General features: G+C 39.8%; 2 protein-coding genes across 6 annotated transcripts; both read left to right on the forward strand.

Moving 5' to 3' along the window:
- The first annotated feature begins 508 nt into the window (after window positions 1-508).
- LOC146560066 (scaffold protein ILK) lies at window positions 509-14,514 on the forward strand. Its single transcript, XM_085243884.1, has 13 exons — window positions 509-623; window positions 1,590-1,846; window positions 7,735-7,900; window positions 9,624-9,719; window positions 9,808-9,904; window positions 10,016-10,099; window positions 10,324-10,409; window positions 10,502-10,611; window positions 10,827-10,954; window positions 11,160-11,281; window positions 11,366-11,465; window positions 12,822-12,952; window positions 13,072-14,514. The coding sequence occupies exons 2-13, from the start codon at window positions 1,758-1,760 to the stop codon at window positions 13,219-13,221; spliced, it is 1,359 nt and encodes a 452-aa protein (XP_085100010.1). The 5' UTR covers window positions 509-623; window positions 1,590-1,757; the 3' UTR covers window positions 13,222-14,514.
- Window positions 14,515-16,316: 1,802 nt separating this feature from the next.
- Window positions 16,317-45,618, forward strand: apbb1 (amyloid beta (A4) precursor protein-binding, family B, member 1 (Fe65)). Of its 5 annotated transcripts, none has more exons than XM_085243890.1 (15): window positions 16,317-16,509; window positions 17,095-17,747; window positions 18,285-18,490; window positions 18,576-18,635; window positions 19,531-19,610; window positions 19,686-19,752; window positions 20,007-20,153; window positions 20,449-20,576; window positions 22,808-22,922; window positions 23,052-23,136; window positions 23,221-23,301; window positions 23,416-23,531; window positions 24,268-24,444; window positions 24,612-24,745; window positions 45,600-45,618. In XM_085243890.1, the coding sequence occupies exons 2-15, from the start codon at window positions 17,117-17,119 to the stop codon at window positions 45,601-45,603; spliced, it is 2,031 nt and encodes a 676-aa protein (XP_085100016.1). In that variant the 5' UTR covers window positions 16,317-16,509; window positions 17,095-17,116; the 3' UTR covers window positions 45,604-45,618. The 5 variants fall into 5 exon arrangements, with proteins under 5 accessions (XP_085100016.1, XP_085100013.1, XP_085100012.1 ...); XM_085243887.1 differs by lacking the exon at window positions 45,600-45,618 and adding an exon at window positions 29,869-30,068; XM_085243889.1 differs by lacking the exon at window positions 45,600-45,618 and adding an exon at window positions 25,353-27,128 and having other exon boundaries at window positions 16,318-16,509.
- The last annotated feature ends 26,471 nt before the right edge of the window (window positions 45,619-72,089 follow it).

A 72,089-nucleotide genomic window follows, 5' to 3' on the forward strand; every position in this document is an offset into this window, starting at 1 on the left:
AACTGCACCTGGTTTGGTAACAGCACCAAGCAGGACAGACAAGATCTGCAAAGAGTGGTGCGCTCGGCCGAACGCATCATTCGATCAGAGCTTCCTGACCTGCTGTTCATCTAAACCAAGCGGTGCAAGACTAAAGCTAGGAAGATTATGATGGACCTTTCCCATCCCAACAATGGACTCTTCCCACTGTTGAGGTCTGGGAAGCGCTTCCGCTCCCTTAAGTGTGTGACAAATAAAATTTGAATTTGATTTTAATTCAATATATGCTCTAGTTGGAGGTCTGACATCAGCTGTCTGAGTCTGTAGTGTGTAACATTAGGTCTCAGAGCAACATGTTATAGACTACATGGTGGCATTTATTGTAATCCTGAGCTGAGCTTCGTATTTTAGATTTTTGTACACATAAAATGTAATTATTTCAAGAAAAAAAATCATGACCTCAGGGGGTGAATTTGAAATCGTTGCAATTCTCCTTGCAACCTATAGGCGGCTCTCTCTCTCTTCTTCCTCCACGTACGTACGGGTGTGGACGCACAGCTCTCTGAATGCTGAAGGTAACACAGCAAGGCTTGTAACTTTTCCTCTGTACAGCTACAATACACCGCAACAAGCTAATATATCCGGTAAGTTTAAAGGCATGGAGGTAAATAATTTTTTTTAATTTGACCTGTTTAAACTATTAAATGATGGTTCGAGTGAAATCCTCAGTCGGTCACCGTTAAATGAGAGAAACACGGACAGCCCCCGCGGCAGGATAGATAGTTAGCTTGTTAGCACAGACCCAAATGGATTTTATTTCACGACGTAGAAGATGCAAGTTTATAGTGAGGAGCTAACCAAGATATATATCTTCCATATGGTGGAGTAAAAGCAGTCGGTGGTGCTGCCACGAGTAGAAGAACTAGGCGGCTGACTTAAGTGAGCTTTCCCCTCACTGTGTTAGCCGGATAGCAAAGCAGCTAGTCAGGCAGTGACAACATTGTTGGGAGTGTAAATGGTATAAACTGCGTGGATCAATGGCGCGTGAAACTTAGGTTGTGACCATACTGAAAAAAAATTAAAAAAAATATTGTATTATCATATTATACCGTCCCACTTATTGGCTAATACCAGTCTCACAATCAATTAGAGCTGCAAAACCAATACGAAGATAATAAAAAATCAACCACTTTCTTTCTACAAAGAAGAGCAGCAAATCCAGACTGTAAACTTGATAGGGCCATGAAGTGATTGATGTATTATCAATATATTAGTATAATCAGTATAATATATTAGTCTGTTGCCGGTGTATTAAAGGAATACAGACTTCAGTTTGACTCTGGATGATTATATTTATCTATTCTGGTGTCCATGGTGTCCAGGGCTATTTTTTCATACAGCTACATTTTGTGAGTCACTGTGTTGTAAACGGCATACCCACCCTGTATTACTCAGTTGGAGATTACTCAACACTAGGTTGTCTTGTCTGTAGGCTTTCTCCTTTTTAGGTTTGTACAGCAGTTTGTTTGTTTGTTTTTGTTTTTTTGTTTTTGTTTTTTAAGAAATAATTTTAACTGAGTGACCATTTTTCTTTAAATCAATTTCTTTAGGGTCGTGTTGGTGCTGCTCTGATTGTGGTTCATACTGTCCCAAATGAGGGACTGATGCTGGCCAGGACGTGCCTGAACCCATCGGGTTGCAACTCTTGTCTGTCCCAGTTTAGTTCTGCATCTGCTCCCACGGGTGCGTCCTAGAAGAAAAACAATACACCAGCCAAAATGGATGATATATTCACTCAGTGCCGGGAAGGCAATGCAGTGGCAGTTCGTTTATGGCTGGACAACACAGAGAATGATCTCAATCAAGGGTGAGCTGCAGTTTTTTTCATAGCCAGAATTTATCAGTCACTTCTGTCCATATTATTTCAAATGAAAGTTGGATACTGGAATCCTAATTAAGAATTTCATTTATATCCCCAAGCAGCTGTGCCTGCTTGCTTGTGACTTGCTAAAACATGAATTTGTGATTCCAAATAGCGTGGCTCAAAATTTCAAATGTGATCTTGTGTTTTATTTAAAATGTTTTATTCTTAAAGTTCTTCTCTGGTGCAGTCTGAAAGCCCGCCTTTTCAATCCCCTGTGAGATTGTGGACTGCCGTTGAACCCATTTCCTTGTGTGCGCATGTTTATGTTTAGAATGCCAGCACAGTAAATCAAAAGCATGATGTTGGACAGGAAGCATGCTGTGATGGTATAGTTAGTCACAGCAGTCAAAATCAGGCTCTGCATGCTCTGGATACAACTTGGTTTTGGATGGATTTGGATGCAGAAAATATTGTACTTTACTTCTGACATGACACATTTAGTACACAGCATTTTCTGTCTAATAGTTCCAGATTAAGAGTCCTGGGCTGCTGTTTTTATCCTAAGCTGGCTACATTGGGAAAAACTTGGCAGTCCAGTCTGGATGGCCACCCACGAATCTTGTCTTTTTAGAGAGCTCTGTTTAAGATTTAGACTACCGGTGTTTGTGTTCAAAGCAAACAAAGAAATAATAAATGAGTCAATTTAATTATGTTCCTTGTGTAAGTGGTAGCTGTTCTCTTTCCTTCTCCATTTCTCTCTGTTTTAGTGGACTTGTGGTAGGGTTTTTTTTACTGACAGTTATTCATTTGCAAATGACATAGTTGTCAAGCTTTCATTATGTTGCTAGTACTATGAAAACGAAAGAGCTTTTTTTGGATTAGTGGTCGTCCTCTTTTTTTTTGACATGGTTGTAACCAAGAAAACATTTGTTAACTGACAGAAAAGATAACTGGTAACGTCAGAGGCACAGGGATGTTTCAAGAAATATTTTAATGTTGTTAAAATTGCTATTTGGTCAGCATCTTTTTTTTTTCTTATTTGGGACGTGTTTGCTCTAAATATAAAAGAGGAACTTGAGAATATACATCATAACTTGAAAATATAGCTGTATTCTAAAAATAGATGCAAACAAGATATGTCTGTCTATACATACACTTTATTCAGAAAGTTATATTTTTTTCCTTTTCTTTGGCTTCCTGTTTGCTTTGTTTTTTCCACTTCTTGTGAGTCTATCTGATTGCATTGAGCCAGTGTGGATTCATGCATGCGACTCGCCCATTAGTTGATTACACGTCTAGTTCCCTTTTCCGGCTGATGTGTGTCCTCCAGTGTATAAGACACTACAGAGCCTCAAGCCTTCCTTTTCTGTGTTTTAGTAAACTTACTGTGCTCTTGCCTGACAGAACCCTCCCTGAGATATTTTCTATGCTCTACAATGACGATGTGTTTACACTGATGTAACTCCCACATGAACAGTAGTAGTGGAATGCAGAATCTCCTTACAAGGAGCAACACATGGGCCTCAAGGGAAGCTTTTACCACCTACCAGAACTGAGGGCTAAGGGGAGGAGTTTATTATTGTGGGCAGGGCTGAAAAGACAGACAGAAAATCTTTGTGTATGTGGGGCTGTATAGTGAATTTTTCAAAAGAGGAATGCATAGTTAAGCCATAGCAGTCCACATCACCTTCCCCCTTCTCTACTGATATGTTTCCTGTATGTCTCCCTGTGGTATTAGATAGCTCCACTCATTTCCCCTTACTGCTGCCGCCAAGTTTAGAAGACTCTAATTGCAAAGTTTAAAACATATTCTCCTAAATATTTGTAATGTGGTCATTATGTTCTGATGTTGTCTCTCAGTATTTTTTACAGTACCATTTTACTGGTTGGTGGATCATTATTATTAACACAAAATGCAGGTGTTTATTATTAAAGACCTACATGGCCTTGTGTGAAAAAGTAAATTCCCTGTAAACCTAATAACTGGTTGGGCCAGCCTGAGCATCAACAACTGCGATAACTTTGCGATAACTGGTAATGAGTCTTTCACAGTACTGTGGAGGAAATCTGACCTCCTCGTCTTTTCAGAACCGCCTTTTTTAAGCTTAGCTCTCCAAAAAAAGGGGGTTAATCACAGCTAATTCAAGATTTAACAAGAGGGGCAATTACTTTTTCACACAGAACCAGGTAGGTTTAAATAAATCAATGAAATCATCATTTGAAAACTGCATTTTGTATTTAATTGGGTTATCTGTGTCTAATATTAAAATTTGTTTGATAATCTGAAACATGTAAGTGTGACAAATATGAAAAACACTAGGAAAACAGGAAGGAGGCAAAGACTTTTTCACATGTGTGTTTTCTCCCTATTCCCTATTCTCCCTAAATCCATAGTGTCTTCAACTTCTGGGAAAGCTTGAAGTCAGACCGTTGACAGATTAAGTGATAGTACTATAATAATATTTAGTTTTGCTCTTTGGTTTGACTCCTAGTAAGGTATCTGTACCATGTCCAAGCATTTTTTACCTCTAACATAGAGCTCCATTGACCAGTATGACTGCTGTGGTTGATTGATGGTGGGTAATTGGAAACACAGTGGTCTAAATTCTTGTTCAAATGGGTAGTAATGGATTCAGAACAAGCAGTGCTAAGCATTGACAGAGATCATAAGGTTTGATTCAGGTCTTATGTTATTGGGTTATTATTATAATAATAATTACTATTATTATTATTTCCATCTAAAAAAAGAGGGGCTGCCATCTGCTGCAACTGGTTGTTAGGTTAACAGGAAGACGAAAAGAAAAAAGGAGCATAGAAATCCAAGAACAAAACAGACTGTGGGAGTGAGTGGAAAGAAGTTAATGACAGTAAACAGCTGTATGTCAGTTCAACAGGAGGGAAAATAGGATTGTGGAGAAGAAACGCTCTGTGCATCATGGAACGTCCTCCAGCAGCCCAAGCATATAGCAGTATAATTAAGGGAGTGTTCAGAGGCACCTGATCTAGCCTTAACTGTAAGCTTCATCAAAACAGATTTTTTTTTAGTTTAATTTTAAAAGTAGAGATGATGTCTGGCTCCTAAACCCAAACTGGAGGCTGGTTCTGCAGAAGAGCAGCCTCATAGCTGAAGGCTCAAAACCTGCAGTCTGAGAGCAAAGTGCTCTGTTGGGTCAATGTGAGACTGAGGTCTTTAAGATGTGATGGAGCTTGCTTATTCAGGACTGTGGACGAGAAGGAGGATTTAAAGATCAATTCTGCAGTGAAGAGAAGCTTTAACTCAAGTAATGTGATCTTTACTTTCACTGTGTCTCCTGTGCTCTGCTCCATGTGTCTGAACTGAAGTAAAACAAACACAAATTAATTGAGTAAAGAAACAATAAATTATACTTTCTTTTAAATTCCCCTCTCTAACTTTTAATGGTAGAGAATACATTGTATGATATGTTAAACAATCAATTTGAAAATGCTCTGCACATTTGAATAAAAATATGTAGCTGTAGTCCCGGATTAGCTGTTTTTAGTGTAGCTAGTATCAGGTTGTTATTCTTGTATGCAGCTACTGCAAAAGGGATTTAACATGATCAGGTTAATTGTAACACTAAGAGATAAAATTTCCCATCTATCAGAATATAAAGTATTAGGTAGAAATGCACTGTGATTTGGCTGTGGTAGTTCTACTGTAGTTTATGTACCTTTTATTTTAGAATGATCCTTCTTGTCATTGGATATTTGAATGAATAAAATGAATACTAGAAAAATGAGTTTTTCAAGAGTAAAAACACTAATTTACTATTCCCGTAGCTGCTTTTTAGATATTTCAGTGGATTTGTTTTTCTTTAGCCGAGGCTTGTTATATGAGCCAGTGGAGATGTCAGTGCAGACATACAAGGTGCAGACAGGGACGCTTCCTCTGGCTCTTCAGTCTGCCCGGATGAGTTCTGCTGGCAGGTGAAAGTGCCTGAAATAAATTACTGCAGTCAGTGAGGAGGGAGTGAGCAAGAGGAAACCCTGGCACTCAAGTCCTCATGGGTTTGTGGGATGAAGGTAGCTTAAAGGGAAAATCCATCCTGTAACAAAAATACACACAGAGACCAGTGTTGAGGCTTACTTGATGTAACCACAGTACATTTTCAGCATTTATATGTGGACCTGAGCTATTATTGTGTACTTTTTTTTAGAATAAAATTGCTTTATATAAATATTTGAATAAAAATGAGTTAACTGAACTTAGATTTTTCAAGATATATCTTGAAAAATAAAGGGAAATAACTTCATCTAAAATCTTTATTTTGTTAAAATGTTTTGCACAAGTCATATTTGAACAAGTTGTGCATCAACTCAGGAAACTCTAAAAGAAAATCACACTGTCAAAAGCTATAGGGAATTATTATTATTTTTCTTATTTAAAGCCACAACTCAAAGTTGTTCAGTGACATAAAACTGAAAAAAGCAGCACATTGTATCATTGGAGAAGCTTTTGATTTGTAAGAGAATTCAAATGTAAAACTCTCAGGACAGATGAGGAGTAATATGTTTTAAAGCTAATACATCCATGGCAGCTGTTGTTAAACAGAACATTTAAGCCCATACAGAGCACAATTTTGCTTATTTTGTAATTTCTTGATTTTACAGAAGATGTACATGAACCTTGATGCTCCACTTCCTCCCCCAAACAGACTTGCTTGGCACTGAAAGCTAATCAGATTAGAAAAGTGTGTGGGTAGTTTTTCTCTCCTAAACTGAAGCTAATTAGTTTTCAGGATTTGGCCTTTTGGTCTGAGAGGAAATTACTCTCTGAGTTGATCCACAGCAGGTCACACAGTTAGATGTGTGTTGTGGGACTGAGGATCTCTGTGGGACTCTTGATGCTGTTTTGTGTGAATACAAGCCAGTGCATTGAGTGCTGGGGCAGACGGTTCAAATTCCTGCAGAATCATAATACTCCCTCAGTTCTCAGATCTTATTATTATGCTGTCTGTCTACTTATAATTTTGGAAGAAGTGAAAAAGATATTAAAAAGAGCACTGTGCTCATGGAAAGTAAAATCCATCATAGTAGTCCAGATGATCTGGTAGAAGTGAGTGGAGTGATGAGACAGAGTCATACTCGCGGCTCACTGAGCCTTTTAAGGACTTCAGCGCTGCTGTTTTTTTGTCCAGTCTTTTTCGTGATCGACTCTGTCACTGCGCTCTTCCTGTGTCTTAATCTCTGTGTTACTGTGTTTCACAGTGAAGACACTCCATCAGTGTGTCTGTCATATAATCGAGGCCACTGTGCGACATGTGGCATTGCTGCTGTCACCGAGACAGGAATGATGAGTGCCAGAGGCTTATTAGCTTTTGTCACTGAGTCGCATGAGCTTCCTTTTTTACAGAAGCAGAAAATGACTGTAAAAATGAATAAACTTATCATGCATACATAACTCAGCTTCACATCACTGGCATAACAGATTATTGGGAACAAATATAATAAGTATTTTTGCAGTAAATTCAGGCTTTGTGAAGGATTAATCATTCAATTTTTTTCATAGAACTCACTCATAGCATTGCTTTGGAGCTGTGTTATCTACATTAAAGCAACAGTTGTGTAAATGTATTTTATTAGATTTTTTAGCTCAGTTTTCTCATTGCACTGGTAATTAAGCATGAACGGAGGCACTGGTAATCTCACTTAACATGTATATCTTTACATTGAGGATCTGGGTTTTTCTTTTTTTTATGAAGTTTTCTTGTCAAACCAAAAACCCATTTCCCAAAACAGCTGTAGTTTTTACCATTTATACCACAGAGGTGTTTGTGTGGAAAATTGCTGATGTTTTGTCCCTCAGGTTATGCTAAGCAGGTTTTTGTATAAAAAAACATGCTCAGCTTGTATTGCTTCTGCCCCTGTAGAGATGACCATGGCTTCAGTCCTCTCCACTGGGCTTGCAGAGAGGGTCGCTCCAATGTGGTGGACATGCTCATCATGCGAGGAGCGCGCATTAATGTCATGAACCGGGGAGACGACACACCCCTGCACCTGGCTGCCAGCCATGGACATCGCGACATTGTGGGAAAGGTAGAGTTCTTGTAAACACTGGAGCACAGTAACTCTGTCTAGAGTCTCTTGGATGAATTCCACTGTGGCTATAACATAAAATGTATCATAAACGTGTCATGGATTGTGTATAAAAGACAGACATCACCCATTAGTTTATGGACTCACCCTTGGCTTTCTGGCTACTGCCGCTTTCTTTATGTATGGAGTGATAGTAGTGCTTGGTGAGCAAGCTGCATTCATAGATTGAATGGACGTAACAATAGGTGGTATAAAAGATGGATGCAACTGTTGTGCCCTCATCACCCACTGGTTTCTGGCTTCCTGTTTTGAAGCCATGAGCTGACTGTTTCTGTTGTTGCTGTCTTGGTTGCAAAAAAACCCCAGAGGCTGGGCAGACCTGACTCTACTGAAACTACATGCTAATTGGTTAATGAATCATGATTGACAAGTCATTTGCCGTTGAGCGTGCAGTTTTATACCACAGATAATCCTCTATGTTGAAACATAATATGACTGAGATTTCCAAATTAGACTCATTTTTTTTTAAAATTCAGTATGGCCCAAACTGAGTGACTGAGACCATAAACTTAGCAGGAAAATGTTTGCAGAGGTGAAGACAGAAAGCCATTTTCCCACAGACTTCTATAGGGTCATAAGCCATCTGGCAGCTTTCACATAGATTACAGGTTTAAGGCATTGGCTTTCTTTTTCTGACTCAAAAGCAATATCTGTGTTTAATACTGTCTATAGGTCTGTTTAAGAGTGGTAATTAACAGATTATTAAATACTAGAACTGTAGCCAGCATAAACTTCAGGCTCATTATGTATCAGCAATACAAACATGGTCAAGAGGACCAGACTAGAGTTTGCAGAAGTGAAGCCTAGCAGATAACTTCTGGATACAGTTGTCTGTGTCTGCACATCTGTGTAGCAAAGCAGTCACGCACCTAACTTTAAGCCTTATTCTCTATATGAGCTGATTATATATAAAAGAACAAAACAAAAATATCATCCCTGCAGTTGTTAGTTTGAAATGAGCAGTGGGGATCAAAATGGTTTTCTATACAAATTGGTTGTGTTATCGGTTGGAGACGGAGCAGTGAGAGCGAGCAAATGCAAGATCTTAATATACAAGTTTCAAAATGATGCTCTCCCTGCAAGTTTGGTTCATTAGCACAGGATATTGTGAAAGCTAAAATGATATCATCTGAACAGCTGAAACATGTCTTGTCTGTTCTTGTACTTGCACCTTTTGTAACAGACAAAACTGAAGCATGAATATAAAATGTGCTTACTGCTACATATAAATGCACAGACAAAATTGGAGCTGCAAAGCAAACGGCAGGGACTTCAATGCAGCATATTAAACCTGCAGTGTTTTTCTTTATAGGAAACACAGCTGGGTTTTCAAAGTGCAGCAAACACATTGTGGCAGTAAGTGTATTTGCTGTAAGTTGTTGATGTTTGTCCATAAAAGAAAGAAAGGTATTTTGTATTATCCTGTACACAGTCCTGTTGATATAATGGCGGGCTTCTGCTCCACGATGTCGATTTTAAAATGGCTGTAAAGCAGCTACTGAGTTTAATATTAGACACGTCTCAATACCTCTGGTATGTGTCTACAGGCAAAACAACCGTGCATGATTTTTCTTGGCAGCATTGGGATCATCTCTGTGTACAGCCTAAACAAGATCTGACCAGCCTTTCTCTGCATGTAATCCGTTGTTTTTCCTTCTTTTAGCTGATCCAGTGCAAAGCAGACACCAATGCCGTCAATGAACACGGGAACACACCACTGCATTATGCTTGCTTCTGGGGACAAGACCAAGTAGCTGAGGTTAGTGTGCCTCCTGGTGGCGATGAAGCTAAAAACCTGTGTGTTTTAAAGTATTTTTAAAGTGTTGATAACGTTTGTTTTTTCTCAGGACCTTGTGACTAATGGAGCTCTAGTGAGCATCTGTAACAAGTATGGGGAAACTCCATTGGACAAAGGGAAACCTCACCTCCGTGAACTCCTCAGAGGTATGCCTGTGGTTTGACTGTTTGGTTTTTAAAAAAAAAATGTCAGCGTCAGTCATACATCTTTCAGATTTGTTGCTCTGTACTGACTTTCTCATTTTACTATCAATACAGAAAAGGCTGAGAAAATGGGACAGAACTTGACTAAAATTCCCTTCAAGGACAGTTTCTGGAAAGGCACCACCAGAACCCGTCCCCGTGAGTCCCAGCAACCCAAAAACCAATTTATTAGCTGACCACTTTCCACCCACAGTTTTGCACAGAGTGCTGCATGAAATGGAAAAATGTTCTGTGCTAGTCTCCAGATTAATCTTAATGTGGCTTTTGAAATTTCCACAGATTTTTCAGATTTCATATAAATAATGAGCTTTTTGTCTGAGCTTTAACTCGCGTCCTGAGTTGTCTCTGTCTTGTGTTTTTAGGCAATGGAACATTGAATAAACAGGCAGGCATTGACTACAGACAGCTTTCTCTAGCCCATAAAGTAAACGAGAACCAGTCTGGAGAGGTAATTTCTTCTTGTTTTTCATTGTGCTCAATGTTAATGCAGAGCTGCTAATGATGAATTAAAGATTCACTTTTTTTGTTTCTCTTCTATAGCTCTGGCAAGGGCGCTGGCAGGGAAATGAAATTGCCATTAAACTGCTAAAAGTTCGTGACTGGACCACTAGGAAAGGCAGAGACTTCAATGAGGAGTATCCCAAACTCAGGTTCTTATATAATCCTGACTTTTCTCTGCAGACTTTTTCGTTTTTTGCCTTCACAGTCACTCATTTGTCTGTTTGCACTGTCTTGAGCCAAATTCTGTGTATAATTTTATTTCGTGGGGAGGTGCATCTCATACTTTTTATGTCAAATCCTTTGTGGATTTGCCTGTTTTTGTCTGTCTGTCTCCCCTGTCCTTCCCTCTTGGGCTGAATCCCAGGATATTTTCCCATCCGAATGTCCTACCCATGTTGGGAGCATGTCAGTCTCCTCCCGCCCCTCACCCCATCATCATCGCACACTGGATGCCTTATGGCTCCCTCTACAACGTGCTGCATGAAGGCACCAGTGAGTACCTCTACTCTGGTCACAGGCCATACTTGTGACCAGTTTGGGTGATTTGTAGGGATTTGTGATTTATTGGAGTTAAGTATTTGTTTTGGTCATTAAGTTGTCATCACTTTTTCTACAGTAGTGATTTCACTGTCATCCAGTAATGTAGTGAAAGACATGGCTTAAACCTGTTATTACTTGTTCTTCATCATGCTGTCAGATTTTGTGGTGGATCAGACACAGGCGGTCAAGTTTGCCCTTGACATTGCTAATGGAATGGCGTTCCTACACACACTTGAACCCATGATCCCTCGCCATTACCTCAACAGCAAGAGTGTAATGGTAAGAAGAAGAAAACTATGAATAAGAGATGTGTGGTACAGTTTTTTGAGGCGTCTAAGTCAACTCTGTTTTCCGTTTTCACAGATAGATGAGGACATGACGGCAAGGATCAGCATGGCAGACGTCAAGTTTTCCTTCCAGTGTCCTGGCAGGATGTACTCGCCAGCATGGGTAGCCCCTGAGGGTAGGCATCAGTCATACAGCACAGATCCAAAGTGACAGCTGAAGCCACACAAGCTTGCACTTGAATGATGGATGCAGGAAACTCTAGACTGTCTCTGAGCCAAATGTAATTTGCAGCTGATTTCCCCAGGAGATAGATTGAAATCAAAGTTAGCTCGAAACGTAAACTGATTACAAAATGTGAAAATAACCAGGGAACATTTGCAACAGAGAAGCAAACAGAAACAGCGTGTGGGGGATGGGATGAAGGGGATTTATCACCACCAGTTACATAGAAACAACATGTATGTATGCTGTGATATGCAAGGGAGTGTTTCTTGTGTTTAAAACAAATTCACATAGTTGGCATGGTAACAGATTTTAATAATATGCCTTATATTCAAGAATTGTTTGTAATATGTAATAATAGAAATGCACTACTGCTTCGAATTTTCCTTATATTAGCAAGTTTGCTTATTGTATCATTTTGTAGAAGAATTGCAACAATATGTTTCTACTGCTTTTGCAACATGATGATATTTACATTTCAGTAATTTCTAAAGGATTATGGAATTTGGTTTAATGGCTGGTTGGCAATTGGTTTTAAACAGGCTGTTTAATCTTCAAAGAAACATGGCCACTTACAGAGGCATTAGTTTAGTTAGATTTTACTTTAGCCTGGAATCCAAGCTGATGTACATGTACTAACCTTACAGTGAGACTAAACAGATGGCACAACACACTGTTGTTGAAGTAAATGTATTTAATCTGACATTAGGTTTGTGCTGCGCTTTGTATCTGTAACCTGCTACCTTCCTTTGTGAAATCGGCTGCTCAAATGTCTTCAGTTTCTCTTCATCTACAAGATTTGGTTTCCATAGCAACATATACTATACGATGCTAGATCACAGGCAAAAAGCCCACAGAGCTCCATGTTGTTCAAGCTTTTTTTTTAAGATAAATACTGAACTGTCGTGCAAAATGCATTCCTTGGGATTCCCCACTTTATACTGTATATATTTCTGCTTGTCTGCTGCTGTTTGCAGGCAGACACTAGTTTGCAAGAATGGAAACAGAAATTGCCTCAATTTTGTTTTATAATGCAGGGTTTTTTTTGGATGTTATTTGCTGCAGATTAGTAGACCATTGACTACTATATTTTGTACCTGAGTTCTGCAGACTCATTGACAATACACCGCAAGTGACACAAGGTGGTGATTTTGATCAGCTATTCATGATGTTATCAAATTAGGCACATCCTAAGGAAGGAACAGCCTCACTCGTTGCAATAACTTTTCATTTCTCCACAGTAGTCTGAGGATGTGGCATGTCGTTACGTTACTCTATAACCTTCTTTATTTTTCTTGGCATTGCTCAGCCCTTCAGAAGAAGCCAGAAGAGATCAACCGCCGGTCAGCAGACATGTGGAGCTTTGCTATCCTGTTGTGGGAGTTGGTAACCAGGGAAGTGCCATTTGCTGACCTGTCCAACATGGAGATAGGCATGAAGGTTAGCAGCACTGTTGCTTATTAGATTAACAAATGGATATCAGCAGCTTGCAGACAGACCTCACAGTTATTACCTGTTAGTTTAATGGATTTAAGGTGTCTGTATGTTCTGGTTTATAGGTTTCTTTGGAGGGGTTGAGGCCCACTATCCCCCCTGGCATCTCTCCCCACATTTGCAAGCTCATGAAGATATGCATGAACGAAGATCCAGCAAAGAGGCCTAAATTTGACATGATTGTGCCAATTCTGGAAAAAATGCAGGACAAGTGAAAAACGTCTTCTGACCTTCTTTACCTAACTGATGAACAACAGGATATCTTAACCCAGATTTGACTCTGAGATGTTGGTGTGGTGCTTACCAATATTGCCTTAAAGTCTCATTCTCACACTCTACCGCTGTTTTCAACACCACTGTACCTTCTGCTTGTGAGATGAATTCAGCAGAAATCACTCCTTTTTATATTCTGTTTTTTTTTCCTCTTCTGTTAAAGTGATATCAAAGTTTTGTTACTGATCTGCTGACACTGTCTGCAGAAGCATAGTATTTACTGTTCACTGTATAAACTGCAATCATATTGAACTGAGTAAAGTGACAAAAAGTGACAAAATAACCCGTGGAGGTCAGCATGACATTCTGTTGAATTCCTTCAGTGGTGGGCCTGCCATGCTGATCCTCGCTGTATTAAAAAGTCTCCCTCTAAGGTGACTGCTCCTTTTGCAATGATGGTCCATAACAAATGGATAACATATTAACCAAAAGCTTGTGGGAATATGTTGTATTAATATCATCAAATGTTTGAAGCTGAACATTTAAACGTATTAGATAATAAAACAATATGAATGAGCAGTGCCCTTGAGCGCATGTACAAAAAGCAGCGTTGTGCCTTTTAGCTGGGCTGCATAGTGGTAATGATGAGCTTGGCCTTTTCGTGGACCGACTATATCTTGTGCAACCTCACAATGATTTAAAACTGGCCATAAAAGCTTGGAGTTTTTGGGAAAAATTCACCCAGAATGGAATGGAATTCTTGGTAATTGTGTTAATGTAATCGGCATTACTTATTTGCTTAATCTTTCAGTAATTATTTTTCCCCCTGATACATTATTTGAATCCTGTTTGCTCTACTGTTGAACAAAAATGTCAGTCAGCCTGTGTCATCATGTATGAAAGAAATGATGAAATATGAAAAATGTTCACAAAGAAATGATGTCAGCTCAATGCTGGCATCATTTCTTTGTGAACCAACATGAAAGCTGCACCCTATTATGTAATTTATTAAAGCATAAGATGGATGCAGTCAAAATTAGGTGTTGTCAGGGACACTTCACCCAGTTCTTTGGTTTTCATCAAGGGTTTGACTTAACATGTGTTTGTGTTCTCTCATTTATTATTTGATCCACTGGATTACTTCTTGCTTTATATCCCACTCAAGGTTTTTTTGTCTTTTCTGTGCCTCCACCAGCTTGCTTGTTTGTGCTGAAGCCAAAATCAAGAATGACATATGCAAATGTATGTATTTATATATGAGTATATTAAAAAATAAAACATATGGACAACTTGAATGTGTGCGTTTTCTGGAGGGAACTGGACATGACAGGATTGTTGTGGGAAATGCATAAAGATTGCAGATTTCTTCAAGAGAGGCGACATAAGTGTCATTGTATTGACATTTAAACGTAACATTTATCTTATGAGGAACAGGGCTTTCTGAGCTTTCTGTAGTATTGAGTCTCATTATCTCAGTCAGTGTTGACATACAAATTTGATCAGAAATGTAAAACATGATTGAGTAGTATGAGACAATAATAGAGTTATGGGTTTATCACTATTTTAGAAAGCATACTTTCCCAATATCGGACATACTCTCCAGGTTAACTGCTTGCTAATGCATATATCTGCTATCATCCAGTGCATTTAGGCATATGAACATGTTGCTTAGATAAACCTGAGCATCAGAATGCAGGAGAAAAATGATTTAAGTCGCTTTGAATTTGGTGTAGTTGTGCATGGTCTGGAAAAAAAAGAGCAGCAGTTCTCTGGGCAAGAATGCCTTGTTGATGAGGTCAGACGACAATGGCTTGGAGCTGATAGGGAGGCAGTAGTAACTGAAATAACCATTCACTGCAAGATGTGCAGAAGAGGGTTTGTGATTGCACAGCAAACCTTGAAGTAGATGGGCTAAAGCAGCAGAAGATCGTATCTGGTGCCACTATTGTCAGCTAAGAACAAGCAACGGGGGGTTTGGGCTAACCAAAATTAGACAATAACAGTTCTGATGAGTCTTGATTTCTGTTGCAATATTCAAGCCAATTACTACCTGCCTGAGTCTTGTTACTGACCATGTTCATCCCTTTATCACCGCAGTGCATCTAGCAGGATAGAATGTCATGTCACAAACGCTCAAACTGGTTTCTTGAATGCAACAATGAGTTCTCAAAATGTCCTCCACAGTCACCAGATGTCAGTGGAAAAGAGCACCTTTTGAATGTGGTGGAAGGAGATTTGCATCATGGATGTGCAACTGACAAACCTGCAACAAGTGTGTGATGTCAGTGTGATGTCAGTATGGACCAAAATCACTGAGAAATGTTTTCAGTACTTTCTTCATTTAAGGGCAGTTTTTCTTCCAAACGTGTCCAGTGACATGTAGCAGTACATTATTAGTTTCAATGATATAAGTGGAGTTGAGGCACCGAAATACAATTGACTTTTTTTTTTAAATATATGTTTCAAGCTTTTACTACTGCTACTACTCAGCAAAGTATTTTATAGTGTTGCATTAGCACTTTTTTGGCCAAAGACGTTAGTATAGATAAAAGCTGGGCTTATTAAAAAGTGGTCTGCTAATATGAATATGAACATTTAACGCATTTGGGATCAACCCATATAATGCAGAGACAACAAAAATGTAAAAGGCCCCAAGAATCAACACACACAGATGCAACCCCCCCCCCCCAAAAAAAACCTCTTCTTTTTTTTGTATTTTTCCACCTTTTTGGAACCCTTCCGTCTCCTTGTGGTGCGATTTTGCAGCTCTTTATTGATTCTTTTATTGCGTCTAACATTGGTCATTTTTATTAATTTCAGGTGTTTTGTGGTCACTTTTGCATCTCTCTGTGGTTGTTAAATTCAATTTGAGCCTGTTTTTGGCCAACTTTTGCTTCTTTTTGATGTCATCTTCATCTCCCTGTGATTATTTTTGCATGCCTTCTTTTGTTATTTTACTCGTTATGGTTTCTTTCTTGGTTAGACCGGGAGCTGCTTACCCTGCGACCTGTATGCCCCCTCCCGCTCAGCGTCTAATCAATATTTGTGTGTGAAGTGTGAAGGACCGGTTTTCCTTCATTGGGTCTGCCTCCTGCTCTGTGCCTGAGTGGCAGCAGTGGGCTCTGGCCGTGACGTTAATCCGTGACGCAGGTTCGCCCTCCATCACTAGCCGAGCCCACAGACAGAAAACACCACCTAGAAACCGAGCGAGAGCCCTCACGATCTTTGGAAATATGTAGTTACGCTACACATTTTAGCGCATTTCGACGACAAAGGAGTTTGGTGAGCTGGTGAGTCAAAATTTTTAATAAAAACAGTGCTGCTGCAGTCACTTTGCTTCTGCAGTTTGGAAATGTTAGCTAGCCAACCGAGAAGCTAACATTAGCCTAGCAAAGATGTCGGTGATGGCGGACGGTGCCCGTTATTTCCAACTGCGGCGATGTTATCTAACAAGTAAAACCACGGTATTTACCTAGGTTTTATTAAACAATCATGTGAGTGAACCTAAATAATGACCCAGGTTTATACAGGCTCTTTACAGCGCCCGTTTATCTAAAAATGAAAAAGGTCGTGTTGGCAAATGGAAGGTGAAGCTGCTGAAGTGCGTTTTGTATTCGCCTGAAACCAAACAGTGAAAGTTGCCAGTAAAATGACCAACCCGGAATACACGAACAAGAAACGGACTTCATCCTTCATATTTTTAAACATTATTACTTCGCTGATTCAACATTTAACGGCCACTGTGAAATATTTGAATGTATTTGTATCAAGTGGTCGTTCTATATTTGAGAAACCTTGATGAGAATCTTTGCTAAAATCACTGCTAACTAGTATGCTAAAGGCAATGCTAATGTATTTTTTCCTCTCTCTGTCAGAGCAGCTACATGGACAGTTACCATGGGTGGTCATGATGATGAAGATATGACATATGTTGTGAATAAACAGAAGCAAGACGAAGAGCTAAAGAACAAACTGAATGACGGCAGCCACTGGTGCGACCAGGAGTCCACCGGCAACAATGCCAAGTGGGTCAAGGAAGGCCAAAACCAGCTGCGGAAAGTAGCGGAGAACCAGCAGGACCAAGACCACAACTGCAATATCAATCAGAATGGGAACAGGGAAGACTTCCCTCACCAGAACACCACTCAGGAAGATCAACAGGGTAACGAGGAGCAGACCAAGTCTCCCAAAATCGCAATGACCCCTGGTCTCAGTCAGGAGGAGTCAAAGAACATCCTTAATGAGCCGCTTCTCATTGACACCCTGGAATCCACAGAAGAGAAAGATAAAGAGAGAGAAGAGGATGATAAAGAGAAGGAAAGTAAATTGGAAGACGATGAAGAAACATCAGGTGACACCAGAGGAGAGAAACTGGCAGAAGAAGAGAGTAATGTGGAGTCTCAGAGAGTGGGGAGGAACGCTTGCCTGCTTTTTTCCAACATGAACGGGACACCAAGTGATGAAGAGTCCAGCTGGCCTGCTCTGTCTCAGGACAACACAGCTGACAGCTCTCCAAATGGCAACAGAGGTAAAAACTAAACAAAACATACAAGGTGTTTAGACAACTTTATGTTGTAGCTTGTGCAGATATTAAAAAATCTGAAGAATACACTCTGTTTATTAGCATCATACTGCAGCTAACAAGAAAAGCCAAAACGGTCAAAATAGAAGCAACACAGGATGATTTGGCTGCTAAACATATCAGTAAAAAAGAGACTCCTGGAAATAGTGAATTATCATCTCTTTATTTAAATTACAGATGCTATACTTTATTACTTAAATAACTCATTATTTTTAGTTATTATTAGTTTAAACCTTTCCTTTTTTTCCCCCCTTTTAAATACTGCAATATTAGGGGGGTGTTTTTTCTCAGGGGCAAAATTTAGAAAGCAGAACAGCTATTACATCTTCACCAACGCTTCCAAAGGCTGGTTGTGTTGACCAAATCAAAAAAAGTAAAATGTTTTTTTACTTTGTTAATTAGATAATTAATATGCATTTCCATGCATTTAGTTGAGATGAAGTTACCTATAGTAACCTTGGTCTCCTACTTCCCGCCCTTCAGAGTCTTTCTGGGATTCCAGCGCTTTTGAGACGGACACAGACCTGCCCTCGGGATGGATGAGGGTGCGAGATACATCGGGCACGTACTACTGGCACATTCCCACAGGCACCACTCAGTGGGAGCCTCCTTCACCCCTGGGTAAAGTTGGGGACTCCATGATGTCCTCCACGATGTCCCTGGAGACTACGCCCTGCGAGGAACCTGAGGTGAGGTCTAACCAGCATCCTAATTTGACAGAGGCACTGACAAGTAAAACTGTTGTTAACGGTAAGTCTTGTCACATTTTTCCAGGAATCTTGGGCCCAACTGTCCAGCACTGATGAAGGTGCTGGTGAAGGGGAACTGTGGAAGGTAAATCATGGCTAGAGTTTTATTCAACTCACCTCTTTGAAATGTCTTTTGAGTATATTTAGTAGGGTTGTGCGTAACGAGTCCTAGAAGATTAAATGTTGCTGTCATTGCTTAGTTAGAAAAAATTTTCAGTTTATCAATCTATAAGGTGGAAGGTAAGACAGATGTTCTACAGTACTTTGATCTAGAACAAGGATAGTTGTATGTAATACTCAAATAAATCAATGCTTAACTGCATTCGCTAGGTGGGATGCTTACATCCCTGAAGAATGAAAGCTGTTGGTTAGCACATTTAATGTTATTCAGAATCTGCTAACAAACCTAGGTAGTTCCTAGATTCAAGATAGTTTATTGTAATTTTGGATGGTATTTGCAGAAATACACAGGCTGAAATGTTGTTTCTCACCAGCCTCTACAGTGCAATAATCAATAAAAAAAAATAACAACACAGTATCTAACAATCAAGCAGCAGGTTGCCAAGACACTTGGTAAACTCAGGTGTAAACAATCACATTAGGTAGCAGCAGGCCTCTCACAGAGAGGGTGTGCAGTGTTATGCCACACATTTCAGACATTTAAAATAAGATCTGACTATTAAAGAATATGATTCATGGATTAAAAACACCCTAAATACAAACAGACAGTTTTTTTTTGATGGAGACTATTTACCCTAATTCATTAGAATGAATTAGAACTTGATTTTTTTTCCTGAACTTTAAGACTAGCTCACTAGTTAAAGTTTTTGCATTCTCCCATTTAAGACTAGTAAGTTAGTCACCAGGAACAACCCTAAGCCTTATAGTATTTTGGACAATATGACAGAATTTACATACCTTTCATGCATATGTGCTCTGTGATCAAATGGCTCCATCTGCACATAAATGTTTGTCTTTAGGAGGAGGGAGAAGTTGCATCTGATCAAAGTCTGAAGGAGTTTGAAGGAGCAACTTTACGCTATGCATCTATCAACCTGAAGTATGTGGTGTTAAAACTTTCTAATTAGTCAGTGTTAATTTTGGAGATGTTTAACTTTATTTTCTGTCATTGTAGTTATAATTGCTCCCAATCTGAGGATGAAGAGAAGCTTGCTCCACTCTGCACAGACTTAGAAACTAAGGTAAATCATCTGCTTAATTTTAGATTTTTTCAATATGTTCAGAGTAGTTGGGTCTCAGTTTTCATTTTAGAAATGCTGTCACAGAAAACTGGCATTGGAATGGGTCTCAGAGATGTAGGACATATGAAATGTGTAGGGGCGTTGATTATTTATCTATTTATTTACCTACCTACCAAAGATTAATAGTTTTCTGCACATGAAAGAGTTTTTTGTGTCCTAGTTTATACTAATATGCAGCACTTTTGTACTGTCAGTGTTTCGCAGTGCGCTCTCTGGGCTGGGTTGAGATGTCTGAGGACGACATGGCACCTGGCAAGAGTAGTGTCGCTGTCAACAACTGCATCAGGCAGCTCTCTTATCACAAACACAACCTTCATGACACCGCTGGGATCTGGGGAGAGGTAAGATGATTGTAATGACACACGCACACAGATATGTTCATGACATTTTATGTAATGTTCTTTTTAATAAGAATTTCTTTGAATGTGCAGGGCAGAAACATGTTTCATTTAGTGGTTGGTTCCAACCACAATTCGTCTTTGATGATTTGATTGAAAATGATTGATAATGCTCCATTTCCATTTCTAAAATAGTGTTTTGAATTCAAGAGAAATACTTAAAGTACCGTGGGTAACAACATTTTGTAGAAATGTGTGCTTAGTCTGACTTCTCAAACTGAAACGTGTGTTGTGACAGGGTAAAGACATGCTAATGGTCCTGGAGAATGACACCATGAAGTTGATCGACCCGCTGGGCCAGACTTTGCTTCATGCTCAGCCGATTGGCAGCATCCGGGTCTGGGGTGTCGGCAGAGACAACGGCAGGTCAGTATCCACAGCACAAGGGCAAATTGAAAATGGCAGAACTATAAAATGTATTTAACTGCCTTCTTCAGTCAGTTTTGAAAACAAATGTAATGTCATTGGCTCTGCTGTTTTTTATGATACTTAAAAAATATAATTTTTAACTTTAAGCTCATATAATTTTTTTTTTTTTTAATTGGACATGCATTTTTTTCTTCTTTCTATTAAAATGTAGCTCGCATTTGTAATTTGTTTGAGGTGCTCAGTGACAGCATGTTTCTAATGAGGCTATTTAAATCTCAAATTAAATATATCTCCAGGCTTTTTCCTAGGTTAAAATCTACCTTTGGAGGGCATGTAAACCTGATTGGATTTTTTTTTTTAAATATTTTTTTAAAATTTTTTTTGCATTTCCCAATTTTTGAGTTACTTTGAATAGTGACAAGCACAATGTATTTTAAGCTTAAGTAAATTTAACTCCACTTTATAAATGGAGGGGGGCAGATCATATCTTGCATATCACAATCTTGATAACTATCCTGATGGATGCCAAAATGTTTAAATGGAGCGGAAATCCTACTCGGTTTAAGGTTAACTGAAGTTTGCTGTGATGAATTTTTGCATTGAGTGAAATTTAGTTTAGTTGAGTTCCTGAATATTCTTCATAACTTCTGACTGAATAAGCTGCTTTATTTTCCATATTTGAATGGGTTTTTTTTTTTTTGCTGTTTTTGTATTGGGTCCTTACTCAGTGACTTAAAATGATGTGCTGCAGTTCTGAGATCTGGCATGGTGGCTGTGTTAGTCTTTATTTTGCAGCATGCTGCTGCCCTCTGCTGGATTTTTAATAACATTGCCTCCTGTTGCTGATTTCTTAATAATTGTGTATTTCTTTCTTTTCTTTCATGCTGCATTTTCAATCATGAGCAGGGAAAGGTATCCATTAATGATTACTATTCTAAAAACTGTATATAATTCTTGTTGTGTGCCATTTTGTTGTTATTTTCGTGTGTGTCTGTCTAGAGCAGGGCGATGTGACCCAAAATATTTATCACGCTATACATTTGAAAATTTGCAATAACGATATAGGGGCGATCGTGGCTCAAGAGTTGGGAGTTCACCTTGTAATCGGAAGGTTGCCCGTTCGAGCCCCGGCTTGGACAGTCTCGGTCGTTGTGTCCTTGGGCAAGACACTTCACCCGTTGCCTACTGGTGGTGGTCAGAGGGCCCGGTGGCGCCAGTGTCCGGCAGCCTCGCCTCTGTCAGTGCGCCCCAGGGTGGCTGTGGCTACAATGTAGCTTGCCATCACCAGTGTGTGAATGGGTGGATGACTGGATGTGTAAAGCGCTTTGGGGTCCTTAGGGACTAGTAAAACACTATACAAATACAGGCCATTTACCATATAACTGGTGATATAATTGACACTAGACAAAATACAATCAATGTATTTTCACTTAAACAGCAGCTGTTTTTTATGTGCATTAAAGTTATATAAAAATGTAACAGTGCTAATGGAAATTCCTTCCAGCAAGGAATTTGCATTTGGCTGAAATATCCTCAGCATAACCATGTATAATATCCACAAAACCTAAAAAGAGGTTATAAACACACAATACGGTAATATTATGTTGAAGCACAGTACGTATCACTCCGTGAGGCTCCTACCTACAATAGCCGTAATGCTTTGACAATCCATCAAGCGGTGCGGGTTCATAGCTTAGCAAAGTCGTACTAAAACATTTGACAGATTTGCGCCGTGTGCCGCATAAAATCGTTTCGAGCTCAGTAAACACAACCAGAATTCATACATAAGGCACACGGGATTATAAGGGGCACTGTAGATTTTCAGAAAAATCAAAGGATTGATTTTAAGTGTGCCGTATTTTCCAAAAAACACGGTAGCATGCTCTACCAAAAATAGTGCTTTACAAACCAATTCTGGTTTATCTGTTTCATTCAGCGTTCCCTCTTTCGCCCTTCTCATTCTCTGCCGCCGGCATGCTTTTTCTGCCATGTGTGTATGAAAACAAAGGCACTGCGCATGCACGTTTTACCCATATTCTATCACGATATTTCATTTTCTTATCCTTGCCCAACATTATACCGGTATTACCGTGGCCGGCATGATATGGCCCAGCCCTATGTCTGTCTGTGTTTTATGTTCTCGTAAGCTTGTATTTTTAAAACCGTATTTTTAAAAACTGCAGATTTAATAAGCCACTCTGTATGTGTATATAATCTTTCTCCTGCAGGGATTTTGCTTATGTCGCACGAGACAACCTGACCCAAGTTCTGAAGTGTCACGTTTTCCGCTGCGACTCGCCCGCCAAGAACATTGCCACCAGCTTACATGAGATGTGTTCAAAGGTTAGCCCTTATTAGATTTATCATTATGAATTCAAAGAGTCTCCGCTGATTTTGAGTTTTTTTTTTTTTTTTTTTTTTTGTTTTTTAAATTTAATTAAAATTCACAGTTTTTCCCTTATTTAACTTCAGATAATGATGGAGAGAAAGGCCTCCAAGCCAGGGGTGAGCAGGCTCAACTCTGACCCAGGCAAACCTGTGGTCATCCCTGTTGAAGGTAAAGCAAAGTTAGACACTTTGAATGTCCTAATTTCTGAAAGCATAGGAACAAGTTGCATAATGTTTCCTCACTTCTTAACAGAGTTTCCAGCTCCAAAAAATGAACTGTTCCAGCGCTTCCGTGTTTATTACCTGGGCAATCAGCCTGTGGCTAAACCCGTTGGTAAGAAAACGCCTTAAAGTGTGTAACTGCTGTGCTAAATACTTCTATTGTACTTTGTCATGCTGACCGTGTTTGTGATGTGCTGATCATATATTCTGTGTGTGTTCTTTTCAGGTATGGACATAGTCAATGAAACACTAGAGACAGCAATGAATGGCAGAGATAAAAATGACTGGACTCCTGTCTTTGTGAATGTTGCACCAGCCACCCTCACAATACTTTCACGACAGGTATTGGAAAACAGTCTGAACATGACAGAACAGTATGGGGAATTAAAGTCAGTGACTGATTGTCATCTTCACTGGTCCTTTTCTGAGTTGTCATCAGTATGTTTAAAATGTGCGATGAAGTCATCATCAGTGATAACCCTAAACCTAACTCTATTCTGTGGGAATAAGTCATTTTATTTACGTTTTACTTTAATTAAAAGTAATTTAATTAATTTGGGGGCATTAAGCTACACACACAAGAGAAGAACAGTCCTTTTTGCTTTTGTCCGCTTTTCTTTTCTTTTTTTCTTTTTAAAGTTTTGTGAGAAATAGCAGTGATTCTCATAGTCTGGACTCTGATATTTATCACTTGCAGTAACCATCCTAGAGGATAAACTTAAATGTTTTTCTTTTGGAATTGCTTTGAAAATCAAATGATTTTTCTATGACTAGGATTTTGCGATTTACTCTAAAATTACCATGAAATATTTAGATTGTAAGGAGAAACTGAACAGATGAAGCAAAGCCACATACCAAGTGTTACCAAGTGGTACTTTGTTTTCTGACCTATTTGTTTTCCTGAACTCATCTTGTATATTGCTGGTAGTTGAAAAGAACTTATAAGGTACTTGGTTTTCCTCGTGTGATGATCTAGAGTTGTGTCTGAGGGTTAGGGTGGACTGCAGAAGATTTCCACATTTTAACAAATTTTTTTGACTGGACAACCTTTGTATTTTTTATTTTTTTAAAACTCTAGGATGAGGAGGTGCTGTCAGAGTGCAGGGTGCGTTTCCTGTCTTTCATGGGTGTGGGGAAGGACGTCCACACCTTTGCGTTCATCATGGCGGAAGGTCCCCACGATTTCACCTGTCACATGTTTTGGTGTGAACCCAATGCGGCCAGTCTGAGTGAGGCCGTGCAGGCTGCCTGCATGGTGAGTCACATGAAACACTCACCATGAGTCAGCATGAGACTAAACTAAATAAGAGTTCCTGTTTGTCCTTAAGTGGGAAGATAATTTGCCACAGTTGTGGAATCCAGTGTTGAGTCTTGTCTTTGTCACCTTAGACATCCATGTTTGTGGTTTTGTTCTCTTTCAAGCTTCGCTACCAGAAATGTTTGGATGCACGTCCGCCCAGCCTCGCCTCCTGCCTGCCCACGCCTCCCGCCGACTCTGTGGCTCGCCGCGTCAAGAAAGGCATGCAGAGTCTGCTCGGCAGCTTCAAGAGCTACAGGTCAGGATCTCAGTCCCCGTGAGCTCGAGTGCAGATGATACACTGTCCTTTAAACACAGGACCCATCACAACAGCCCCCGTTTCACTCTCACTTGTCCTTCTCTTCATCCTTCTGCCTTACGACTTGTCTCGTCACTTAGTCTACAGTGTGCAGAGTAGTTTGTGGGGAAAATGTGTGTCTGAAAAGATTGCATTTATTTATATATTTTTTTCGGCTTTTACTTTATACAAGAATTTTAAACTCTCATCTCCAAACAGATGAGCCCCTGGCATCAAATGTTGTCTTTGCCGGGACTCCTCCTGTGAGTCTTTAATATTTTTGTGTTTTAACAGAAACAATGCCATGAATGTTGAATATGGATGTATTATATTTTAAATGCAATGCTAGATTTTGCTTGAAAAAGAGGTTGATAAATTCCCTCACACATATGCTCTCGTCCCCTCGTACCCCTCAGTGCAATTATCATCTCCGGCACGCCTCCTTTTCTACTGTTTTAAAGACCGTACTGTAAACCACTTGTGGTCGGTTGGTGTCAGATCCCCAAACTGATTTTCTAAAACATCACAGCATCTCTCTCTCTCTCTCTCTCTCTCTCTCTCACCTTAGGTTGTAACAAAAGAGTTTTAGATGTCTCGGTGATGTGCCACGTAGTCATGTACCCCGCTCCCCGACTCAAACAATGTATTTTCAGTCTTCCAAAGAACTCTACGGTCATCTGTCACATAGTGAGCAAACACTGATTTGAGTGGAGTGTGTTTCTCATTCATTCTGCATGAACATTTGCAAGTTCAGTGCTAGTGTGCAATAATCAGATGTTCCAGTGCGGTTGCCATGCGATTATTTGTTCACTTTATTTGAGAGAGTCTGAAAAGATTTTGAGTGAGGCTAATGGAACAACAGAGCCATGTTTAAAATCATTATATTATGATAGATATAATAGTAATAAAAACAATCTACAAACTCTGGGTTTTCTCAAAGACATTTACCACCAACAACTTCTGAATAGTACTGTAGAAACTCACCACAGGCTGCATGTTTTGATAGCTTAGAGTTTTTGCTGCTTGCAGCATTGTAGTGCTTAAGAGCCATCAGTGTATCCTGTAAATTCTTTCTGTGTTTCTGTATGGTAAAAGAGGAGGCTGGAGCTGATGTGTTGTTTCGTGTTACATAGGCATGTCACTCTAGGTAGTGTCAGTGTTTATCATAAGCTAGCAGTAGAAAGTTAGACTTCCTGTCAGGTTCTTCAACACTGAAAAGTTGAGAGCAAATTGATGTCTGTATTTAGTTTGTCACAGGGAAACCTAGAGATGATCTCTAAGTGGTTTACATTTTTATTCTTTTCCTATGCCAGACTTTAATGTGTGTGGGTACCTGGCCGCTCCAGTTAATGTATTTTTTTATCGTTTTCACACACTACAGTGTACACATTTAAGACGATTTTCACATTAGCTCGTTTAGATTTAGTTTTTATAAAGAACACACTACTAAGCCGAGTTGTATTTTATCTTTGTGTCTGTCAGTGAACAATACTGTATGTAGCACAATAGTAAGTCATCTAATGTTAAAGATGCAGTTTGTGAGATGTTTTGGACACTAGGGGGCGTCTGTTTGACCATGTTGTATAAAAAATAGTTTCACATCAAATGCATCGCCACAAGTAAATGACAACACATAATAATGTAAAAGGAATCCAGAGTTAAAATTGTGTCTGAAATATCTTTAATTCATTAATATATAAAAGATAAATATATTTTATGGAACATTAAACCCCCTTAAATGCATTGGTGCAAAATAATGCACATCTTTTCTCTAAGATAAAGCCATTTTTAAAAAATGATTTAAGCTAACGACTGACGTAATTAGTTTTCTGACTTAGTCTCTTAAATAACACTTTGATATAGTTAAAAGCTAAAATCAGAGGACCAGCACTATGGAAAGTGTTTAATCTATATTTAAAAGATAAAACCAAATGTTGGTGCTTCAGACAAGTGCGACAGTGTCGTTTTAAACAAGTTTTTTAACATCTGTTCATTTGTCTCCATCCAGTTGTGGAAGCAAAGCTCCACGCTGGCCTCTCCATTCGTTCAAACTCACAACACTAAAACTCTTACCAACTGCTTCTTTTATGTGCGTAAAAAATATAACACTACTGAAACTTAGACTACATTGACTCATATTACTGCCTTGTCACTCATGTGTCACTTGGAATTATTGTGCTTTTTCTCCTTCAACGATTGCTGTGTCCAGTCAATGGCAACACTAAAGCCAGATGAGTTAAAGAACATTAGCAGATTAATTTATTTCTGTTCATGTAAATTAGGTGTATAAAATGTATGTATATAAAAGTCACTGCACAATAAATGTGAACATATCATAACTGATTATCTTGTGGTCTTTTAATGTCATTTTTCTGGTTGTGTGAATCCAAGTGTCTCTGGGGAAATTGGTTTCCAAAGGGCAGGATTAGATCCTATAGCCTGAAAATGTCTCCTTGTGGTTGTAGAAGCGTTGGATGGTTTTCTTTCTCTATCAATGCCTTTATCTGCTATTGTTAGCTGGTCCATTAAAATGGAAAGAACCAAGTGCAAGCTGGGTGGCCCTTTTTTGAATATATTGCAAAGCTGCTGACACTAGTGTTACCATATGTATTGACAAAGCAGTCACACAGTGTATTAGCAGATAAGATACAAAACACTAGACACCACCTCCCTCCACCAGTCACCTGTTCAGTTGATATCAGCACTGCTGCCCCCACCTGGTGAGTTCAAAAGGATGGGTTGGGCTGGGTATTGTTTCTCTAAAAGATATCTTTGGAGATCAAAGGTGCGCATAAAGTGGAACCTCAGCAGCAACCACAGCCTGGTAATAATAGGCTCTGCTATCTCCACACAAATATCTGGACTGCTCCGCCAGCGGGATCCTGCAGCAGTTTGGACGGATCAAGGCCCAGGCTGTAATCATTTCCTTTTGAAGAGCTAGACGGGGACTCTGTGCTATGTGACTGATTGACTGCTGTTTGTGGAGATTAAGCATATCAAAGTTTACAGGCATCCTCTGTCCTATTGCATCAGGTGTTAAACGTGTCTGTAAAAACACAAACGATGGCTGCTTTTATGGTCAGTGTGCATGCGGACTAGAACCATCTTTCTAAACTCGTCTGGCTTTATAAAGGTAATAGTTTTATACTGAATTTGTTAAATAAAATTTAACCACAGGTAGCCTGGACAGTAGAACCATCTGCCTAGTGCTTGGGAGCACTTTGTAATGGTGCGACCTCTGGGGGTAATGTTGTCTAGCACCAGAATGTTGGTAACAGATCTTTTGGTTTGGGTTTTGATGAAGTCTTAAATTTTGATTGGCTCCAGTTTACAAAGGTCAACTTGAAACAAAATGTGCAAATGTATGGTCGCATCCCAAGGGGGGAAACAAAGACAGTTACCAGACAGCAGCAGTGGAATTACAGTTTATATTACATTGTGCTAGAAATAGAAATACTCAAGTCTACATAGACTTTTGCTTCAGACCATAAAAAATAAATAAATTTAAGCTTCTGTTTAAGCTGGTCAGGAAATGGTGCTCAAGTAATGTATTTAATTGAATTAGTTAAGTTTAATTAGTCAATTAAGGTTCTTTGTGTGATCAATGCTAAATCTTTGAACAGTGTAGTTTTGCATATGTGTATTATTATTTTTTTTTTTTTTGTAAAATGCACTGAGTTTACTAGTTGACAAACTTACTCTTAGCCTCTCATTTAGTTTCTTGCGACGTGGTCACCCTCGGTGGACACTGGATCTGACTGGGTTTGGTAAACTTGAAGGCCAGACTTTGGGGTTCATACTTTGAGTTTCTGAGCATTTTTTGGGGCATCTTGTCCTGCTGGGAGAGACTACTGCCATAGGATAGTGCTGTTCCCAAACAAATCCATGTCTTTTATTTTAGTGACAGACTTCTCCTTTAATTTTTTTGATTTCTTGTGTTATAAACAAAGTCCTTCCTATGATGTCTCACTATGGAACTGAGACACAGTTCAAGTCTGTTTTGAATCTCGCCATTTTAATTAAGTCGTCCCTTTGTTATTAAATGACAGGACACGGTTATGCCTTACATACTGTATGCCATAATTAGCTCATAATTTAATCTTACGTTGTTTTTCTAATAGACCCAAAATAACTTATTCGGCATCATATGTCAAATTTACTTGCACTAAACTAATAATTTTTCCTGTTTTATCTAAAAAAAAAAAGAAGGACAAAAACAAAAATACAGACACACACACACACGCAGGCATACAATCTGAATATTATGCCACTGCTATATGGGACTGTACATTGTGGTGCTGTTGTTTTGTATCATTTCAAATGGAGTGTTTATTTCAATAGAGGCCTACAGCTAAATAAAATGTAAAGATTATCACCCTCATAATGGCTGGATTTGTTGCTGGACTGCTGTGGTACGATGCCTTTGCAGCCGAGTGCATGTAATCCTTTCTTTGAGGATTTATTTCTTATACAAAACACATGCTGGTTGTGTAGCCTTGTAAAGCTTGGATTGTGAATGTGCAGCGGAGGCATGTTTACAGCCACCCATGCCCTCAATCCCTTTGTCTCCTCAGTATTCTGCTGCCATATGTGTCTGTGTATCTCCAATGCCAGATTTATGCATTCCCTATTTGCAGAGTGTCAATCACAATTTACATAGGTCGGCCCATGGAGAAACTAATCACAATTATAATTATTCCTATAGCCTAATTATGCTTGTGGCATTTGTTTAATGGAGATTTATTTTGAGTAATGAATGTGTAGTCTTGTGGAACATTGCTTTTCCTCTTGGTGTGGAGGAGAGGACTTGCGTCTCCTCTGCCGGGCTCCTCAATCTAATCACCAATCTCAGGCTAGATAAAAGGAGCTGGTGCAAGCTTCGTCTTCAACCTGGTATCAAGTTCTGAGAGAGATGATAGAAATCCCTGCAGGGCACAGCCTTTCCAACTCATTCATATTGCTAGAGTACACCTCTTTGTACAAAGATTCTCATATCCTTTGCAGCCCTTTTTTAAAAAAAAACCGTGATTACCCATTGCAATCTCTGATGCTTTTTTTTTTTTTTTTTTTTTTGCCCTCTGCAGGGCTCTGTAGAGATCTGTGCTTCTTGGTAATCTGGGGTGACAATGCTGAGTACCGAGCCTTGGTCAAGGCTACAGCAAATCAAACATGGCCACAGGAGATGAGTAAAAGCATAGAGTTGGATCAACTACAAAGAACAAAGCCAAGGAGACGACAATCCTTTGATGCCACCACTGTAGGGACTGTTATAACAAACAGTTCCTGCTTGTACCTATAAAATCCATATAATATAAGATTAAAAAAACACAGAATGGGAGGTTGGGGAGAATAAATGACAGACAAAAAAGGTGCAACACACAAACAGTAGTGCAGCACGTTAATACTCTGAGCCATTCATTTGGGGATTAAGCATCAAATCTCAAAATGTTCAGTAATTCATTCTCTACCAAATAACACAGTGATTGCTTTGCCAGTGGGAGCAGCCAGGCGCCCATTGGTGTCTGGATAATCGTTTTTCCAGTGGTTCTCCAGCGATTCCAGCAGCTCAGCGGTCGCTCAGTAACAGTTCACTACACAGCAATCTAACAGGAACCACTGCCTCTACTGGCTGTGCAGCACATGTTGCATGACAATGTTAACCTGGACTAAGCCAACGAGTAGGGCTCAAAATGTACCTAGTTTCTGAGATTGACAAATGTCACCATCAAAGCCTACATGAGTAAAAGTAGACGTTTTTGCTCCTGTACACGAGACAGAGTCAGAATAAACAGTTTAAGCAATAAGGTCAAAATTATGGACGATCATAAACAAAAAGTCTGAGAGCTAACAAATGACTGATATTGATGTATTAATCTGAGTCTGGTTAAGTGGTTGTCACTTAACAGACAACTAGGTATTTAAATAAAAAAATTACTTCATTATATATTTCAGTAAGATTCTGCTGCAGTTTATAAATTGTACACAGACACTAAAATATCTAACGTAATGCTGGTTGCTAGTTAAAAACCCAGCAGGAAACATGTCTGTGTAAAAGCCCCGACTATCAGATTAATGTGATTTTTAAATGGGAAATGTAACTCTTGATTTGAGACTTAAGATGAACTTTTTGATGCTGGAAATACTGGAATGTGAGTTTATTACACTCTTGAGATCTAAACAGTTGAAGTTATATAGTTTAGCAACCCCATTTCTTTTTGACATACAGATCTTTATTTAGTTTTATATCTGTCATGCGATTTTTCATAAGCAAATATTTGGCTGATCTTTCCATCGGTTTCTTCATTTGCATAGGACTACATACATGAAATTGCCTTTAAATCTTTCACCAAGATCTCACTGACAAATCATTTCATTCCAAGACAAATATACTTTTCTGGCACACCTTGGTCCACCGATCTGTCATATCTATTAAAATATGTCAAACTTCATAAAAGAGTAATTGCCATGAAGAATGGTGAGTGTCACACTGGAAATGAACGGTCTTTATATTTGGTGCACTAACATGTCGGTGGAATCTGTAATGATCTGTAACAGCAACCAATTCATATTCATATTGTCTATGATTGGGGTTCCTCAGGCTGTGACGTCCATTGATCGAAGATAGTGGAAAATGACATGTCTCATTATACATAAGGATGAAACATCCCTGATGTGTTAGAGGACACAATGGTTTGAATGCTTCCTCATTTCCCGATTATTTGCTTCCTTAATAAGAATTAAATGAGAAAATCAATATTGATCTTATATCAGATTTCTCATAAATACTGTTTGAAGCTACAGTGAGAAGCTGATTGGTTGAGCTTAGGATAAGGACCCGAAATGAGCGGGAGGAACTAGTGTGGTCCTTTTTTTAATTTTTGAAAAATGCCTATGATCACACAGCCATTGTGGAAGTGTGTTAAACCTGCATTTTCTCTACTGACCAGCAGGGGGCAACTTCTCTGGAATAAAAGAGGTCCAGAGTCCAGATGTCTATGAAAAAATTACTCTGCTGTTCACTTGATTTATGCCCTCAATAACTAATTTCCTTATGTGTTTGTGGTCTCAATAGCTAGTCCCGAGTCTTAGTTAACAGCATGATATTAATTTGCTAAATAATGGCTTCATTTAGAGTTAAATAGATGATAAAGCATGACATACTAGCCTTTGCTCTTGACATCTGGTTTCCAAGAACTGAGAGGGCTAAAAGAGGCCAAAACGACTCACAAACCAAAGCTTCCACCCCATAAATCTCACCAAATAATACGTGCTTTGATACATAAAACACTAAATTACAAAAGCAAACATTATGTTGAAATGTCATCTCTTTAGTTTTTGAACCGATCTCATGCGTACTATAAAGATCCAATTGGATGGCCTCCCTTATCGCTTTACCGAATACAAAACTTGCAGCTGGCACATTTCCGTTCTTCCATTCACTGCAGGGGTTGCACTCTGCAGAAAGTTTGCAGTGCAAATGGCTTTTCAAGTTTTGTATTAAAGAGAAGATAAGAAACATTTTTCAGCCTTCACACAAGTATTACATTTGTGAGGAGGTGCACAGAAGCTGAACACATAACTGCCACAGTCAAGTTTTAACACACAAGTATAAATGAAACATTAAAGGTGCAGGCAGGTGAGTTTTGCTCCCCTTTGATACAGCCAAGCTTGCTGCTGCTGCTGCTGACTCCGCTCAGCTTTGTGTTCACTGTACAAAAGAAGAGAGTTAAAGCATCGTATTCATCCGGTCTTCCTGTCTTAATAAAGCAAATGTGGATATTTCTCAAAAGACTTCCTTTAGCACCATAAAAACCCACACAGACCACACAAACACAGATATCAAACAGCTCGGTGCCTTATGGGTGTAATCATGAACAGTGAGATAAATTTAGTTGCCGACAATTTTCTCTGAGAAGGCAACAACTTTCCAGCGTGGTCTCCCGCGACTCTCTCCACTGATGCCACAAATCTGATGCCTAAAACCCTCCAAAGACATCAAATTGCATTGTTAGTTTGCAAATTTGTTCAAGCAATCAACTCAGTCTCACTTGGGGTACCAATCTGACAACAGGAATGATTGGAATCCTGGGCGGCTTCACTGCTCGTCACTTGGGACCGAGATGAGAGAGGAATTACAACAAGGCCTGAAATTGCGTGTTATTGTTGCCTCCCCGTGTTCCTGTCCTCTCCTCTGCCTCCACCCTTTTTCTCATGCCCACGTCTGTCCCTTTCATTGCATCTTTCTCTAACTGTGTGTGACTATTAGAGACAAAGCCAAAGGGCAATTGTTTTGGATGGGAAGCTAGAAATAGCCCAGATGCGTGTTTTATTACAAAGCAGAGTGGGTATCGTCTAAGTGCAAAACCCTCTGATTTGGGAGATGAAATATGCAAAGTTTGAGGGAAAATGCAACATTAGGCCAGACATGATGGCAGTGGTAGACAGGGATAAATACTTCATCATAGCTAATACTTTACAAGGAATTTTAGGTAAGCGAGGCGGTTTTGTCAGGTTCCCTGCAGAAGTGGACAAAATACATTAAAATGACCTGAAGAATTGTGGCGAAAAGGCAGAGGGCAGATGCAGGCGGCTCCCAGCTTGCTTTATATTTATCAGTTTCTCTTCACACGTTGCTTTCAAGAAGAGGGTTGTGGGGGTGAAATGACCTGATGGGAGCTGAGGGGAGGAGAAGTAGGCTGTTGATTCTCATTTCACCGTTCCCATCTCCCAGCAGGATTGTCTGAGACATAGATAAATACTGCCAGCACTGCGATTTATAAGCTGTGCAGCAGACACAATTTCACCCATTACCTGACTGACTCAAAAGTCCAGCACGCTTCAGTCCCCTGCATACAAAGTACCATGATTTCAGCTGCTTTAACCATTCTTTCTCCTCCCTTTGCTTCCCGCCCCAACTTCTTTTAGTGAGCACCACTGGGGGGCATAGTAACTCTCTACTTTTAAATACTTGTCTATAAAACAGAGATGTGCTTTGTGTGATAATTATTCCCCCAGCCAAGTCTTCTGTTTACTGTGGCTGTGCGTTTACTCTTAAATCAGAGAATTTCACCACACTGGTTTTAATTACAGCGTTAGCGTGACAGCTATTATCCATTCAATGCCAAATGGTCTGAAAGTCAGACTACACAAATGACATGTTGCTAATGTTACATTAGTTTCCAGTCTGCAGATGGTCGTGCTCACATTACAATGTTTTTTTTGTTTTGTTTTTTTTTGTAATCTGGAAGCAACCTGACCACGCTTTATAAATATGCAATGTAATGAAAAAGGAAAAGGTCATGCAGGCCCAAATTTAGCAGATTGAAAATGAATGTTTTCTTTCCACGTGTGGCAAGATGAGGATATAAAAGGGATAAAGCAGGAGATGTGCTTTAGTTTTTATGTACAGCATTATTTGTGCAGAAAGATTTTTTCTTCTTCTAAGAGCAACTCTATTTTCTCCTCCTAGTAGAGTTGAAAGGTCGGGTCCACTCAGACCATAAAAATCATCTTTTCTTGCTCGCTCCTAGTGGTATCTCGTCTCACAGACAGTTTGAGTTTTATTTGGCCGGGTTGTAAGATGGCAACCTCTTAGTTATCTGTTGCCACCCCAATAAAGTAAGGGTGACACTTCTGCAATTGCTAAAGTCTCTCACCTAGACGAGGTAGTATTACGGTCTCTAGCCTCCATGTATTAACCTTCTCTCTTAATCTATGCATCTAAAAGTACTGATTGGATGTTCCTTCTTTAAATATATTTACTGATTTTCTGATTGCTTGACTTTTTAAAGGTAGATGCGCATGTAATTCTTACACATACTGTAGCAAGCTATATAAATCTTAGTTGATTCTTTGAAAGGGCCAACAATAATTTAATAACACTCAATTTTTATTTCATCATAGAACAAAATACTCTCAATTAAAAGCATCCATCTTTTTCTAAAGGCTATAGTGTCCAGCTACTTACATTTTTTAGTATATAGAGGAGATCAACTAATACATCTAGTATAGAGAAGGTCTGTACTCACTACAGCCTGTACATACTTATAGTTATAGAATATTCACAACATACTTCATACCGTGTACATTATAACATACCATAATAGACCCATTTCTGTAATATACTTACATATCTATATTATTGTTAATATATATTGTAATATATCTATATCACTAAAGCACTTCTGGATAGATGCAAACTGGATTTCGTTGCCCTGTACCTGTGTATGTGCAATGGCAATAAAGTTGAATTCTATTCTATTCTATTCTATTCTATCTATCCATCTTCATCCGCTTTGTCCGGGGCCGGGTCGCGGGGGCAGCAGCCTAAGCAAAGAGGCCCAGACCTCCCTCTCCCCAGCCACCTCCTCCAGCTTATCCGGGGGAATACCAAGGCGTTCCCAGGCCAGCCGAGAGATATAATCTCTCCAGCGTGTCCTGGGTCTGCCCCGGGGCCTCCTCCCGGTGGGACATGCCTGGAACACCTCACCCAGGAGGCGCCCAGGGGGCATCCTTGTCAGATGCCCGAACCACCTCAGCTGGCTCCTTTCGATGTGGAGCAGCAGCTGCTCTACTCTGAGCCCCTCCCGGATGGCCGAACTTCTCACCCTATCTCTAAGGGAGAGGCCAGCCACCCTTCGGAGGAAGCTCATTTCTGCCGCTTGTATCCGCGATCTCGTTCTTTCGGTCACTACCCACAGCTCGTGGCCATAGGTGAGGGTAGGGACGTAGATCGACCGGTAAATTGAGAGCTTCGCTTTTACACTCAGCTCCCTCTTCACCACGACGGACCAGTGCAGCGTCCGCATTACTGCAGCTGCAGCCCCAATCCGTCTGTCAATCTCCGGCTCCCTTCTCCCATCACTCGCGAACAAGACCCCGAGATACTTGAACTCCTCCACTTGGGGCAGGAACTCATCCCCGACCCGGAGTGGGCACTCCACCCTTTTCCGGCTGAGAACCATGGCCTCAGATTTGGAGGTGCTGATCCTCATTCCCGCTGCTTCACACTCGGCTGCGAACCGTTCCAGTGCGAGCTGGAGGCCCTCACCCGATGAAGCCAACAGAACCACATCATCTGCAAAAATCAGAGATGAGATTCTGAGGCCACCAAAGCGAAAGCCCTCCGCCACTTGGCTGCGCCTAGAAATCCTGTCCATAAAAATTATGAACAGAACCGGAGACAAAGGGCAGCCCTGGCGGAGCCCATCACCCACCAGGAACGAGTCCGACTTATTGCCGGCAATGCGAACCAAGCTCTTGCAACGGTTGTATAGGGATCGAATGGCCCGTAGCAATGGGCCAGACACCCCATATTCCCGCAACACCTCCCACAGGACACCCCGAGGGACACGGTCGAATGCCTTCTCCAAGTCCACAAAACACATGTAGACTGGTTGGGCAAACTCCCATGCACCCTCAAGTATCCTGGAGAGGATAAAGAGCTGGTCCAGTGTTCCGCGACCAGGACGAAAACCGCATTGTTCCTCCTGTATCCGAGGTTCGACTAACGGACGAACTCTCCTTTCCAGCACCCTGGCATAGACTTTCCCAGGGAGGCTGAGGAGTGTGATCCCCCTGTAGTTGGAACACACCCTCCGGTCCCCTTTCTTAAAGATGGGGACCACCACCCCGGTCTGCCAGTCCACAGGTACTGCCCCTGATCTCCACGCAACATTGCAGAGGCGTGTCAACCAGGACAGCCCTACAACGTCCAGAGCCTTCAGGAACTCGGGGCGGACCTCATCAACACCAGGGGCTCTGCCACCAAGGAGTTGTTTAACTGCCTCAGTGACCTCGCCCCCGGAAATTGGCGGGCCATTCCCCTCATCTCCAGACTCTGCTTCCTCCTCGGCAGACGTGTCAGTGGGATTAAGGAGGTCCTCGAAGTATTCCTTCCACCGCCTGACAATTTTCTCAGTCGACGTCAGCAGCGCTCCGCCAGCACTATACACAGTGCAGGTAGAGCACCGCTTTCCCCTCCTGAGACGTCTGACGGTTTGCCAGAATCTCTTCGAGACAGTCCGAAAGTCTTTTTCCATGGCCTCTCCGAACTCCTCCCACACCCGAGTTTTTGCTTCAGCCACTGCCCGAGCCGCATTCCGCTTGGCCTGTCGATACCTGTCGGCTGCCTCCGGAGTCCCACAGGCTAACCAAGCCCGATAGGACTCCTTCTTCAGCCTGGTGGCTCCCTTCACCTCTGGTGTCCACCATTTGACTCTATTCTATTCTATTCTATTCTATTCTAGTCATTGAGAGCTCTGTTAGCTGGTGAGCTTCTAGTGCTGAATAATATTTAATTGCAGCTTTAATACAACACAGTCTTAGTGGCTTCAGCAGCTAAGGATGTGAACTCTCAGGAGTGAGGAGTGAAAATGAAGCTTGAACAATGTATTGCGGCGTCACTTTAAATGCCCAATGTTTGACATAAACACTGGTTTCGTTACCAAAATCTGACAACGTCATCTTTTCTGTGGGCTATTTTGTTTGCAGTTGTGTTAAAAACCACAGGCCATCCTCACCATTCTCATTCAAAGTCAAATTACTCCTTCAAGGCCTGCCGGTAATATGGGTTAATTGTTCTGGATGGCTGGATCACTTCCAAGCAGTTCATCCAATTTCCATTTAAATTGAGCTATCGGAGCGTGACACAGCCAACGTTTGGCTCTGCACTGTCGCAGGCAGGCGACAACATCGCAAAGCTGGCTGCAGAGAAACCTGCTCGCAGGTCAGACTGGAGACTCTCAAGCGACTCGCAACAAATGAAATGCATGCAAACACCTTGCTGGTTCTCTCAATAAGGCATTAAGAGATAGCAGAGGAATAACGCTCATACTGTCAGACCGGTCAAGATACCCCGCTGCATAGCCAGTCTCCTTTTGGCCTGGGCTCCTGTTGTCACTTGAACAATAGACGACAACATGGCGCTCCTGATTTCTTTCTTTGTCTGCTGGCTGGTGATTCCCCGAGACCTGTGCTCCTCTAAAATCAAACTTTTGTTGCCAAGATGTCGCTGCCCTGCAGGGTACATGCCACAAAACTTCTCAAGCAATTGGGCAGGTTCACCGTCAACAGAACGCCCCACTGTTTTTAATTTCATCTTTTGATTTAAGCCTTCAGTTTCCTCCTCTCTTAAAACATCGCAGGCTCTAATGAGCCTTGATTATTTCCTCCTTCTGCTATTGTGTTGCACATCTTTGTTTTTTGTTTTTTTTAATATAGTATAAAATCACAGCAGTGCATTTGATTTCTAAGATGTGAATTCATCGTCTTTCATTATATGAGGCATACCGATGATTTAATACATTAAAACAAACTTTGTTCAATATAAGAGGCTGAATTCATCAAACCATAGGACTCCTTTTTCTTTTCCCTTTTCTAACTTTCAGGTCAACCACTCTCTTTGTGATTTAAAAGCTTGCATAAGTAAAAGAAGGGTCTCTACAATTATGAATTTATTCCAGTGATGGTTTAGACTTTTTTGATCCCTACAAAATCAGATTTTTGACCTTCATTGGGTTCCCTATAGCAACCGGTGAATAGACTTTAAAAAGAAGAAGAAGGTTTTAAAGCAGCATTTACTGGGGAGCCTTCGAATTGAAATTGATTCCACCTAAGAAAAGGCTGAGAATTAGGACTAATGCAATCTTTCGTCAGCTGTTGCAACTGATAAGCAGCTTTGAAACACAGAATAAAACTCCCCAGAAGACACTGCTGCACAAAAACACACAACCCCATTTAAAGAGATTAACTCGCCTTGAGTTTTACTTCACATTCAAGTCACAGAGGATCTGATGGTTTAATGTCAAAGCTATATAGTTATTCTGTTGTATCAAATAATAATAATAATAATAATGTGAACCTTTTCTAATTTGCACCTTTATTCCTAAAATCTAATCTTTTGTCATATTTATTTCATTCATTCAGCTTATTCTTGGGCCAAAGTGAACATTTGTGCCAAGTTATGTCCTGAACACACAATACCTCTAGTCATGCCTGTCATCAGCTGGAAGCATAAAAAACAGCAAGAAATCAGCAGCAGCAGAAGTATTCATACATACATAATTTCCTCAGGGATTATTAAAGTATTCTGATTTGGATGATTCCGACTGCTGGGAAATCCCTGTGTTACAGCAGTCATAAACATGAACAAGTAATTCAATAAATCAATGAGGAATCTAAAATTAATACAGCAATTATGATATGAAGTGGAAAAGACTCTCTATGTCTGTGCTTATGGAAGCAAAACTAAACAATTTGTTAAAGAACTTTTCAGCTGCTTATCCAAAAAGTGGTGCAGGATGATCAAGATCCATTAATTATCCATGGCCATTCACCACACCTACAGTCATTGGCTATGAATGGTATATCGTATTTGAGCTTGTGCAACGTAAACCAAAACTGTATACATGTGTTGATATAAAGTGCTGTTTCCCCTCCTGATTTCTTTTATTCTTCTGTGTATCTCAAATTATGTTAGCAAACGCAAAATATGATGTTTGATTTTTGGCATTGCTGTCTGGTTATGTTTTCGTGTTAACTGGACACTCCTATTCTAAATGACCCTATGCATTTTTTTAAACACTCAGTGGATTATATTTAATTTTTCCAGGAAATCTTTCCATTTTTTAGTGTGGTTAAAGAAGAAAAAACAAACAAAAAACGGGAATTCCAGGTTGTGAATTCCTATACTTCAGTCTAATGGTAATCCATGAGAGACAGATTGCGGCTGTATCGAACGCAGCCTTCTGCTTCACTTTTCTTCCAGGTGTCACATGCGTGCTGTGAATCGTTTTGGATGACTTGCATCTGTCACACCCCCACAGCCTGGCCAACCCAGGTTGTCATAAAGTCCACGCCATTCTGTGTCATCGATTCGTTTCCCATCTAGAAATGAACCCCATGTCACACGTATTGTTTCTAGATTGAACAGGAGTTGGCCAACATCTGCTGTAAATCATGCGCTCCCATTAACCAGAGGGATCTAGTCTGCCTCCTCCTTTCTCCCCCTCTCTTTGTTCTGGGTAAAGCCACTGTCTCGGCTTCATTTTTAGGATTTTTTTCCCTAACCCTAGGTCCTCCATCACTGTCTTCCCCGTGAGAGGGATGACTCTAGTTTGTAAACACAAAGATGTCAGGTACAACATTAAAACGTTTAACCAAGTGGAGGGGCACCCTGACCTCACTCGCTTGCAAGCTTAGCGAGGTCAGGATGAGAAAATGGAGGTCACATAAAACACAAACACATACTGTTTTAAGACACTAAATGATGCCATGGAGGAGGGAGCGTCAGACCCAACTAGGCTTATATTTAACCTCTTTATGTTTTCTCTTTAATTGGTTTAAAGGGTCACTTCACCCATTCCAAATAAAATCGTATCTTTTCACTTACAGCTAGAAATAATGTTTCACTTCTGATTTATTCACAATGAAATATATTTGTTGACATATTTTTATTATTATTAGTGGTGTTTATCTGGGTCGCTATTAGGAAGGAAAATAAAATGGACTCATATGAATGCAGAAATCACATAATAAAAAACACCCACTGAGTTAAATGTTCCAGATAAATAAATGAATCAGTGAAGTGACAATGCTGCTAAACTCTTTTAGTAGCTGTTAAACAGCACAAGCAGTCTGACACTGGTAAACAGGAATAAAATCTGCCTTCCAGCACTGCAAGGCATCATTCAGTGTATTTTTTTTAAAACCACAAAAGAAAAGTGTTAAAAATGTCTGAGAAAATACAAGATTATGTAAGGACTCAACACTATAGCTTCATAAATATCTCACAATGCAATGCAGTACATCAAGTTAGATGTAATGTATATAAATCTTTAATTTATATCTTTGAGTGGATGTCCTTAATTTAATTGACATTTTTAAAAAAAATTGGACATTAATTAGTTTATCTGAAATTAGATCGGGTTTCCATGGCAATCTACAACTTTTCCGATGCCTTTCCTTTTTCTTAGGTTTTCAGTGAGTGAGTCCTGGCTTTTGCCTTTATGAATGTACAATTTTTTTATAGATCATCCGCCTGGATAATTGAGTGAGGGTAACTGACAGGTGTCCGTACATAAGGAGCTGGAGTCTGATAGACCTCATCCACAGTGTTGGGAAGGTCACTTTTAAAATGTATTCCACTACAGATTACAGAATACATGCCCCAAAATGTATTCTGTAACGTATTCCGTTACGTTACTCAATGAGAGCAACGTATTCTGAATACTTTGGATTACTTAATATATGATCATGCTTTTTTACAACTACATGAATGTCCTATTGCTGTGTGATTTATTACTATTACTGAAGGCTACTCGCCATACCAATAGCAACTAGATTTTTAAATCTTAATATAAAATGAGTAACAGTAGGGTGGACATTATAAGGCTGCACTTTTTGCAGTCATCTCATATAGAAAACTATTCCACATATATAAAACAGGTCTGCGGCTCCGAACCATAGTAAAGGGACCTCTGGCTAATACGGGCTCGTAGCCGAAAACTAGTTTTACTTTGTTGTCTGGGTGAACTTTGCTAGCGAGAGACAGAGAGAGGCATTTAAAGGCTGCTCCAGTGGAATTTATTGTTTCGGAGGAAAACACGAACACAGCGTACAGTCGAGTCTTAATAGCTTACTTACAACTGGGCTCGTCAGGCACTCTTCTTGGCTGCAGTGGTTATTATTATATTTACATGCTTCCAGCTCCTGTTTCTGCTCGATGACAAGTCGTACTTTTCCACTCTCCTTTTTCTCCCTCCCTCGCTCACAGACACATAACGGGTATGGCAGTGCATTCTCCCTGCAGCACGGACTACGCTGCCTGTGAGGCTACATTTTTTAGAGCAATGCCTGTAACACTCTTCTATTGCCTTCATATTAAATCATTTAAAAAAATATTTCTTCACGTCATTATGAGACACGAGATTGAGACGCGGGCATTTGAGCCTCTTAATGCGTGTTTTGTTTGGGTTTCCACCGGCGTGGAATTACCAAAAATAGAGAGGGCATAGCCTAACATATGAAACTAGAAAAGACCGCCGTGTAATCGCTTTATTTTAGCAAAGTAACTGTATTCTGAATACCACCCTTTTAAACGGTAACTGTAACGGAAAACAGTTACTCATATTTTGTGTTTTAAATACGTAACGGCGGTACATGTATTCCGTTACTCCCCAACACTGATCATCCACTGCTTAATGGGGTGCATGACTAATATTATAGCCTGCTGTGTGGTATAGGAGTTTGTGCTGAAACAAATCATATTGCTTCATTAAAATGTGATTTGGCATTAATTAGCCAATATACGGGTCTGCATGTTGTATCCATAGCACTCTACCTTTTTATCCATATAAGGTAACTTCTGGCTTAAAATGCTAACATTCATCCAGCCATTGATTTTTTTGCACTTATCCAATTCAGGGTCCTAGCTGTCATAGGGAAAGAGGCAGTGTATCAGAGGTGTGGACTCGAGTCACATGACTTGGACTCGAGTCAGACTCGAGTCATTAATTTTATGACTTTAGACTTGACTTGAAAAAATGTTCTAAGACTTGTGACTTGACTTGGACTTTTACACCAATGACTTGGGACTTGAATTGGACTTGAACCGGTTTACTTGAAAAGACTTGATATTTTACCCCAAATATAAAATTTAACATGCATATTATATAGAGATTGAAAATGTGACGTCATTCACGGGTAGAACCGCAAAGGATTCTGGGAACTCGTGGCAAGAGGTACTAGCGCACACAGGCTTTCAATTAAAATCAGTCACACAGCGATAAAAAGAAACACAAAAATGTCAAGAAGCTGTTGTATTATTAACTGCAATAGCCGGTCGCATGACAGCCACGGGAAGCCGACGGGTAAAGAGATCGGTTGTTATCGGATTACGTCGTTGAAGAGAAATTGTTCGAGCCATGTTTCCGAAGTAACAAAGACACGACGGATGGCCTGGATCGCAGCCATTCAAAGATCAAATATAACGTCCCAGAACCCTCCAGCTCACAGGTTAGTCTGCTCCAAGCATTTACACAAAGGTCAGTCTGCTGTTGTAGTTAATACGTCATTTTCATAACATAATTGGTGATATAGGTTACAAGCAAGTCTGGCGCTGAACAGAAATTGTCGCGCTATGCTCCTTTATTTATTGCGCATAAATAGTGAATTGTCCTGACACAATATTGCGTTTCGCCTCTGTTATTATGGTACATTGACAAAAACATATACTTTTATTCACAGGATAAAACAGGTTTTTTGTATCACTAATTGTCCAGTACGATTACAGCATACAGTATTATTGTCACTGCTACATTTCTGTGATGCTACCAGAAATTATTTCCACTACTAATTAATTACCGTTGAGCTCAAAGGTCCTATTAATAAACGGTTAAGGAATGTGTATTTATGACGACGATTTGTGAGACTGGTAAACTTATGATACGTACGATGGTCTTTCGTTCTACACGGTGCATTTCAAGGTCCTGCACCCATCCGTCGGTAAACTGTACCTGGGCTTGTTGCAGTGACCTGAAGTTACTAAACTTCACGAGTGTGTGCACTCACTCCAAGAACCGTATGATTATAAATATGCATATAAATATGCTAAGATGAGATAGCTGACTTCATCTAACTAGCAAATGTTTTCCAGGCTACGTTGGTGATGCAGTTTTTTTTAATATGTATGATATTTTTGTCATGCGATTTTAAAGCCGGTCCTACAAGCGCATCCAAGAATAACATGCAGCTTATCTCAGAACTGTCGGTGAAAATTATTCTAGGAGCTAGGTTTAATTGAGCTGCATTTTAAAGAGGTGCAATTTCACAATTTGTGTATATTTTCTAAGTTCACTATTTTGTCATGTGTTGAGAAAAACACAGATTTAAAAATTAGATGGTCTAATATTTACATTTAGCATAACTGCAACATGCTTTTTTTCGTTTTTTTAAAGACTCGAAAGGACTTGAAATTCAAAGTTTCAGACTTGTGACTTGACTCGGACTTTTACACCAGTGACTTGAGACTCGACTCTGACTTGCCTGACATTACTTGAGACTTGACTTGAGACTTGAGGATAAAGACTTGAGACTTACTTGAGACTTGCAAAACAATGACTTGGTCCCACCTCTGCAGTGTATACCCTGGACAGGTGGCCAGTGTATTGCAGGGCCAACACAGAGAGACAGACAACATTTCACACTCACATTTACACCTATGGCCAATTTAGAATAACCAGTTAACTTAGCAAACCAGAGCACCCAGAGAGGAGCTGCGTACGCATGGGGAGAACATGCAAACTCCTCACAGAAAGGCCCTACCAGCTGTCCGATGGATTCAAAGTCAGGATCTCGATGCTGATGCTTGTGCTGACGCGTCAAAATGCAGAGTAAAAAAAAACTGGGTGAGGTTACAGTGACTTTGTCCAACAACGATGAGAGCAACATCCTCCTCTCTGAAGCCTTAATGCTCTCTGGTCGCTATGGTAACACATAAATATTTCTTTCAAAATAAGACACACAACTACAACACGGGAAAAGACCCAGGGAAACCGAGTTAACGATAAAAAACCTGAAAACTATAGATTTCACATCCCAGCCTCAACTCTCACGGCCTGGTACCAAACAACTCACGGACCAGTACCGGTCCGTGGCCCGGGGCTTGGGGGCCGCTGGTTTAGTGGGTGGGAGTCGGGGGACTTTTACATACTGAAGATTAAACTAAAGATTGCTGCAAATGCTACAAGTTGTGTTATCTTTTTAAAGAAATTCTGGAAATGTTTCTGTTTTCTGAACCTTTGATAAACCCAAATATATTTTGTATTTGATTACAAAAACAAGAAGCCAACCCCCCCCCCCCCCCCCCCCCCCCAAAAAAAAACCCCCCAAAACAAATAATAAAATGTTAAACAGAAAAAAAAGAGTCTAAATCCAAAGCAGGTAATTTTTCTGTCTTTCTGTCTTTGGCTTTTCTCCTGTGCAGGAAAAAATAAAACCTCTTTGTCAGTGTTAGAAATGCTTTTGTAGTTTTCTGAAAAATACTTACAAATCTGACAAAACTACTGTCCATAAATGTTTTGTATCTATTACACGTGTTTTGTTGGCATGTTTGGATCAGCCTGTGTAAAGGCTAATTTTAAAGAGGATTCCGGTCTTCCACATTATCAGCTCCCCTTGAGCCGACCTTGACATGAACACACTGAGCCTGAGGCGCTGGGCTGGGCTCCCCTCAGGCTCCCCTCCCCCATGGACTCTCTGCAGGTTGACTGCCTGTCTGAAAAAAACGAAAAAAACATGTCCAGATACTTCCATTGTTCTGTGCTCTGATCTTCACACAGGTTGCTAAAACAAAGCCTACTTATTAATATTTATAGCCTCTCTGATGGGATGGGATCAATGGTGAGAGGTGAAAGAGAAGAGAGTGCGTCTGAATAATCATCATCCATCTACTTCCAGCTCTCTCTCACTCTTCTGCCTCTCTGAAGTGGAAGTGATGTTTAAGGGAGGAGTACGGCATGTGAGCAAGAGATGGAAATTTGATGCAATAGGGGAGAAGAATGGCTGCATGCATGTTCACACATACATGTCTATGTTTTGCTTTTTTTGCCACTTTGACAGGAATCCTACTGAGTAATTTTAACAACATATTTTCTTTTATTAACAGGAAAATAAAGTGAAATAGCGCTCACTTTTTGGCAATTTTCCTTCATAAATGTTACTGTGTCCTTATGCACAGACATCTGGTTTGAAAACCCAGGCCTGTATTGCCTGGCTCTGTTGACTTTTATTTGCCCTAATTTCTTCTCTTTCCCAGCTGAAGATGTGTGGGAGTGTTCAGAGTGGATTTGCAACAGACTCCTGGTGTCTTCATTGGCAGGCCCAGCATGGTGGATCTTCCAGATAAAAGTCTGACAGCCTGGGACAGCCTGCTCTGCGTCTTCAGTAGGCGGGCATGCTGCCCAGTGCTCAGTAAGCGAATTAGGTGGGCAGTATGCCCAACACTGCCCCTCTTGACTGACAGCGGCCCTGCCGAGCAGTCTTTAACTGCACAAGGAGAAAGTTATTAATCAGACATGTCTGCTTCTTCCAGCTTTTCCTGCAGAGGAGAAGGAGGAGGAGGAGGTGGAGGACGAGGGAGACCTGGCTTGGTGATGAATGCCCTCACTATTACGCATTTCAAAAGTCGAGTTTATCCATGAGGAATGGAGAAGCTTGTACACAGGCTGGGGGGAAATTGCCTTTTTCTCTGACCTGCAGCCAAGGGTGAGGAAGTGAATGGAAAGCGATATGAGAGTGTCTGCCCTCTGAGGTGATGAATATGGTGCAAATTAGAGGAAGAGGCCTTTTGATCTTGAGCACTTTGGCTTTTTCTATTCTTACCGCTCCAAATTGTTTTCTGTCTTTTGCTCCACAGCCCATTCCCTGCCTCTGTCTCTTTTTTCGGAATCTTTCTCTGCTTTTCTTCCATTTTTTTTTTTTTATCTTCTCCATCTCAGCTCCCTCCACGGTGCACGGGTTATGAGGGTGTGTGGGTTGACAGGTTGAGCTCTGGGAGGTCAGGAGAGCAAGGGCAGCATTTGCAGATTGTGGGACAGAAAGCTGAGACAGCACGGCCTTCAGTGAGAACACAGCGTGCAGCAAGAATCGCGAGGCCGTGCAGAGTCACAGAGAACCGTGACCTTGAGCCGTGAGCAGAGAAGAAATTGACTCAAATCCATCGAGTCTGACACAGAAACGCAGGCCTTCCTGCCCTCCAAATGTGTGCACACATAGGCATATGGTATTTTGCTCAAAATGGATTAGACAGAACCCCTCATGAATTATTATGAAAGGCCTTTTTATTGCAGTGCACCACTGAGAGATAAACAAATTAGTGTTTTTATCATGTCTGCCTTTTATTGATATTCATGAGTGCCACATTTTGCTCGCAACAAAAGGTTTGGCTTGAATATTGATTATTAATTTCTGCAAAGCCATCCAGTGAACTCCTGCTTTTATTCATGATTAATTCGAGCACATTGGGATCCATAATATTTAGTTTTATCCTGCAGCAGAATGAACTGCAGGTGAATGGTACGTGTGTATCTCATATAAATGCTCTGAATAACATAGCAAATGATAAAATTACAGGAAATATCCAACACAAAGCCTGTGGGACATGAATCTTCGCATTGTACATCAGAGGAAACTAGTTTAAATATATGTGATTCTAAATATTGAACTGACACCAATGCCAACCTGGGAAAAAACTTGGCTCTGTTGTAACCCCCCCTGTTTTAACTGACATAGAACTGGGTGTTTATAGAGGAAACTCTTGAACTGTGTTTACAGAGTGGGTGCGCATATTAAATGGCCCTGCACTCTTCTTCTCGTTCTTCTTCTTTTTTTTAAAGAAGAAATAGCTCCTTTAAAGCTCATCCAAAAAAATGAATATTTTCTATCCCCCACAAAGCTCTTGGCATGTTAAACTTTACACTGGGTGATGATCAACACCCACATAACTCTATTTAAAATTCTAGTCAAATGCCAAGGTTCACACCTGTCGATAACAGGTTGAAATGTGAAGCTAGTGCATTCTGTTATTTTATGGATGACAAATAACTATGTCATTTGGTGCAGTCTGTCCTGGAACACGTATGCACCCCATGGTGAACATGTAAAAACTGTGGAAGACGTTGCCATAATGTGTTATCACACTCTAGCTGAATGTTGTTTGAATTATTGCAAATCTGTCACCAGAAGAGCCTTTTATAACACAGCCAAACCTAATGGGAAATGATGTTTCACCTTCTGAACTTCCACTTCACTTTACTGTTCCAATTTTAAATTCATGTTAGAAAATAATGACAAAAATGCAGCAAAGTAATTCACTTGAACATAAATAATACAATAATAATACAAGTGAAAAGACATATAACAAAAACGTGCCATAAAAACAACACCTAATAGGAGGTTTTCATGTCTACAGTCAGTTTCTGTCCTTTGGGAGCTTAATAGTGACCAACTCCCAGGGGATGCTGTCATGGAAGAGTGGTTTGGTGTTGATTGGAATTTTTTTCTCTTCACCCCCCCTAGTGTCTATTGTACCTGTTTACAACCCTCACACCTGGTTGCTTCCCCTGAGTTTCATTTTCCCATCTGGGGATTTGCATCAGAAATTGGTGTTATTTGCAGTGAAGTGAATTTAAGATATTTTCACAACAAACATTGCCTCAGTTGCCTCACAGGTCTTTATATTGTTCTGTAAAGAACCTACAATAATACAGAGAAGCCCCAAAAATCAGTAACATCAGAATAAAATACATTTATTTCAATGTTTAATTAAAGGTAATGGTATATGTCAGCTAACACTGTTAACTATAAAAAAAGATTTTATGTTTTTTTTATCTTCAATGAAATATTCACTGAAGGGTGGTCACCTGCTACTCTCCTCACATGTTTTAAATCTCAATTAGAAATCAGGGAAACCGACTAACCCTTATAAAGCACCATATTGTGCAACTACCTGGGATCGATCGACCTATCTATCTATCTATCTATCTATCTATCTATCTATCTATCTATCTATCTATCTATCTATCTATCTATCTATCTATCTATCTATCTATCTATCTATCTATCTATCTATCTATCTATCTATCTATCTATCTATCTATCTATCTATCTATCTATCTATCTATCTATCTATCTATCTATCTATCTATCTATCTATCTATCCATCCATCCATCCATCCGCCTGCCTGCCCGGAACCAATTGATTGTATTATTCTTTCAGCTGAGGTTTCACCTATATGGTTGAAGTCTGCCTTTTAGAATTGTGTTAATTACACCATGAGTTAAAATTTTTAGCAAACATTTAGGTTAGAAGGTTAAGCATAAAATAATATTACTGCCTCTAGACAAAATATTTATTCTTCTACAAGAAGTTCTCTAAAGTGCAAAAGGAACAATTGGGAAAAACCACCTTCAAAATTAAACACCACCTTTTACAGTTAAAGCATTTTCCTGATTTGATTATTATTGATCACTGTTTGCTGTTGTAGTAATGGAAATGGAAGGCTGGTGTGTGGGTGCACTGATTTGCAGTCTCGTATATTTTGCCACCAATAATACTTTAGCTGACATCAACAGCACTGTTTCTATCTAAATATGTGTCTACAGTGCGAGTTGGCTCATGCTGTGGCACATAGAGCAAATTCCCTACAGTAGCATATGTTTTAACTCAGAAGAGCCAAGCCGTGCAGGCAGTCGCTGCTCACTTGTGGATAGGCCGCAGTGAGATTATACATCAGTCTTCTTGAGGCTGAACCAGTGGTAATGATGGATATATTGTCTTAAAGAGCAGCTTCCAGTCATCGCAGATTGAGTGCGTGTTTTTTTCCTTCCTCTGTTATTCTCTAACTACACTCGTAGCAGTGAGAAATGACGTTCAGTCAGGCTCTCTGCAGGGTGACCACTTTCCTGGGAAATGCTGCTCATTTGCTGAATTGCTTATGAATATATGTGCAGAGACAATTGGAGGTTGATGATGATTTATGGTCAGCTGGGAAGCTGCAGCTGTGAAACTACACATGCAAGAAAGTATATGAAGATGCAACAGATTCCCACATTGACTTTGCACTTATGTGCATAATGACTCTAAACTCTCTTCCTGTGATTTTTATCTCTGTAATGCTATCTTTGTAGTTATCAAAGTGGTGGCATGCAGTATAATTAATTTCAAACTGCTATGAAGTCCTCAGAGTAGAAGTTTTTAGTAAGACATGCACATATGAGACCTGAATGAAAATAGATTCACACTCACATCTGTCTGCTGAGTACAAAGCTGCAGCCAGCAAATGGTAAGCTTAGCAGACAGACTGGAAATGGAAAAATATCAAGCTAAGGTTTGTTCAAACAGCCTTATTGAGGCTTCAGGGAGTTGCTGCTCTTGGCCAAGAAATGGTGTAGAACATAACTCCATGTAAAGAGTTTTGTTTTTCTTCAAATTAAACAATTTTAATTGGGATTCAGACGTACCAGTAGGAATATTTTTTAAATGTGGACAAAGTCCAGCTTTTTATAGGCTAAACTTCACCTGCACTTCACAGCAGCTGAAAAAATGTGTTTTTCTTTCTTTTTGCTTTAATTTCAAAAGATGTGAAACCCCTCCTTTCAGTATATCACTGTTGTAATGCAGCTGAGCATTACCGATGATCACCTGATCTCTGCTCTCACCTTGTCTGTAGAGAACAAAGAAATGAACGAACCCGTGCTGCTTTCAGTTTTGCTGACTTATGTTCAAATAATATCGCTCCAAAAAGCACTTCATACATCACCAAAATGAATTTTGTCTCATCAGCAGCAGAAATTTCCAACCATTCATCTGTGTGAGTTATGGCCTCTAGATGCGGATCTCTGCCACCTAAACCTTAACCTCACTTGTGTGTCTTAAACCTACCATGCACTTTTGGTTTTGTGCGCCTGAGCGTGTGGTGTACTGACACATCCATTGGGACAACAGACATGAGGTTAAAGCAATTCAGCATCGATGAAAACTGGAGCCTGCTTTGGCAATGCTGAAGAATGGGCAGTGACAAGCATGGAGACCAGATGGTAGTGAATCTGTAATTATAATTCACTGGTGGAATGAAAGCTCACAGCAGCTACAAATATCCTACTTGCAAAAATCTTTCTTTGGAAATGGCTGAGCGGTCGTCCTTTAAGATACAGGTTTCTTGTCATTAATGACTGCTGTAGAGTTAAAACGTTGATGAAAGGTCCTTTAATACCATCCGACTGTAGCAATGTTGATGCTGGTGACAGTGTCTTCGTGGAATGGTAATTACCTGCCTAATCAAAAACAGAATGAATACTGACGAAGACAGTTGGACTGAATTTAAATAGGATGCGCCTATAATGGCTCCCAAAAGGGGAGCAGGGTCTGTGCTTGCCCCAGAGGGACTAACCTGTGATTTAGCCTCCTTACTTTTGTATGTGACAGGGTGGCATTGTGGCATCGCCTACCCCTCCCCTGTGACCCTGAATGCTCCCTCTTCCGTAGGAGGGTGCATAATTGTCTAATTAAATGGTGAGACAACAGCCCCAGCATACCTCATTAAAGACATTGCTCCATCAGCTCCTGCCTCTCCATTTCTTTTAAAAGGCACTCCTCATCCTGGCAGGAAAGGTCAGACCGATAAGTTGGACACAGTTGTCTATTCTATCCTGGCATTCTTCCTGGCATTCAGACTAAATTAGATGAGTTATTTTATCACTTTATAGACCTAAAGCTGGGGTAGGAAACACACAAAATATTTAATGACCTTTTAGCATATTATAATTTAAGTGGTCTGAGAGTGAACTAGACTCCTGCACCTTCTTTTAGGTGGATAAAATCTAATCAGTAATGGGAGACTTTGGCCGATCACAGGTCTTTTCAGGCACGATCAGGTGAGTATTATAGATTATGCATAAACCCAAGCAGTTCTAAGAAGTTGAAAGCTTTCTACCTTTGCTATGCTTCTTACATATAACAGTTTTTTTTTTTTTTACAATGATGGCTGGGGAACCAGTGCACTTGTCAGCTGTTCTAAAAATAGTGTCAAATTTCAACTTTGAAAAAAAAAAAATTCAAACCTAAATTCAAAATACTTTCTTCACAAGGAACTCTGACATCATACCTTTTACACAGAAGTAAAGCACTGAGATGTTTGTTAGAAGTGCATTAAGAATATTAAAAGAGAGGACTTTGTTACCATCAACAGCAGCATAAAAGGTTTAGTCTGACAGTGGTCAATCAAGCAGTGGCTGCTCTTCTGTCCAATTTCACATCCCTCGGGAAAAACCTCCTTATGCATATTTTATAATTTTGTTTATATGTAACTAACTCATGTAAAGTGTATTTTTCTACAGTTCAGTTCCACACAACTCCAACCCTCAGGTATATACATTACATATGCATACACACAGCCTGTAAATAATAAAATAGCGATGTCAATAAACAGTCTTGAAAGTTGAATCTAATATTTGGCTGCGTAGCGTAAAAGTTAAGATTCCCTTGCTTGTCATTGTGTAACACAAGGTGGTATAGCAGTCCCTTTTAATCTGTTTATAGATAGATATAAATTTGCTAATATTATGGGGTGACATGGAAGTAAGCTGAATCAATACTGTTTAGCCAGCTAACTGCTTGGGCAGCAGTAGTCATGCTAAGTGTCAAGCTAAGAGTGGCTAAGATACCGTGTTGTCCCCTTCTTGATTTCCTATTTTTTTGTATTTGTGTCACACTTAAATGTTTGAGATAATCAAACAAAAGTATAACACAAGTAAACACAGAATGCAGTTTTTTAAATACAGGTGTTTATTATTAAGGGGGAAAAAATCCAAACTTACATGGCCAGTACTTCCACGCTTTAAACGCTGCACGGTCATACTCTCTCACGCACTCGTTATATTATCCATTTTTGATTTTCATTTTTGATCTGCACACAGCTGTTACCACGAACGTTGCACTCACTTATGTCATTGTCATGAGACACTCTTGCAAAAAAAATCACGGTTTTAGTAACGCAGTAATGTAGCGTGCTTACGGGAAAGCAACAGTAATCTAATTACCTTTTTCGCAATAGTAATCCCTTACTTTACTCACGTTATTGCCCATCTCTGGTTGTATCACACCTTTGGAAAGCTGAGTTTAATTTCTCTAGCCACACCCAGGCCTGATTAATGGCAAACCTGGTCTCAATCAAGAAATGACGTAAACAGGACCTAACTGACAAAGTGGAGTAGACCAAAAGATTCTCAAAAGCCAGACATGCTGCGTTCTAAGGAAATTCAGGAACAAATGACAAACAAAGTAAGTGTCTCAGTCTAGAAAAGGTTATAGAACCATTTCTAAAGCTGTGGAACTCCAGTGAACCACATTGAGAGGTATTATTCACAAATGTTGAAAACATTGAACAGTGGTGAACTTCACCAGGCGAGGCTGGCGGACCAAAATTACCTCAAGAGCTTAGTGACGACTCATCCAAGAGATCACAAAAGACCCCAGAACAACAGCCAAAGAATTTAAAAAAGGCCCCACTTGCTTCAGGGAAGGTCAGTGTTCATGACTCTACCATAAGAAAGAGACTGGGCAAAAATGGCCTGCAAGGCAGACTTCCAAGACATAAACCACTGCTGAACAAAGGGAACTCAAATGTTCGTCTCAGTTTTGCCAGAAAACATCTTGACAATCCCGAAGACTTACTGGGAAAATACTCTGGACTAACAAGACAAAAGTTGAACTCTTTGAAAGGTGTGCATCCCATTACATCTGGTGTAAAAGTAACACAGCATTTCAGAAAAGGAAAATCACACCAACAGTAAACATGGTGGTGGTACTGTGATGGTCTGGGGCTGTTTTTGCTGCCTCAGGACCTTGAAGACTTGTTGTGGTAAATGGAACCAGGAATTCTGCTGTCTACCAAAACATCCTCAAGGAATCTGTTCATGACCTCAAACTGAAGCGCACGTGGGTTCTGCTGCAGGCCAATAATCCACAACATCAGCAAGTCCATCTCCAAATGGTTTAAGAAAAACAAAATGAAGACTTTGGAGTGTCCCAGTCAAAGTACTCCCATCAATCCAATTGAGATGCTGTGGCATGACCTAAAAAACCCTCCAGTGTGGCCAAATTACAGCAATTCTGCAAAGATGAGTGGGCTGTAAAAATACTGCTATAAATACTCATTGCCAGTTATCACAAATACTTGACTGCAGTTGTTGCTTCTAAGGGTGGCCCAACCAGTTAGGTTTAGGGGGCAATCACTTTTTCATGCAGACCCATGTAGGTTTGAAGTTGTTTTCTCCATAATCATAAAGATGTTCATTTAGAAGCTCTATTTTATGTTTACGTGTGCCATCTTTGTCAAAAATTTAAATAATATTTAAATGCCCAATTTGTTTGGAGTAAAGAGGTTCATTCAGGAAGTAAGAGATCAGGGGCCCGTTCTTCGTACGTCGCTTACTACATCCAAGATCAAATGACACATCCAAGATCAAATCATCGCGCTAACCGTGAGCTCGCTAATCCGGTTCCCCGAACACACCTGCTGTTGACGATTACTACAGCTGGACGCAGGAATGTGACATCACTGGGTGTCGTAAAAGGGGCTACGCATCGATAGTAGAAACATTGATCGGCAACCCGCTGATTGGTCGGCGAAAATGTCCAAGGAGCGCGCTCGGTATTTTCCGGCAGCAGAGCAAGAACTCATGAGTGAGGGATTTCAGGAGTTTCAGAGTTTAATTAAAACGCAAGAGAACACTGCAAAGGCTGCAAAAGCAAGGAGAGAGGGCTGGCAGAAAGTTGCTGACAAATCAAACTCGTAGGTAATTTAATAATAATAATAATAATGGATTGGGTTTATATAGCGCTTTCCAAGGCACCCAAAGCGCTTTACGATACCACTATTCATTCACTCCCACATTCACACACTGGTGGAGGCAGCTACGGTTGTAGCCAGGCTGCCATATCGCGCCATCGGCCCCTCTGGCCAACACCAGTAGGCGGTAGGGTAGATCTATCATATGACACTATATTGTCCAATATCATATGGCATTATATTATATTATAATATGTTATATTATATCCCCTTTCACATTAGAGCCACAACAGGACCCACAAGAACATGGGAACAAGTAAAAGTGGAATACAGGAGTATTCTACAGAATGGTAATATTTATCTCTTAGATTGCTTTGCGTCTCTTGGCAAGGTAATACTGGCCTGTAATACTCTGTTAGTTTGTTCATAACAGCAACCAAGAAAAGGGCAGAGGAAAAAAAGACAGGTGGTGGTCCTGCACCCCCTCGTCAACAAGTTGGTTAAGTAAATAATACCCTCACGGGAATATCGATATCTCTCTATGAGCACACTGTCGCGCTGAGCTAAAGGATCCTGTCTGTCCCGCAATATACGCTGAATTCTGAGGACTCTCCTTATCAATCTTGCACCTTCCGCAATGGGTTGGTCGCGTATACGGACAGGACATGGCTGCGACAGGCTTCCCAAATCCACCTTCGCTTTTATAGCCGTGGTCTCTCATCTTGATTACACGAAGTAATTTACAATTACTACTCTGAAATATGAATTACATCTGTAATAATCACATACATGTAATAGAATGTTAATAGTACATTTCCCTTTTTTAGGAAATGACCTGTATGTATCTGTGTGACATCAATAAAAGGATCAAGTGCTGCATTATCTTTAGTTACATTGATAATATTTATTTATGGTGAAACAGTGGAAAAATATCGCTGTTGCTTTCGTATAAATGAAGCGGACATACCTGCGTGGCCGCGATCTAATCCTGTTTACATAAAGTAAACCTGCTCCCGAGCAGGTTTACGCTTACGGCTCTGTTGCTATGACAGCAAGTCCCGGATGAGCTTCGGGGAACCGACTGATCCAGGATCACGCGAAATCGTCAACAATCTAATCCGGCTAACCTACTTAGCGAGGTACGAAGAACGGGCCCCTGGTGCGATTTGTAAGTAACCTGGGCGAGCAGTTTGAAATCTTGCGTGAAACCAGATCTCAGTATGAACTATTTTTAGGTGTGTGCATGGATTGGAAAGAAGAGAGCTGCAGGAGGAACACTGCACATTTTTGTTTTACCCCTGTCATTGATTTCTGTCTAGTTCAGCTATAAGGCTGCACATAATTTCCTTTTTTGTTTTTGGTGAGCATTTTGTTCTTATTGATCATACAACCTGTAAACAAGTAAAACAATGTAGCTGCATATAGACCAAATGGCGGCAACTAGCCCAGACATTGCTACCATTGGTGATAAAATGAACTGCTTGGCAGGATAATACACAGAACAGTAGTGCTGGAAAGATTGTTGAGCGGTGTGCTGCTTTTTTTCCCTCCTTTTTTGTATTAATGAGGCATGCACCATTGAATAATTTCAGCAGATAAATGAGCCAGGTTTGAGCTGCTTATAAATGAGGCTAGTTGAGCAAAAGGTTCCCAAGGAGCTTTGGTCAGTGCTCAGAGTATAGTAAAATAATTAACTCACAGCTAACACTATCTCTGATGCATAATAAGATAACTCAGGCGTATGGGTTTTAATATGACATTTTTAGAAGTTGTTTTTGGCATTTTATACATATTAAATATTTGACATATACAATGATAAACTGACTTTTTGTTTTTTAAAATAAGATGTCTTCATTACCACATGGAAAAAAAATGTTGCATTTTCTAATTTTAAAAAAGTTCACACCTTGAAAATGTTGGCTTACAATGATCAGTACACTGCTCTAGTAAATCCTTTGCAAATATGTGAGTTACTGCGAGAAAGCATGAACGCTTGTGCACCAGTATGGATATTATTATTTTCTTATTTGGTTACAAATGTGTCATATCCATTTTCAGAGTTTGCAATCTGCATGTCTTTCTCTGTCTAGCTCCTCATGCTAAATGTAACCTTTCAGACAGCAATTTATTTCTTGCCTCCTTTCTCATAATTTCCTCCCACATACACATTTTTTTTATAAATATTGCAGAGGACGGATGTCGAGGGGTAACACATGTCCTATCTGAAATGTTAGTGACACCTTCAGTGCAGCGAGTCTGCTATTGACAGAGCAGTCAGATAGTCGGCTCTGCATATGTAGGCACAAAGGATCAGTTCACTCATGCAGGCATTGCTTGTACTTGAGCGATAGAGAGAAAAAAGATATTTCAGTCCTGGATAGAGAATGACCACATAACCAGTCATAAATATCAAATACTCAGCTTGATGTCCAGTCTACTCATAATCTGGACTCCATAGATTTTGTATCAATTTGCAAAGGAGCCGCTTGAATTTTTCCTTTGGGTCTTTGGGGAACACAAATAATCTTATGTGAAGTGACAGCTTGAGAGAGTGGAGACTGGTAACCACACTTTTGCTTCACTTTTTGCTTCATGGGGATGTATCTGGGGTCAAAGACAGAGAATGAGAAAAATAATCATGTGTCTCTCTCATGGTGTCCGTAGGCTGGACATGCAGCACAAGAATAGTGTTATTATTAGGTGAACCTCTCCTTCGCTTTCCTACTTAGAAAGTTAGAATCTGCTGATGCAGCAATTATACAATCTTTCTGCCTTGACAGATTTTATAAGTGACATCCAATAAGAGCCCCATTCAATGCTGCCACTTTGTTACGATTCCTGCACTTGTCCAGAAAATAAATTAAGTTACTCGAGCCCCAGGTAAATTGGCTAAATCCATATCAGTTGCTCCACAACCTCTTCGAAGCTGGAATAATAAATATCCTGTGGCTACACACTAAATGCCCAAACTAAGACTTAAAGCTGACTTTATGTGAGTGATTTTGTTTATGTATTTTCCCCTGATGTAGATGGATGATTGGGGCTTTGCTGCTTTAGTCTATGAATAATTCATTACAATGAGAGTTGATTTCAGAAGTTGGCTCCTTTGCAACAATAATGGCTTGGGACATTGTGGGGAATATAGTGTTATCTAATTAGACTCAGACGCTGTGGTCAGTGCAGGTGGTTGTTCAAGCAATAATAATCAGCCAAATGCAGTGCATGTGTTTTCAGGCCAGTGCAAAGAGCTGCTCCAGTCAACCAAACATTGATTTATAAGACTGACAAGGTCACACCTTGCATGGCTTTGAGGTATATAAATCATATAAGCAGTTTAACTGACGCTTGTAATGTGACAGCTTTTTAGCCTGATTTTCATTTGTCCAGCACAATTTCTGAACAACTGTATTTAATTAACTGTGTCTACTAATTTTTTTCTGTGTTTGTTTCAGTATGACTGTATAATTAATGCATTTGGGTCTTTTATTGTTTATATAGAGCTCTAGGAAACCATGACTACCACTTTTTTTTAAACTCACTTTAAATTTCAGGGATTAAATTTTAAATTAAGTAATAGAGTAGTAATGTGTAGGTTAGGCCACATCTTCGTGAGATACAGATATGAAAACAACTTCCCAGTGTTTTCTTACAGGGAGCTCAAACATGTATCGCCTCTGAACCTGCTGCTGGACAGAATGCAGATGGATGCATAAAAAGGACGCATAAAGGCCAATAGAGGGAGCCCAATAGCTATTTGTCCTCCTGCTGAGACAAAGCAAGTGGGCACCACTGCACTTTGTTTACGTGCAAAATGTTTAATTAATTAATAGAAGCGTAATTAATAAAAAATAAGATGAGGGTAGGAGCTCATAGATGGTCAAGTCTAGCTTTTCAGAAGTGATTTATACAATTAAGGCTCAAATAAACGAACTGTTTGGTGGACTTTGCATTGAGGAACCAAATCCGAGTGGAGAGCTTTGAAAAACCTGTTCCAGCAGATGGGTGATGAGAGGCGTGGAGTCTGACACAGCTGTGATCTGTCATTTTTTTTTTTCAAGGTGTTTCAGGTTTCAGAGTTTCAAGAGGTTTTCAGTCAGCTATAAGAACCTGTCAGCTGGTTTGCTTCAGCGCCAGAAAAAGAGACCGAGTGTCTCAGGGGGCCAACACGCTTTTCTATTACTTCACAGCCTTTGCAGCAGTGGTTATCCCACAATGCCGTCATGCTCTGCTGATGTCCTCGACTCCAGTACACAGAAGTCAGAAGGTGACTCTTTAAACATGCTCTAAAGATTACTGACACTGTATGCTGTTGTCACAGGCGATTTGGAGATGATGACACTCTATTTTATCCGTTATGGGAAGCAGGTTTTATAGGCAATATCTACAGTATCTATATTTAAATAATATTGGAAAAATCTTTATAACAAATGTTAAAAGGTACTTTGTCTAAGTGTTACTTTTGTAGTGATTTGACGGATGGATTTAATTAAGGTGAGGATTTATATTTTTCATGTAACGAGTTGCTGTTTTTAGCCTAGCTCTGAGGCCACAAAGGTCTGCTGTTAAACTCCAAACAGCACTGTTGTTTCAGTTCGAACGGCTCAGGAATATTACTACAATAAATATTTGATGAAAGAGGAAGTTCTATCGATTCATTACACTGTGAGTAATATGTGTATGTGTTCATTAGGCTGCCTCTGAGTATCCGTGTTTAATATTCTTTGTTTACAGAGCTGGGTCACATATGGGGAAACACATGAATATGGAGCAGGTAGCCTGCACTCGTCTCTGAGCTGTGCACAGATGCTCATCGTGAATTCTGCACACATACACATGTGCGCTCACACACATACTGTACATACAGAGACTGAGCTCAGGGACATGTACACGCACGCACGTGCACGCTCCTTTTCTTCTAATCAAAACTATCAAAGCAGGTTGGGTACATGCATACATTTTCATGAGTGACAGAGAGATTTGGCTGTTATCTGTTATTGGTTCCCAGTAAAATAAAACCTTATTGCGTCTCTGGTGCAGGAGTCCGGTTATAATCTTGGACATCACCTCCTGACTCATACAAAGGCAGCTTCTGGGTGGGGGGAAGCAACATGAAGAAGGCAATGAACACAGGGGAGGTGAGTGTCTTTCTGTGTGTGCTTTTCTGCATCCCTGAGTGTCTGTATGCATGTGTGTACAGCTGTGGCTTGAAAGAGAAAAAGGAGGGTAAGTCTGTACCAAGAGAGCGATGTGGGCTCTGCCCCGCAGCATTTGGCACAAAGGGCCTACTCCTATTATGCATGCTGGTGGTATCTGTGAGAGATAAGGTTTGGTCCTGGGAGATAAGGTCACATTCTGCTAATGAAACACATGCTAAAGGTTTGTATGGAAACCTCCCCTTTCAACTTCTCATTTTTTATTTTGAAGCATTTCATTCCCTCCCTGATATTACTTCAATATCATCCGCATTTCCTGTCTTTGCATTTATATGAATAGCTTGACTGGCAGCATTTAATCATATCAGATCATTCACCTGCAACCATAACCTTCAACATTTGCTTGAATGACATTTAAAATCATCCAAGGACGTATAAAAGTGATGCTAAGTTAATTAGAACCAGTACTCTGAAATACTGCAGCAGTGCCAGAGAGCTACTCTGCTGTAGCATAGCTGGTTCTTTGTTTATATCCCTGTGCTTTGAGTGTAGCTGGGAGGCATGGCAAGTTGAATTCACTCAGGTGATGGGTTTAGTGTGAGCGGATATGGAGTGGGAGCTCTCTCCTCCCTGCTGACTCTCTGGCATTAAGGCAGCTCAGACGACGGCATGACAGCTGTTTCCTATGACTAGGGGAAAAACACAGTGATTCACTTCCTCAGTTGGCCTCATTTGGGAAGAGATGGAGTGTGGCCAAAATTCTCTCTTCTCTGGCGCTGAGACGTGGACAGTAGAAAAAGGTCATCGACAGAGAGGAGAATGGAAGAGAAGGCCAGTTTTAAATGACACAACCAATATTTCAGCTGCAAATGCATTTTAACCTTTTTCTATGAACTATCATGCCCCCCCACACCCCCACCACCACACACACCCACCCACACTCGGAAAAGGCAAACTATTTGTTTAATATGTGGTAATAGAATGAGACTTTTTGACTAGCCCATATTTGTATGCTTATAAAGAAAAGAAATAGAGCCAACTACAAATTGTTCCCATTTTCTTTGATAGTTGATGCTTTATATATATTACTCGCGAGTTATTCTATTTATCTAATAAAACATAAATGACAGTATTAGACAAGTGAGTCTTATAAGACACAATAAAAGTTGAAAATGTATTTTCTCTATTTATTCTACACATGAGCTAATCTATAAAAAATATAAATAGCAAGTTATGTGAGAAATGGTAAAAACTGGCAGACGCTGCTCTCTCTTTTTAGAAATCACATAATTCACATAAATGTTTTGGTGGAACTGCATTGCCAACTGGAAGCTTAATTTTAACATAATGTAAAACTGATTAATTCACTATAAGATATTTGGCAGTATCCATTTGCAAAGCAATATACGAGTATAACACATTTTCACATTTTTTTTTATTGTTATGATTACTAAACAAAGTGATTATGACCATTTAGCTGACACTTCATTTGTTATCTAAACCTGTAACCATTCTGATATAAAATATATGCTCACTGGACACGTGTAAACCTGCTCAACTGCTCATATCTAGTCACTCACATGGCAGCAACTCAATCCACGTAGACACGGTTAGGATCACCTGCTGAAGTTTAACCTAAGCATCAGAATGGGGAAGAAAGGCAGTCTAAGTGACTTTGAACAGAACAATGTTGTTGGTGCCAGATTAGCATTAGCAGAGCATTTCAGAATCTGCTTGGAACCACCTCTCATTGTAATGATCTGATTTGATTTCCCTGTACATCCCTCTCTAGTAGGGCTGGGCGATATATCGAGTTTTTAAATATATCGATATATTTTTATACGAGATATGAGATGTGATAATATTGTTTATATCGATTGTATCGTTATCGTTATAATTATCGTTATAATTATACTTGTGGAGCCGCAAGTTTGCCTCTCTTTCGTCCACTTTTGTCTCTACGCTGCGTTACTCTGCCTCGCCTCTCTCCTTCACTGAACACAACTCCCCCTCCCCCATCGCTTCACCTGCAGGCAACGACAGGACGCTATCAAAGAGGAGCTGGTTGGTAAAAAGAAAACATTTGGAGATTACTATTTTAGTGCTGTCACCGTGACTTTAATGCCATAACTGCATTAACGGTGCAAATCTCTGTTAACAATTTACCGCGGTTCGCCTGTGCGTGGGGCTGGACGGCGTCAACGCGTTAACGAGCTAACCGGGCTAACGCGTTGACGCCTGAAATTCTTTCATTTTCTCAAAAATCGACAGTGTGCCTTTATGTATGAATTCTGGTTATGCTTACTGAACGCGAACTGATTTTATGTGGTACACAGCGCTCAGAAACCTTTCAAAAAAGGTTTTGGTAAGCTACGAAGCTGCACTGCTTGATGGATTGTTAGAGCATTGGGTATTGTTTTTCAAGTATGAATAGCTTGCTGTACAGCATACGCTGCAGTAAGATGAGTCATTTCAGTGTCCTTCTTTAGATGCAACAAAAAACCTTTTATTATGATAAAAGGAAGTTTAACCAGAGCTTCACACACACCCTCATAACTACTGAGCATTTTAGACAGTAATACCGTGTCCTTGCATCCAGACATTAGCATTTATCCTGCTGTCTGGGGTATTGATTCATCAAGTGAAATCTCATGCTGATAGTCACCTTCGTTTTGCAAGTGCTGTGAAGACTCTTGAAATGCCTGAGCACTGTGCTTAGCACCAGCTCACTATCTAAATTAAATCTTGTAGTTAATGCAGGTTGTACAATAAAGATGCAATAGATGGTCTACGGGATATATTTTATATTCATTCAAGAGAAATTTTGTTTTCACAATATGTGTGAGCTGTAAAAGCAAGTGAGACAGCAAATGGGCCAAAGTCAATTGCGCATGAACTTCTCAATACTTGAAAAAAGACATCTATCTAAAAATCATAATTTAAAATCTTTTAACAAATGAATCATAAGAAATCCTTTGTAACTTGTCATGCACTTTAAATCACTGGTATAAGTGATCTCTGTTGTACGATCAATATTTCTCCCATGCTTCTTCAAACATCGATCCACTCCTCTGAGATTTAATTAGTTCCTGAATATGCTCCGTGCAACATGAATATCGTGGTATAGCTATCGAGCAGTCCAGTGATCTATACTGCAGTTGTCCAGGGATCAATTACGAATGTTGTAATTTGCTATTGATGTAATTGATGCATTTGTCCAATTATACTGGAGACAGTCGTCAGCCCTTTTTACTTTGCAGCTCAATAAGCAGCCCATCAGTGGTGCATCCTCAGGAGGAACAATAAGCCGACTGTCCGCCCACCTCTGATTTACATCACTGATGGGATGGATTACTAATCTGACCTGGGGATTTGTCTGTGTAGAAAGAAAATACTATCTGCCCAAAAAAACAAACAGTAGATTAAAAAAAAACAAAAAACAAAAAAATGCATTTCCAACAGGAATAGACTCTTAAAAAATTATAACATATTTTTTGTTTTGTTATTTTCCAGGTTTTCCAAGTATCAGTAAATTTCGACATCACAAATTGTTTACCATTGATATACTGATTATCAGTAGTACTGTACAAAAGATTTGAGCCACGCCTATTTAGTTCTTTAGGCTTTGGCTTCCTGTTGTTACATTCTCTGTTATGATGATCCCACACTTCTTCAGTAATATTACGGTCCAGGCTCTGGGGGAGGCCAATCCATGACTGACGCTTTGGCGGGGAGTTTGGGATCAGTGTCCTGCTTAAAAATGAAGCTGTGCCAATCAGATTCTTTCCAAATGGTGGTTGGTGGATCAAAATCTGACTATACTTTTCTGTGTTCATAAGTCCATCAATTTTGACAAGATCCCTTAAATCAGTGGCCAAAGTACAGTCCCAAATCAAGACAGTTGTGTTTTGCAGATGGCTCCAAAATGTTTAAAAATTATGATTTTTAAATTATTAAATTATTTAAATTATAAAGGTCAGGAGCAAGGACTGGACCAATAACGAGTAAGAAAAGGAAGTCCAAAGAAAAACTATGAAGGACCTTCGGAAAGCCTTGAGAACTATTGCTCAACACCACTTGAGCATTAAGAGAAAGTCTGGCTCTTCAAAAGCAAAACATAAATTACAGATGGCTGAAGACTTTTGCAGAGCACTGTATATGGGCTTATTCAGAAAATGGCTGATAACTTCTAATCTAAGATTAACACTTTGATTGTAAGCAAAGGTTCATAAAGCAAAAGTGAAAGAGACATTTATGATCACTGATAGCTGAAAATCCATCCTTTCATTCAATTCACAGTGGCCTTTAAAGAACACCTTATCCCATGAGCCCTTGATGTTAGGTGCTGAATATAAATGACCTGACAAAAGTGGTCACAAGAGAAATTTTAGGAGTCCACAGCTAGTCAAAAAATGTGTGGAGTAGGACAGAGGCTGACAGACATTGTGAATGTAGAATAACAATGGCTGGGTTCTTGCCACACACGATAGTTCCTCCTTTTTTGAAATAATGCTTGCTTTTTGTACATAATCCATAATAAAAAATAAATAAATAAAATAAGGCGAATAGACAAAGATGTAAAAGCATCCTATTTTACTGTGGTTTATTCTGTTCAACTCACAGGATGAGCTCATAATAAAGTCTGTCCCTTACGCCTCTTTCTCCACTATGCTGCCACAAAATCACAATTACCAAACTAATTTTGTGAGGTACAATTGTCTCTGTTAATTTCATAGCTATGCAAAGCAAGAAAACAATTGTGTAAGCTATTGTATGCTACTAAGCATACCATCCAATCAGAAGACAGAAGCATTACTGGTATTTTTCTATAGGCAGAAAAAAGTCTAACCTTTATTGTGTGCATCCCCATAGCTGCCCCAGGCTCCTCATCCCAACAGCTTCAGGCACAAAGCACTACACTTACTTGGATCCACAGAGTGCTGAAATTATTATTATGTGGAATTCTAATATTGTGGGGAATTGTATATTTAAAGCACTAATTTCTAGTCTGCAGATTAGATCAGATTTATTTCTTAATTTATTTTAAAAAAAGAGGATTGTTTCAACTCTTGTCAGACTTCTAAGTAAAAAAAAAGGCCTTCTGTGCCTTTGTCCGATCAATGTCTTGCAGTTTTAAGACCCCAGTATTGATTGTACTTATATACAATATGCCTGAATAGGATCTCTATCTTCACCACTTAAGGACATGGTTTGTCATTTGCACTATGTACATACAATATGAATCTGTCTTTATAATTAGCTGAATCAATCTGATTAAAAGCAAAAGTGTGTTTTCCTTTCTTGTAGGCAGTAATTGCATGTGTAACACTAATTAACAATGCTTCCAGGGTCAACAAGACAAAAAAATTGCTAATATATTAACACAATTTAAATTTGAATTTCGTTGAACAGCCACAAGAGGAATGTAAAATTCAATGCATATTTACTACTTTAATTACATCTAGTCAAACTTCTCCCCCAACACTGCTAGTATACCAGCCATGCCCTGAATAAACTAGCCTATTGTTATCCTACAGCTAATTAAATCACAGCGGTGGGAAAACAATGAAAAATTACAAACAAATTGAACAAAACCATGTGAGTAATTTAAAAAAGAACAAGTGAGATAAACTTCAGGTACCTCATTATCTGCTCAGTGGTCACGATAATGCCATGAATAGATGCAGTTGTTGGAAAATGCACAAGAAAACTGCTCAATTCTCATCTATTTGTATGGATTTAATTTTAGGATAACAAATTTGCAGACGTGAATGTTAAAACTTAAAAAATAGGAACATCTCTGCTGAAACATCTTTCCAGTCTGTTCTGATTCACCATGTTTCTTTTGATAAACTACATCTGTCTCTCATATGGGCAGCTGCTCACTGCACAATAAAAAGGCTCAAGCTGCTACAGGTGCATCTGTTTCTCTGGAATAAACTGCACTGGGAAACAGAGCCAGTCATTTTTTAACGCATGTCCTGTTTTATAGTTTTAAAGAGCCGACATTACAGACTGACATTTTTCTTGCCCTCTGGGTTACCTGCTGCTCCTGATGGGTTATTTCATGGTTTATACTGATGCATGTATACCCTCATGTTTTCATCAAAGTTCTCAAGGTTTTTGTGCTTTTTTTCTGGTCTTAATCAGACTTGATGAGATTGGCACCTGAAAAAGTTGCACAGTTTTTCTCCAGCTTTGTTTTTTAAATATTGTTATTAAAAGGTTCCCTCTGTGGAGGGAATTAGAGGGGAAAGTAAACAAGGTATTGCTTATTCACCTCGTCAGGCTGAGGCTTGTTTCATAGTTTTAAAGAGCACACGAACATTTTTCTTGCCCTGGACATTTACCTGCTTGTTGTATCACTGCTGTTCCTGGCAGGTTATTTCATGGTTTGTACTGATGTGAATTTTTATTCTAATCGGTTTATATTTTTATTCTTCCATCAAAGTTCTCAAGGTTTATTTTTTTGTTTGTTTTTTTCTAACAGCTGTCTTAATCAGACTTGAGGAGATTCACAAGTAAAGCTGCGCGGTCTTTCTTCAGCTTAAAAAATATGCTGTTATTATTATATTGTTATTCCCACTGTGGAGGGGATTTCAGGGAAAAGCAAAGAAGGTAAAGAGAAAGTTTTATTCATTCACCTCTTCATGATTAGTCCAAAGTTTAACATGTGAGACAAAAAAGAAGTATATTATAAAAGCATAATAATCTACAATTAATTGGAAGGGCTTGAAGCGCTTACACCTGGCAACAGCCTGACTACATCTGCCTGCAGCTTCATACATTTCCAACAGCGATGTGAAACTGAAGGTTTTCATAGGACTCTGTGCTGTCCTGTGAAAATCTAAGCGTGCACCATGATTAAGTAGCTTATAGAAGCATTTTTAGCAGCAATAACTGCTAGAAGTAATCTTTGTCTATATGATTTTATCAGTCTCTTATGTTATGGTGGAGGAACATTGGCCCACTCATCTTTACAACATTGCTTCAGTTCATTGATGTTTGTGGTTATGGCCGATCGTGGCTCAAGAGTTTGGTGTTCGTATTGTAATCGGAAGGTTGCTGGTTCGAGCCCCGGCGCGGACAGTCTCGGTTGTTGTGTCCTTGGGCAAGACACTTCACCTACTGGTGATGGCCAGAGGGGCCGATGGCGCGATATGGCAGCCTCGCCTCTGTCAGTCTGCCCCAGGGCAGCTGTGGCTACAACTGTAGCTTGCCTTCACCAGTATATGAATGTGAGAGTGAATGAATAGTGGTATTGTAAAGCGCTTTGAGGGGTCCCGAAAAGCGCTATATAAATGCAATGCATTATTATTCTTCATTTATGCACAGCTCTCTTAAGGCCCTGTTCAGCATTTCAGTCGGGTTGTCTGACCAGCGAGCTGTCAAAAACTTCTGTTTATACAAATACATCCAATTATCAGCTGCTTACCCTCTTAATCCCTCTGGAAGCAGTAAGGGTGTACTTAGTTTTTCACAGGACTGCATTTGGAAACTTTCTTTTCTTCCTCATCTCCCCATTTCATATCCTGTATCTTTTTAATATATGCCTGCTTTTATATAGTTTTATAGTTTTAGCTGTTTTCCTGCCCTCCTATGTGAATACTAAAATATGCTTGCTCATGTGATAGCAGGTCCCACTTTCATTAAAAATTTCCTCAGGCACTTTTTAATCAAAACAATACACAACTAATTAAACCCTTTTGTGAGAGCTGTTTGGTGTCCAAGGCGATCGGTGCTTATATCTGTTCATTTTTTTGAATTGGCACCCATCTACTCAACACAAGCTATTTTGAACCGGTCTTTTGAGACTTATCTGAAACCCTTAGCTCTGGCATGTTGTTGCTCTCTCCAGCACTGAGTAGTAATTGAAAAGATGCTCCTTATCATGTGGTACCTTGCTCTTTGTTTGACTCAGCCACTGGAAAACCTAAAAGCTTTGCTATCTCGTACCGGTTGATAGTCTCTTTCAGTCCCATTACCCAACACAGCTGTAGCCCAGTAAGTTGACTAACATTGCCCAGCAGTAAAAGTTTTTGTCTTGTCCAGTGTTTTGCCACTCAAATATGTGAATGCTGATAAAGTCCTTATGGAGGGCTTTAAACACAGTGACGTGGCTCCAAGGGTCCAGACTCCTTTCTGGAGAAAAAAAGTTTTGTTCCATTAATGTCTTATTCTAAATATATCAAATAATTTAGTAATAAGTACTGAAACATATTGTGAAAATAGTTCTAACCTGACCATACTGCCATATTAAGGAACATCGCTTAATATATGTTTAATTAATATTACGTTAACTTGCTAAATTTTCACCCAGTTTTCAAGTGGTTTGTTTTGGTATTTATTTACATAGAGGGTTCTCTTTGCTCAAGTGCACAAAAAGTACTGATGAAGTAGATGAGAGACTCATTATACTGGATGAGCCTTTCCTCTGAATGTTACTTATTTTGCCATAAACAATAAAAGCTGATAAAAGCTGGAGCTTATTTACAGTGTGAGAAAATGTCTATGTGTGCATTCTTATCTAACAGTCCATTTTTAGTTTATACAGGGCTTCAGCAAACTGTAAACCCATCATACACCCTTGATGTTTTTTTTTATGTTCCCACAAATGTTTCCTCTGACAGTCATTGCACTGAAATTTCACTCCTATTATCTGTGGATTGATCACATCAGGCCTACTTTTGCTTTGGAGATTGCACAATTGTTGTAATTTCAGACAGCAAAAAATCATCGTTCTTAAGCCTCTCGTTGAGTTGAGTTGCACTTTATGCTAGATTGGCACTTAAAGTGGTGAATGCTTCATAGGCTGGAGTCCACACAAAGCCCCCAACAGAGTCTTTGATGTTTGCCTCACCGGATCAAAGATGTTTGAGCGCGGACCGACCAGGTGTACTGTTCTTTCATCTCGCTTACTTATCTGTCTGCTGCTTCCTATTCTCTGTTAAGGCACAGAACAATGTCTTCCATTCAGACACAGAACAGGATTCATACCAATAAAAGTCACTTAATTTCAAACTGTGCATTCAGGATGCTCTGACTAATTAAAACTAGTTTTCACGCAATTTTCACATTTTTTGTGTGTGCATGTTATGTGTTTACTTGCTTATCATTTTAAAAACACAAAATGTTTGGGCTCTGTCTCAAGCTTTTGACCTCAAAAACAGACCAGAAGTTTCTTCACTCCAAAATGAAATTTACATTGTCTTCCTTTAGCACGTCGTGTTATCTATCAGTCTAGGTTGTTTTTGTTTCCAAGATTTGGGGATATCGTCTGAACAAGTGTCTACCATGTCTTGAATGTAATAGAACTAAATATACCCAACTTGTAGTGCTCAAAGCATGGAAAAAAAATACTCCACCCAAACTCCACTTGCCGACCGTATCACTGTAGAAAAGCAAGTGTGCATCTAACTGTGACAACAGGCTTGTGCTTGTGACAGTGTAACAGGATCTAAACCTTAATGCATGCTTCCTTTGGATGGTGGAAGCAGTTTGGCTGAAAGAAAATAGTTCCTGCTCGATTTTTATTTATTTATTTTTCCAGTAACAGGGCCACAATTTGTAGAAAAAACAGAAATAGCTGCCGAGTTTTTTCAGTTCGCCAATTAACACCAGATCAGTCTACTTGGATATATATATATAGCTCCACAGTGGAGAGGAAAAACATACTTGACACTTTAAACTCAAATCATTTAATGTCTATTTCTGCCTTTGACCGGTTACTCTTTTTTTTGCGATTCTAAGTGTAAATGTTTGACTTGTGTAACTTTCACTAATAGTCTGAATCCAGTCTGATGGTGCAGTAAATATATCTCAAGTTCACTTGCATTTTCAGCTGTCCAGCCTCTGATGCTGCTATTAGCTCCGAGCCGTTCAGATAAAACCTGACTACTCCCTCTTTTTTTTCCCTGTTTGCTTTTCAAACACAAAAACTCCCGAAGGACACCTCTAAGTACTTCCACAGAGAATTTTCACATTATTGATTACAAATGAGATAATAAAAGCCAACATCATTTCAAAGACTCTTGGGTGAAGATAACACGTCTCCATTTACATGTCGTTCTGTAATGTATCCTTTTATATATGTGTCTGCTCACCATCTACCTCTCCTCTCCACATTTACGTTATGGATCACGTATAGATGCATCTCCATTTGCTTCTGCTAAGGTCACTGGTGCTTTGATCTCAGTGTAAGCATATGACGTCCTTATGCATAATCAGAGTATCGATCTCTCTCGTCCCCCCCCTTCTTTGCAAATTGATTGGGAAACTAATTGTGCCCTTTTCTCTTTCAGCAGCATCTCTGGTCCAGTCATTTCTCCTTCCAATCTTACCAATCTTGTTAAAGAGAATATAAGCAATCGAGCAATTTAGCAGGTAAAGGGAGCCTTTTAAATGGCAATTAACATCACACTTTCCAGTTTAAGTGTGATTGCTTGGAGTTGTGGCTATTGTAATTGGGTAAGTAAACATTAGTGGATTTTACATTTTCACCAAGAGAAATGAAATGCAAGAGAAACGGCCGCGCGCAGGTAAATACACTATCAGTATTTTTGAAGTCGCTTTGTTTTGTTGCAGCCTCTTCCACAAATTGGAGTCTCTATAGGTAATTCTGTTCGAGTGAGAAATAACTGTCTTTCTGGGGAAATGTTGATAATCCATTATCTGGACCACAGCAGGAGCTGTTTTTTTCTTTCTTTTCCCCTTTTTTTCAGGCTGACTGCTCAACCATGCACACAATATGCCAAACAAACATAATAATGTAAGTGGTTCAGACCAGGGAAAAATCTTTACTGAGTTGGTGTAGAGATGTTTGAGAGCTCACAGTAGGAGGATGACATGCTGAGACTGAAGGCTTTTCGGCATTTATTTGGAGAGCATCAATAACTTATGTAAGCGTACATCTTTGCAATAAGAAGATGAAAACATGATGGCATTGGACAAATGATAAGCTCTTCTAAATGAAGGAGAGTGCCCATTTAGTTCGGCGACATTTACCAGAAGTCCAGCAAGTCCTACAAAAGTTTGCTGAACCGATACCTCTAATGGTAGGATGTCATAATTTGTCTTCAGAAATGATTACAAATTGTTGCTATGATTCAGGTTAAGGATTGTTAGGTATGAGCACCAAAACAGTTTGATAATGGAAACATAAAGTTGAAATTATTTTAAGGATGGACCTGAAAATACTTGCAGTAAATAAAAATTGAGCTACAGCCTTAATAATTTAGTAACTAATTAGAAAATATATGCTTAATTACACACAGTTGATATGGAGGTTCATTAATATTCATTTGAAGTACTGCTGGTGTCCACATCATGAAGGTAAATCCAGTTTTTAGTTGCCTTTTTTTTTTCTCAACTCCTGAGGGTTTTACGTGACTTTAACGCCATGAACACCACTGCACTACATGTTTATAGGGAGTTGCTTCAGGCATGTTTTGTGCTGGGGTCGGGGTCAAGGCTATGCTGCCCTTACATGGTATAAAATAGGGCAGCTGTGGCTCAGGAAGCAGAGCAGGTCACCTACTAATCAGTAGGTCAGTGGTTCCATGTCAATTCCTGAAGTCAAAGTGTTAGTGGGAAAAACAGACTGAACTGCCACAAAAAAAAAAGTGTCTGAAAATTGTTATGTTAGTCACACACGATGCCAGTTTGTTGCTGAAAACAATGCAGAAATGCAGAAAAGAAAAATGAAAATGCATTAAAACATCAAAGCTTTGGGTTGGAAAGGTAAAACTGTGAGCTGGAAGCTGCTAAAAAGCTCCATAAAGCTGAGGGAAGTCACGTTATGGCTGCATTGTTTCGTCACTATGAGTGACGCTCATTTATTCCATTGCAAAATTAGAAACATTGATTCTAACTCCGTAAAATTTATGGAAAAATAGTGGTCAATACTATAAAAACCAAAAGGTGATGACAGTAAAAAATGTGAACACAGCAGTGTTTTGTCCAACAGCTCTACTTTCATGACATCAGCACTATATCAGTTGATTGTAAACATGCTGTTGTTGGGATCTCTTGAAGAAAACTGGCATGGCTTTCCCTTCGAGGACACTCTTCACTTATCATTAAAATACTGAGAGTCATTGGACTGACAACTACTTTGGACTGTGATACTGACAGGTCTAAAGAAAATGTGTGCAGCATCGACAATGACTGATAGTTGCCTTCTGTGTAAGAAATCTCAATAACACTAAAAAAGACAAGAAAATGAGGTGTGTTGTGAGCCATTTGTTCCTGGGGACAGGCTGACTGTTGTGTCCCATCAGAGCCCATGAGGCCCCTTCGCCTTGAACAAACAGATCCAGAGCTCATTTCATTGGAGCAGCGAGTGATGGAGAGGGGCCTGTCTGGATTTTGTCAGTCCTTTGATGGAGTCATTGACTGTGAGAGGTATCAGGGACAAGGAGCACGGATTCAGACAGAGATGTGCAGAACAAAGAAGGATCAGCCTCAGAGGTACAAAATAATTCACCACACTGATCACAAATAGGTTTAAGAATCAAGAAAAAGTGTGAAAGATAATCATGTAAACAAAATTGTATTATTATATTACACCAGACTGAATCTGCGTTCCAGTATAAACAGCAAAGACAACCTACATCATGGCATACTACATGTTGCACAACACTAAATGTTTACAGCAGGAAGAGGTTCTAATACATGTGCTCCGGTATCCACGCTAACAAACATACAGGGATCTTTTTGTAAGCTGGGGTCATGCAGCAGGATTGCTCACTACTGTCTTGAAAAGGGCAAATTGAATTAATCCTTTTTCCAGGACCAGACTCCTGT

This window comes from Mchenga conophoros, linkage group LG14, assembly GCF_057382185.1.
Source record: "Mchenga conophoros isolate Kocher_MC1m ecotype Shallow Benthic linkage group LG14, M_conophoros_male_GT1.1, whole genome shotgun sequence".
In the NCBI taxonomy this organism is placed as follows: Eukaryota; Metazoa; Chordata; class Actinopteri; order Cichliformes; family Cichlidae; genus Mchenga; species Mchenga conophoros.

What these genes read in the sequence shown, in the direction of transcription:
- LOC146560066 (XM_085243884.1), top strand. Translation starts at nt 1,758, where the DNA reads ATGGATGATATATTCACTCAGTGCCGGGAAGGCAATGCAGTGGCAGTT. An exon ending in GACAAGACCAAGTAGCTGAG is followed by an intron (nt 9,720 to 9,807) that starts GTTAGTGTGCCT and finishes GTTTTTTCTCAG; the next exon opens with GACCTTGTGACTAATGGAGC. An exon ending in ACATGGAGATAGGCATGAAG is followed by an intron (nt 12,953 to 13,071) that starts GTTAGCAGCACT and finishes TCTGGTTTATAG; the next exon opens with GTTTCTTTGGAGGGGTTGAG.
- apbb1 (XM_085243886.1), top strand. Translation starts at nt 17,117, where the DNA reads ATGGGTGGTCATGATGATGAAGATATGACATATGTTGTGAATAAACAG. An exon ending in GTCGGCAGAGACAACGGCAG is followed by an intron (nt 20,577 to 22,807) that starts GTCAGTATCCAC and finishes TTTCTCCTGCAG; the next exon opens with GGATTTTGCTTATGTCGCAC. An exon ending in GCCTGTGGCTAAACCCGTTG is followed by an intron (nt 23,302 to 23,415) that starts GTAAGAAAACGC and finishes TGTTCTTTTCAG; the next exon opens with GTATGGACATAGTCAATGAA.